Below are 71487 nucleotides of genomic sequence, written 5' to 3' on the forward strand. Positions count from 1 at the left end.
CCTCCCGCGTGCAGGACAACAGTTCCGACGCGCTCGTTCAAAATCTCGGGAACGTGAGCAGCGATTTCAGAAACACGAGCACCAGGAAAGCAGTGACTATGCACCTTACTTTTATTTAACGTAGCGTGTACGTGTCGAACGATGGAATCGCCGATGATCACAGCATCGCGTTCTGTTTCGCGAAGAGGGGAGAAGCGGTTTTGTGTGGATATCTCGAAAACCGGGAGGGTCGGAGAGAGTTTTCTTGGTCTAGACCTGGCTCGCGTCTTCCGCTGCGGAAAAATCCAGGCTTCGTGATGGCATGTTGGAGCCGGAGTGAACGAGACCATGGCTGATCGCGACCTCGACGTTCGGGACCGATGTTGAGGAACGCACGGAGTAGACGAGGTCGGAGTCATCGGGTTAGTAACGTTAGTCTCTGATTTGTGTGCCTCGGCACGTGATGTTTCAAGAGCTAACCGCCGGTCTATCAGCTCGGCTTTTCTTACTAAAAGGTCGTGGATCTGTTTCTCAACAGCTTCCAGCTCAGACTGCACCGCGTGCAGCTCAAATGTGTCCTCACCTGCACCAAAAGGTAGACTACTTACATTTGATATATTCGCCATTTTAACAGATGGACAGTAAGTTAAGTTAGCAACGACGCTACCAGTGGTGCTATCAATATTAATACTAATTTATGGCTTAAGTCTTGGATATAATCCGTCTTTTCAGTGGTACGGGTGTAGAGTAGACGCACGATAGGCGGAAAAATGTTTGTTTGTAAATGAGTGCGGAGAAGACGCGTTCAGCCGTGATCCACGGACGTAACCTATAAGAGTATCCAGCGTTGGATCACTAGGCTTGAGACGCGTCTGCTCAACAATCCGCGTTATAACTATGAGGTGAGGAAAAGTAGAAAATGTTCGTTGTAAGTGAGTTTAAAGAGAAATCAAGAATTATAAATCAATCGATGGAGCTCCAAAGACAACAACGCGCTCAGACGCGACGCATGCGCATTCGAAACAGGAAGAGTTTCGAATGCGCCCCTCCCGGTAGGCGCGTCCTCGCGCCTAATAAACATCCAAAGGGGTGGGAGGGTGGGCGCCCTGGAGGCTGACAGGGGAGACCAGGCAAGGGAGACACAGTAGGAAGCCTCCAGGGCGGAGCAGGAAGATGAATTTGAATTGGAATGACAGGAAGTGGAAATAAATTCATGGCAATTCAAAGAAATTCCACACAGTCACACAACAGAAATAATGTGTTGAATCTCACATACATTCAGTGTTAGGAAGGTTACTTTGGAAATGTAATTGCTTACTGTTATGAGTTACCCATTATAAATGTGGGTTGGATTACTTAATTTGGATTACTTTATCAATGCAAAGTTCAGTAATTCAACTAATTGAATAACATAATTTCATTACACGTAACTAGTCACTCCTCAACCCTGCATACATTTTGTTCTAAAATATAGATAATGATCAAATTCTTAAAAAGTCCAGTGTTGACCATCAAATTGTGTAGAAAAGAAGCTTTCAAACAAATGTCCATTTCAAATTGTTTGGCAACCATTTTAAATACTTGGTTAAAGTAAAGCATTCTGGGAAACGGAGTCATGTTCCATCATGTTCCACAAAATTACAATTACAATAAATCAAACTGAATTATTTGTTCTGTGACTAGAGCTTTTAAGATTCATTGCTGGGGGGAAACATTACCTGTAAAAGGCACAATGTGTAACTTTTTTGCTTTAAAAATAGCAAAAATCACTATATCTATGTTATATATATTTTTTAGTTGTGTACTTACATTATCCCGACTGTTTCCAAAAACGTTCAAACCAGGAGAAATTTGTAATTTAACTCGAAGACACGGCACGTTTCTTTATTTCCGTTTTGTCGCCGTCAATGGCGTCATATCCGCGTTGTCCCTGGTTTCCACTCGTGCTGCCATAGCAACCAGAGCCGTAACCAAAGCGACAGACGTGGAAAAATTTGTAGTTCGCAATGTCTATATTTGCACGATGTTGGTGTTGTTTCGTTCAAACATTATGGACCATGGCAAGCAGACTTTGGATAAAAAAGGAGAACTAAAACGAGAATCAATATCAGCGCGGTGTTTTCGAGATGCCGAGAGCTCCCATAGACAGTATATAAACGAGAGCTCCACGTCCGAGACTTCGACCGCTCCTACATGTACTTTATTAAACAGGTGAGCACATTTACATAAAATTAATCAATGTTATATAGTTCAACAATGATAAAATGTCAGAATATGATCTGTATGTTATTCTAATGTTGATCTAGCTTACTGCTAGTCTCATACAGACAAACTAACACATACATTTCAACACATTCAAATGCAGTTTAGTGTGATAGTGTAATGTTAGACCAAGTGAAACAGCGCTGCGTTACCTCACAAGTTTAATTTGTCTAATAAACTGACCTGTGAGTAATTCTGCGTGTAGTTCGGTAGAATGAAATGTCCATATTCCTTTTATATCCGTGGGACTTGCGTCGCGTGTGGAGCTGATAGCTGTCTCTTAGCAATCCTGAACTGCTTTATATCACAGTCATGATAAAAGCATCGATGTATTTACTCATCTATAAACATCATTAGATCGGTCGGCTTGACGTTGACGACAAGATCCATAATTCTTAGCAAATGTTGCGTCATCAATCTACGCCTTTGTTATTGTAAATAGGTTAGCGACCCCTAGTGGCGAAAAATGCCATACTGTCCGTCTAATGTAATCTGTACAAGTAGTTCAAACTAATATCATCTATAGAATATGTAATGCAATCATATCTGACATATACTGTAAAGCTTCATTGTTAAACACTTAGAATTTTTATTGAATTGCAATTCTGCTTCCTTTAATTCAAATTCGAATTGTAATTCTAGATCCTGTTTTTGAATTAGAATTCATGAGTCATTCTCAATTCAGTTATGAATTGTGCACAAGCCTGATATTAGCATAAATATAGATAGACATGAATGATTCCTCAAAGCATGACTCTTGTTGAAAAGAAGTGTGCTGTTACTTTACCAAGTGATTAGACTTTTACCAAGTAGATTTTTACCTAGCATCATGTTGGTGATTTTTGCACAGGCAAACAGCACTCATTTTCTTTCTAAAAAATCTAGTTTGAAATAGCTTCGCTAAGAACGTAAAGTCATAAAGCACATTGTATCAATCTAAAAGACTTCATGTAAAAACAATTAGGTCTTTTCAGGTAGAAGAAGTCCTCATTCAAGCCAGTGAAAGAGAAAGAGCTGATTGACTGTCTAAGCAGCCCCTGCTTGTTTAACGTCAGGTCGTGAAGCACAGATCTGCCTCACGCATGTCAAACTTCATCTCTCCAAGAAGTCTGAAGGAAAACAGGTTTCTCATTTTGCTTATTAAAACTCTCTAATGAGCATTCAACTGGTGTTTGCTTGTTACAAGCCTGAACACGGTCCAGTAACAATGCTTCTTTTGTTCTGTCCTGTGAAGAAATCCTCCCGCTGTTGTTCAAAAAACCCTGATGTCTCTGAATGTCCAGGACAGGTCAGAAAGGCTCTGATGATGTCACTTGAGATGGACCCAACAAATGCAGAACTGTTTTAATGTGGTTTGTGGCGTTTATTGCGCACGATTACGACACCCAATATGCGCATCCACAAAGAATGCTGCCACCCCATGGCTAACCCACAAACTGGTGCGATCATTTCCTCTCCGTCCTTCACTGGTGCAACAATGCCACTGTTTTTGCTGGATGGATCTGCTGGTCAGACGCATTACAGGTGTGAAAAAGCAGGCCTCGGTTTGCCATTCAGTCTGGGCATCATTCATCCTGGAGGTTATTTTTAGTGCTGAAAAGTTCAATGTGGTGCTACGTTTCTTTGGCAGCCTGGAAAGGTTTTTGAGCCAATGCTGGATGCTGCTGTGGCTAAAGTCTTATGTGTAAGGCGACAGCAATATGAAATGTTTATTAAAGGCTGCTTCTTTTGCCTCTTTATTTTTAACTCGCGCTGCTCGTCTGTATTTGTTGACAGCCGTGGTGGGTGTTCCAGCCTTTCTGCATAAGGCTGTCTTTTCTGTTCTTAAACAGATATCTGTTTAACATTCAGACACACCTACTAATCTTTATTATTTTACACTTTTTTTTTTTTTTTTTGATAGTATAGTAAAGCCATTAAAACTATGGAACTTATAGATGTATGTTAATAAATAAATGCAAACTGCAAACATACTGTAAATAAATGTCTGTTCTCTTGCATTTATGCACTTGGTACAAGAACATCATGATGTACTTTTTAACCGCTGTTGAAGGAGTTCACATGTAGTTTTTCTTTAGTACTGGGTCCAAATCATCAATCAATCAATTAATCCATCCATCCATCCATCCATCCATCCATCCATCCATCCATCCATCCATCCATCCATCCATCCATCCATCCATCCATCCATCCATCATCCATCCATCATCCATCCATCCAATCATCCATCCATCCATCCAATCATCCATCCATCCATCCATCATCCATCCATCCATCCATCCATCCATCCAATCATCCATCCATCATCCATCCATCCATACATCCATCCATAATTTTAAAAATAAAATAACTATTTTTTAAATAAATATAAAAAATAAGAAAAGTAAACATTGTTAAAAATTTGATAAAAAATAAATGTTATATAAAAAAAATATATATATACATATATATATTAAATACATATTTTTCATATTTATATATATGAATTATTTTCAAAAATAAATATTAAAAATAAATAAATATTAAAAATAAATATTTAAAGAAAAATAAATATTAAATAATGAATATTTTAAAATAAGTATTTTAATCAAATTAAAAAGTAGATAAATATTTTACATTTTATGCCTTTGAGGTTTAACCCTTTAGATAAAATAAATAAATAAATAAATAAATGTTACATTTTAAATGTGTATATTTAACTATTTTAAATATATATATAAAATGAAAAAATACATATTTTTCACATTTATATATTAATTATTTTCAAAAATAAATATTTGTATCACATTTTGAAAATATTTTACATTTTATGAGAAATATACGTTCAGTCAATCAGTAATACAAAAGTTGTGGGCCTATAGTATTTGGATAATCACAGTTTCAAATGATACCCTTCATGTACACAGGCTGCTTTCCACTGCTATCTTTCTTGACTCATTACCTCTCGATGCAATCCCATCATGCATCTGACTGATGAACTGTGCTCTGGAGCGAACATCTCGATAACAGACGAATCACTTTGAATTACTGCTCCAGTCAATGGGGTGTGCCGGTAGAGAAGAACACACGTTCAAGAACGGCGGGCAAAGCTCCTCTTATGCATCTGACAACAGTCTGGCGTGACGGGCTGAGTGACTGCACCTCCCGACCCACCGCATTCAGTTTGTTCAGGCTGGCTTTCCACAGACCTCTCGTAAGACTGGCAGTGGAGTGGCTCATGGGAACTCCCTCGCGCATGCCAGCTTTTCCTAGGGCGCTAAAGGTCGGGTTAAGAGTAAAGACTCAGTGGAAAATCTGTCGGAGGGGGTCTGTTGAATTTAGGATCAGTTGTTCTTCCTTGGATATTATTACAGAAGCGAGTGCTCTCCTGTGTTGGGGATGGAATCCAGGAAAACACAATGGAATGTGCCATGATAAATTTCATGTGGCACAGCAGTGCCAAAGGGCATAAACATGACGACAGCTATATGAGCGTCCAGTGAGGGTTTGTAAAAGTACAGCATCATATATGGTCAAACTGAACTAAACCCATCACTGACACACATGTCTTATTTTGGGGCATTTTTACAATTATACGACTCCTCTGTTACTCTAATGACACAATCCAAACGGGATAGTTTATAGTCTCTTTGACATTTTTATGCCTCATCGGGCTCTGCCATGTATCGGATTAACCAATATTTACGTAAATGATGATCTGTCTGCCTTCGCCGAGAGCTTTTAGCAGTTTTTTCCTAGGTGGTCCATTTGTGTCTGACAACCTGACACCTTCTTAACTCCACATACAGTTTTCTTTCTTTCTGGTCGGTGACATATGAGTGTTGTCGTCATCTGATAGGATAGGATAACAATAACTGCTAGCGTAGAGCTTGTGACAGCTAGGCCTACTCTGGAAAAATGTATTTAAAAAGAACAAAATTAGCTTTTAAATTATGTCACGCAAGTAATTCAATAGAAACACTGGAATACATTTAAATTCCAAACTGGCAGGGAGGTAAAAACTAGAGTGAAGTGTTTTTATTACTATTTCTGAGTGATTTAGCACCTCCGGGGCTGGTATGTAAGATGACCCGGTCTCTATAGATACTGAAGTAACTCAGTCTGGCCAATTGTTACAAAAAAAGAAGAAGAATAAAAAAATTAAAACCTATAACCTACTGTTAATTTAATTTAATTTAATAATAAAAAAAGAGAATTTTCAGATGTTTTAAAAGGCAAGCATGCAATGAAATTACATAAATCAAGAAATTACAAATCTCAACCCTTAATAACAGTATAAGAGCGACCTCTTGTGGTTGTCTTTAGTTTTGCGGGCAGCAAATGCATGAAATCTGTTATACCAACAATACATGCAGCCTAAAAAACTAAACCATTAGAATAACACTGTACATTCTATTCATTTACATTTTATAATGCTTTTTATGCGTTTATACAATACTTTATGGGAGACCCGGGCTACATATTTTCAGTGAATATTTTAAAGTCAGTTTATTAAAGTCTATATAAACACAAAAATTATTGGCTACAAAAAAAGCTATTATACATATTCACCGTTACAGCACCTAAAACAGTTTAACTGAGTTTAATAGTGTAATACAGTTCAATCATTTCTTTATTTCTTTTTTTTTTTTTTAGGTTATATTTGTTGACCTAACATATTTTATGCATAAAATAAAATAAAACAAGATACAACACACATTTGTGCAACTGGACGTTTGACTACTGAAACATAGCAAAGTAGCCGCTTGAACGGAACGTTAATAGGAACCTTGTAGCTGCTACATTTTCTAACCGGGTTTATTTACAAGTGACGCCAAACCTGCTAAACCAAACTAGCCTCATCTTTGTTGAACTGTTTTCGTTAGAAATCATAAGGTAAGACTCGCACAGACCTTTTATTTTCTTCCTTTGTTTCTATTTCTTACAGTCTTCATAGAAAAAGTTTGATAATAAACATAATGTCGTTTCATATTTTCGACGTGACTTGCTAGCAATGCTATTTGCTAGAAAGCTTGGCTTATTATTCAAATGAAATGTATATTTATTGCACTTATTTTTGATGATATTAATAAAAAACCTTCCACACATGGTGTTATATTATAAGCTATATCAACGGTTTTCAAACCGGGAGTGGTAGGAATCTTTCGGAAGGAAATGTTCAGAGAAAAACTAAAAAAGAATAATGAAAAATAAACAAGTAAATGAGTAAAAGAATAAATAAATAATACATCTACAGTACTACAATACATAAAAAAATTAATAATGTAACTTTAAAAATATATTCCAAACTATATAATATTATAAACAACATGTATATTCATTTATCACAGTATAAATCTACACAAGAAACTATATAGATACCTTTTACATTTTGTCCCTTGCATGAGGATCATCATATTTGGGGGTTTGTGGCAGATTGAAAACCCTTGATCTACACTATTAACTCGTGACTTAAGTAACAATCTGTTTTATTGACTTTTTTCTGTCTTTATTTCAGTGAAATAATCATCTTGACTCCAGATTGTGTCCATCTGCTTTTAAAATGGAGCCAGCATGTCGAAAAGACAAACAGAAACAGCAAACACCGACCCGTGGAGACAGAACGAAACAGAAATCAGCCCAGCAGGAGCTGAAGCAGAGACAGAGAGCAGAGGTGACAGAGACACTCCCTCTTCATCCTCATATACTGATGATTTTACATAATACACAGATATGACTCATTTGTGCCTGGAACTGTCTTTTCTTATAGTAATTCACTACCAGCCAAAATGAAAATGCTCATTTTGCTTCTATTTCGCAATGGTTATTTTCATTACATTTAAGGGAAAGTTTAAACAATTAAACTAAATATCAAAATGTCTTTGTATGTCGTTCTTTATAAAATATAGAGCTGAAGAAGAGGAACGTGTTTTGAGAGTTTCAACAGGCATTTTGTGCTTCAGTGGAATCTTCTGTTCAAAGTCACATGATCAAAATGAGCAGTCATATGATCATAGATGACTGAAATAGTGCAGACTTCAAGATTTCACATCGTCTTTTTTTTTTTTTTTTACATAAATGCCCTACCGTTTAAATTTGGAATCAGTGCAAATTATTTTTTTTCCCCTCCAAAAGAAATCTATACTTTTATTCAGCGATTATGCATTTAATTAATCAGAAGTGACTTTCATAAAGTCACTCGTTCACTTGCATTTAGTGACTTTGAAATAGCGCAGACTTAAATGATTCATATTGTCATTTCTTTCGTTAAAATGTCAAAAAACCCTATAACTTTTGTTTATTTCCATGTATTTAAATTGCACATTTCAGACGGATTCATCTCAGTTAGTTTGTTCTCTGTTTCTGGTGCATTACAGATTTACGCCCTGAACAAAGTCATGACTGAACTTGAACAGCAGCAGTTCGAGGCCTTCTGCAAGCAGATGCAGTCACAAGCAGAATGAGAAGAACTCGTCAAGGCAAACACCCACTGGCTAGGGTTACGTTACGACGTTACTACTGTATATACATACCCCTGTCATTTAAACCTAAATGTATCCGCTGGAGAATGCATGGCTGTATTAGTGCACAAACACAGTACTTGAATCTGAGTGTACAATCACATTGCAAACATTGGGTATTATGTACAAAACCAAAAATATCATCATATTTATCAGAGAACCACCCTTTGAAAAGACATTCACTTACTCTATGGCATGTTAATGCCATCTGTTCAGTTTCATTTTCACTCTCTCATTGTTAATTGTGATGTTTTATATGACACGCAATGTGTATTGTCCTGAACGAGTATTACATTATGTATGAATGTACAAAGCTATTTTTATTGACAATTCGTGACTTATTGACGGAAGGAAAAAATTTTTATTTTTATTTTTTTTAGTTTATCATTAATTTATTTGTGACATACTTTAATACTGGTTAATGTTCCTTTTACCACAAACAGTTTTTGTTTAAAATTTGGTTATTAAAAATCGTATCTTGGAAAAAATATTAAATGATTTATAGCCTTATTTTCCTGCATCCCACAGTCAGCATACGCTGATAGAAGGGCTTTTGTCATATAAGACGCCTTCTTGGTTTTTCAATGCAAAACATGTTACATTCTGACCTGATTTTAGATGATTTTAAGCTTTTCACACTACGCTTAACCACTCATAACTCCACCCATTAGGTCCACAGAGGTGGAGCTGGACTAGGCCAAGCTCCACCCATTGTGTCCAGAGATGGTCCTCACTGCAGGGGGAGGATTACATATACCTAAACCTACCCATCTCCACCCCCTGATCCCTAAACCCACCCCTAAACCTTCCAATCTCCACCCCTTAGATCTGGATCCAACTCCGCCCCCTGGATCTCATGTGCTGCAGTGAGGTGCTACTGTCCAGAGAGGGGGTAGTGGGCATCATTTGGATCTGCAGTGAGCACCACTAGAGAACTAACACATTGCCTGTGTCCAAAATTGAATACTCTCTTGAGTAGGTACTTATTTTGAATAAGTCATTACTTCACCACTGCTAAAAAAGTATGTTCTACATAGTATGAATGAATGTAATCCGGACGTACTATATTCGCCATGTTGTCATTATCATGTGACCAACCAGTGTCAGTTATGTTGCTTCACTGCCATTCGTAAATCCTCTCCCATGGCCTCATGAGCCTCATGGTTAGTAAAGTGTCCATTGTATGCACACTTCAGATTCTCACAGAAAGTAGGAGGTCATCCGGTTACTTTTTTGAGTACTGTTAATTCTGACATACTTCTGTCACATACTGTTTTTCCCCTACTGTATAGTGGGGAAGTATGCAATTTTGGATGCAGCCACTTTGAGTTCCTTTAGACACGCCCCTCTCCTTCTGCTCCAATCAGACCTCTCTTGTAATTATAACAAGCAGATGTAAACGTATACCAGTAAATAGTTTGTGGTTAGTAAAACATTTTTTAAATGTATTTTAAGGAATTAATACTTTTATTCAGTAATGATTGCATTAAATTGATCAGAATTTAGCATTTATTTAAAATAAATGCTGTTTTTAACTTACTGTTCATCATGGAATCCTGGAAAATGTTTCACGGTTTCCTCAAAAACAGGAATTAACAACTGTTTTCAACATTGATAATAATAGTAAGAAATGTTTCTTGAGCAGCAAATCAGCATATTATAATGATTTCTGAAGGATCATGTGTCACTGGAGGAATACATTACATTTCAAAATTGCTGTTTTATTAATCAAATAAATGTAGCCTTTGTGAGCTTTCTTTCAAATACAGTGTAAATACACTTGTCAGTTGAACTCTAAGCAGGGACTGTCTTGTGGCACAGAAACAGAATGTCTGGAAAAAGTGTGCCTAAGGTCTTCAGATGGTGGGAGGTTTGGCCGTTTCCTCATCAGACCTGAACTTGCTCACTTGCAGTCATGAAAAAAGCCATTTGATGTTGCCAGTTTCCAAATCATAATGCAAATGCAAACGCAATGAAGGTCAGAAAGAGATAATGTTTTGTCATTTATTTATTATCATTTTTTAATGTGGAATGAGCATGAGTAAGACCTATTTGGATTTTAAACCACATTAGAAGATGCTAATTACATATAGAATCTCTTAGAAGCGCATTATTAATCTAAGATAACTCTATGTAGCTTGCTGGAGCATATAGAGGTAGTTAGTGGTTGAGGAGAGCGTTACTCTAAAGTTCTAAAAAAATAAAGTAAAATGAATTCCAATCTATTTAGATGCTTTTTTTAATGCTTAGCATTACATGTTTATCCTTCAGCTATTAGTGTTACACTTGGTTAGTATTACACTTAGTACAGCAAGTGCAAAAATAAAAGCAAGCTGCGAGAAAGTCTTTTTTTAGGCAATCAATCATATATTTTTGTCTGATTGGTGTTTAGAGGTCTACGGTAACAGAGCTCCCAGTAACTCTCACTCCAAACCAGCCCTGCCAATACTTGGTGTCTTGACCGCCATGTTCAAATGAGATGAAGCGTAGGCCCGGGCCGTAGTCTGTGAATGTGTGGCTCACCTGTGACAGAAGTGATAAAATAGTGTGTTTAAATGCGCAAAACTAAGTTGAACTGAATTAAAACGACAGGCTAATAAAGAAATACTTGTATGAAGTAGAACCTAAATATACATGTAGAATAAACAGCTTTAGGTCATTGATATGACTAGTGGTTTGCATAACATTTGTTTTCTATTTTCCTATTCATTTCTTTTCACAGCTTTTAAGTGGGTATATTATGTCAAACTGGACTGGACTCAGATTCTTCACTCATACCTTTCTCCAAGAGCAGTCGTCACAGTCAGGGTCAAGGGTCACGTCATCCGGCTTAAATTCTTCAATGACCTCTTGGCTTTCATCAAGTAGGGTCACCGTGAGCTTATAAATACACCCACAGTCTGTTCGGCTACAGTACCTAAACACTCAAAAGAAATGATTGAATGGACAACGTGACAAAACTAAATTCCTGCCATTATGTCCACAACATCAAGGCTTACCAGTCCTCCACAGTGACAGCCGGCTGTGCGATATCTAAATTTTCGGGGTCGTAACCCTCTTCCAGCAAGTCAATCACTTGTCTTTTTAGACACGGCCTGGAACAGCGGACAGAAAAAGACATTGACACACACAGATGTACAATTGATGAATCAACAACACACACCGAAACACAAGCAGGGACAGTGTGAAAAGTGAAACACACATGAATCCTTTTTTCACCCGGCTCTTTTAAAGACTTTATTTTCCTCAACCTTGCCTATTCAGACACTATTCATTCTTTCTTACTCAAAAGAGGTGCAGAAGAATTTAGTGATTGATTCATCGTTGTGAGTGTGTCCGCAGTCCCCCGGCATGTCCTCGGACCGCCACTCGTCGCCTCCATTCATTGTCAACTCCCAGTGTTCCAGACCATCTGGTGAAAGTACATGTGACAACATATTAGATATTTAGGTGGCTGCTGATCTGATCAATTTATTAAGCTAAAGGAGAGTTGGCACGTGAAAGCAAATGAGTTGAACTTCATCTGAAACTACAACATTTAAACAGCATTTTTATATTCTTTTGTGTTATGCATGCAGTATGATGTTTTAAATGTGCAGTAAGTGATTTCTGAGAAACGCAGTTGAAAGTGGATCACCGTAGTGTCATCAGTGTGGATCACTGTAGAAAGAGAGATGGCTGAGAGACATTACAAAAGGAAATTGGTGAGAGGAATATCACTGGAAAAAGTTATGATCAGGCAAGAGCTTTAGGATCCGTGTTAATATTAGAAAAGCTTTCCAGTGCTTAATAACCAAGTTAGTTTTGTTGTTTCTGCTCCATATGTGAGTAACATTGGTTTTGCTGTGTTTCACAGAACCAAGATATGCTGTTGTAGTTATTTTAGCTCTAGTAACAGGACGTTTTTGAGTGTCATTGTTTGTCTGGAGCTATTCCAGAAAGCAAGGTTAAAGGGTTAGTTCATCCAAAAAATTATTTTGGATTTGCTCACCCTCAAGCCATTCTAGGATGAGTTTCTTCTTTCATCCAAACACAATCAGAGTTATATAAAAAATATCCTGGCTCTTCCAAGCTTTATAATGGGAGTTAATGTAACCTTAGATTTTGAAGCCCAAAAAAGTGCATCCATCCATCATAAAAGTAATCCATACGGCTCCAGGGGTTTATTAAAGGCCATCTAAAGAGAAGTGATGTGATTTTGTAAGAAAAATTCATTTTTATAACCTTATAAACTATAATCACTGGCTTCCCGAAACAGCCTTACCTGACACTCGGTCAGGTCAGAGGTCACTCTTCTGCTGGAAAAAGACTCGTGTACGGCCGTTGCGGGGAGCCAGGGATTATAGTTTATAAAGTTATAAATATGGATATTTTTCTTACAAAAACGCATCGCTTTGCTTTAGAAGGTCTTTATAACCCCTGGAAGCCGTATGGATTACTTTTATAATGGATGGATGCGCTTTTTTGGGCTTCAAAATCTAAAGTAACATTCACTCCCAATATAAAGCTGGGAAGAGCCAGGATATTTTTTAATAAAACTCTGATTGTGTTTGACTGAAAGAAGAAACTCATATACACCTAGGATGGCTTGAGGGTGACCACACAATGACATTCTCAACTGAGCACCGAATCCAGGAGACATCATGGAAACGGACACTAAGAAGAAGCGTGTTATACTTCTTTCGTTTAATGCCAATTTACATTCTTAGTGCATATCGTCACCTACGGGGCAATTGTGCAGTCATTTTTTAATCTTATCTTTTAAATCTTCCTTTAATCAGTTTTTTATTACTGTGAGCATGAATTATATTGTTTGCTTGTTTAAAAAAGAGAGATGGATTGAGCTAAAAAAAACTTTCAAAGATAATATGACCGTATAAGTTTATATGTATTTGTTTAGCCATTTTACTTCCACATTTGTTGTGCGATGTATCACATATGCATTTTAATATAGAAACATAATACGTAGAAAATTTCCCATCTTCATTCAAAAACCTTTTACTATGGCTATTTACATACCCTGAAAGTTACCTCTGTTTTTGGAACTGAAAGTTGAGGTTATTTGCTTACTCTGAGTAAACTTACCCAGTTACGTCGCATAACCTGCTTTCTGGAATACCCTGCAGTTGTGCTGCTGGCGACTAACAACCACCTCTTGCTTGTATGTACTCTTGTGAACTGTGTGTTCATTTTTTGTTCTTCCTTGTCATTCGTTCGTTATCTTCATTTTATTTTTCGCTAAGCATTATTTTGCTTCACTTCAGATATGATAAAGTGTCACCCACTCATTTTGGGGGAGGAGCAATGAAGCGAGGGGTGTGTGTTTGTTTGGGTTGATTTCAAATATCAACAGTGCTTCTCAGAAATCACTTACTGAACATTTAATGAATTTTTAATGGAACATTTGTACTTTTAAAAATATATTTGTCACACTACAGGGCTGTTGTGTACTGCTAAAGGTGATTAAAACTGGTTTCCCTTATGCATTGCCTAACCTAAAATCAACCTAAAGGTTTGGGGTTGTCGATGTTGAAAACAGTTGTGGTACTTAATATTTATTTTGAAACCGCGATACATTTTTAAGGATTCTTTGATGAGTAGAAAGTTCAAATGAACAGCATTTATTTGGAATAGAACATGTTAAGACATTATAAATGTCTTTACTGTCACATTTGATACATTTAATCCATCCTTGCTGAATAAAAGTGTTAATTTCCTTAGTAAAAAATGTTTAAACATGTAAATAAATATACATAAATATAACTTACCATCTCCATTGGGATTCTTTAGAAGGTTTCCAGACATTTTGTTGAATCTGCTTTTTCAGTAACTACTAGAGAAAAGGGGCAGATAAAAAGTGTAAAGAGTGAAATTTCTACAAATAAAAATGCTTTTTAAACTGTTCGTTGCTGTGACTTTTGTATCTCTTAAACCTCAGCAATCCCTTTTGTCATTCATACGCCTGGGGTTGATTTCATTTCCTGGATGCTGCAGTATAGTATTGCTTGAGTATTGGATTTCAAGAAATTCATCGCCAGGAAACCATGCATAAATTAAAGCCCACTATTAATGCAGTGCTAAAGCCGACAACTTTCAACATAACCATTCATTATAAAGCAGTAGTGTTTCTTTTCGTTCGAATGAGAGGCATTTGCTCAGTGAAAACAGTGATTGAGCTCTAGCTTAGCTCTTTACTGTAAACCGACTCATGTTTCTTGCTGTAGACCTGTTATAAGGAAGGAGCCTCTGCACATAGATAAAGTACTGTAAATGCATCACAGCACACACATAAAAAGGTAATGCGTCATTTAAACTGTCCAGTACTTACAGTGAGAGTCTGTCCACTCAGCTGAGCCCAGTGCTGTATGTGTCGAGGGCAGAGGCTTCCTGTAATATGATCTCTCTGCAGAACTTCTCTGATTGGCAGAATGAGGCACATGGGTCGTCCTACATCAGCAGCAGTATTGTATTTACTCCTGACAATTCTGCAAGAACATGTACACATTAGCACAAATGTCACTCAATTTACAGAGGAAAACCACAGCTGAGCTCAGCTGACATACAGAAAACAGAGGCAATCTTCAACAGCCAACACTATAATTCGTGAAGGGTGGAGAGGACTAATAATCAAGCCTTGTCAAAACCTCTTCATTTTTCATGATGCTAAAATCCATGTCAAAACTGTTAAAGGGGTCATAACATGTTTTATTATTATTATTATTATTATTATTATTATTATTATTATTAGTTTAATATGTTCTTTGAGGTTCAATTATAATGTTAAGTTTTATATATGCAAAAAGCAAAAAGATTATTTTCAACCTTCATTCTGACCCTATGTCTGAAATTATCTATTTTTAAGGGGTGGCGCCTTTAAAGGGATAGTTCAACCAAAAATGAAAATTCTGTCATTAATTACTAACCCTAATGTCGTTCCAAACCTGTAAGACGTTCGTTCATCTACGGAACGCGAATGAAGATCTTTTTGATGAAATCTGAGAGCTTTCTGTCCCTCCATTGACAGCTACGCAACTACCACTACTACCACTAATCCATATGAATTGAGCAGTTTAGTCCAGATTTTCTGAAGCGACATGATTGGTTTATATAAAGAACAGATTTAACTTAGGCTTTTATTTACATTTAAACATTGATAAGTGAACATAAATTGAATCTCAACCTAACCTGCTTGACACGCGGGAACAAACCTCATTGGTTTTCGAAGGTCAAGCGAACACACTTGAGCTTCTGTTTACCACAACTGATGTGTGAGTTCATGAATGTTTAAATGTGAATAAAAGCCTAAATTCAAGCTGTTTACCAAATGCAGTGATCATGTCTCTTAATTCAGAAAATTTGGACAAAACCACTCAATTCATATGGATTAGTTTTATGATCTTTATATGAGCCTTTTGAAGCGTCAAAGTGGTAGTTGCGTAGCTGTCAATCGAGGGATAGAAATCTTTCAGATTTCATCAAAAAGATCTTCTTTTTTGTGTTCCGAAGATGAACGAAAGTCTTACGGGTTTGAAACGACATAAGGGTGAGTAAGTGATGACAGAATTTTCATTTTTGGGTGAACTATCCCTTTAAAGCTGGTTAGTTGTTATGATTGGCTAATGTCAATTCATAGACGCTATTGAAATAAACCATCCACTTTTTTTTTCTGAAGCTGAGATACTTCTGAAATCTGTACAGAGAGCCAAACAAGCTGTTTAAACTGGAAACATCAAAGTGAATGGTGTACTCTTTCCTGTATTCTTGTACTCTTTCATTTGTCCTGTTGTCGACAGACTCAAGTGTGTGAAGTACGTCAGAAACTGAATGTGCATCTGTATACTGTATCCATTATAGAAAGCGTAAGTGATTATAATAGGTTTTATTGGCTCATGACCCGATGCGACGCTCAGATCCAGTGTAGGCAAATGTTAGCAACTAAGCGACTGATTGCCAGTGGGAGGGGCCTATGATGCGATGATGTAAAACTATTCGTCGATGTCTTGCTCTGAAGGCAGTCATATGCAAATGTATTTGCTCATATGACGTCACAGATCTCGCAATATCCAAACGAGCCATTTTTGGAGCTTGATTAAATAAATGCTTTGTTTATAATGAGGAGGACGTTTTAAGCTATGACACTTGCAGGATGTTTTAATGGTATAAAGACAAAGTCAAAAGATCAAGGCAAATTTGATTTCTCATGTCATGGTCCCTTTAAATGTTATATTTGCATAATGGAATAATTCATATTTGCACATATAACTAACAAATACAGAATTATATTATCAAATGAGGCATTTCATTTGAGATTACTTACCTGAGACAGGTGCACCTGCTTACATTTTTTTTCTTCATATTTATGATTTACTTTTATAAGAACAATAATTTGTTTAAAATGACCCTGTGTGAAATAATGCAATACAGTGATGCTAATAAAACTTTTGAGATGAACTGAAGTGAATTGGTCAGCTGAAAGAAGGATGTGTGATAAAATAAAAAGTAATTTGAGCTGATCATTCTGCTATCAAAGGGAAAATTATTGAAAAGTGAGAACCTACATCTTGATTTTGGTTTTACTATAATAAAGTACAGATCACAATGTGGCATAAAAGAGAATAGTGTGCGTCTGAGATGATGTAAATCACTTTTTTTTTTGGAATACAAACATATCTGAAACATGACTAATTGAATTTTCTATAAATAGTTATTAATTTATTGTTGCCATACGATGTGTAAATAAATATAGGTTTAAATTTGTAGACTGGAGTATTATGCAAGTAATAAATTATGTGAATTTTTTCTGCTAATATTTATTGCAGTATTTTTCTCTTTAAAAATATCTAAACATAATCTGACTGTAAAAGAGTAAAATAAATTAGATGTGTTCTGTACGTAAAATTTAGACACTCAAGTCACAGACGTACACAGTAACAAACTCATTTTTGTTTTGTTTGAAAAGTGTATTTGTGCTGTATTGCATTCAAAATAAATATCACTTGGTTTGATTTTTTTTTGTTATCTAATGTCCTTCTAAGTGTATAACATACACATTTTAAGTGAATATTATATTTCTGGCCAGTAAACTGACCTATAGATGGGTGATTCATATGAATCAATGAGGACTTTTATTTTGGCAGATTAGCAGATCTGTCTGTCTGGGTTTCACCCATCACAGCTTCATCACATTCGGACATATTTCATCACTGTTTCCCATCACTCCTGCCACTGTCATCGCCGGTTTTTCGATCCAGGATAATTATCTGCCTCTTTACCGTCGCGTAGTCCACTATCTGTGTTTCAGCAGCAGGTAAATGTGAATAAAACACCATAAACACACACATCAGTCACAACAATGTTAGCATGACGGCTAGCCAATTAGCAAGTTCCAGCAGGGGAAGAAAAAAGTGGATCAACTTTTGTTTAAAGACATTACAGTTCGAGCTAGTTGAGTATTTAGATTTGCAATATTAGATATTGGTTATAATTGGTGTGTTATGGATGATATGGTGTTATTAAACTTAATAGATCAGGTATGTAGTGCTAGCAGGCAGGCTAAATGAGCTCGAAGATTGCCCATCAAAAATATTAAAAAAACATATTTTTTTTCAATAAAATAACCCATAAACATAACATATCTTTCAGATGAGTCAAATTACAGATGTGAAGATGAATATATAAAGTAGTCAGATGAGTTTGATTTGCAGATTGCAGTTTATTTAGGTGTGGAGATAACGTTACGTGTAACTTATATGATATAATCTCTTAAATTCTTTTAAAACTTTTTCATTAGTCTGACAATATTCATCTATGTAGTGATCGATTAAACTCAACAGCTTAGGTTCTTAGGTTTTTAATTAACTGTTTGGTCCAGTCAGTTGTTGCATTGATTTATGAAGTGCTACAAATGTTATCATAACTGATAGAATATACATTATGCATCATAACAGGAAAGTGTAATTCGATATAATTGCATTTTATGTGTTGTTATGACGGTACATGTGTCATGATGTGAGTCGCATGTTGTTGAAAATGTGATCACAAACTAAAACAGCTTTTTTTTACACTATAGAAATGGATAACAGCTCGACGACTTGTCCATTTGACACACAGGTAAAACATATTTTGATTTTCTAATTTTATATCCATATATGACGTTTTTAATTAATATTATTTTACATGATTTTGCTGTATGAGTACATTTCGTTGTCATCTCAGTATTTCCGCATGAATATGTTTTCTTATTAATCCTCTTTGGATGTGTATGTTAAGTTAGCTTAAAATAAGCTTTCCTCGTTTAAAACTGTACGCAATGTATGATCATCATAATATCGAAAATATGTACATATCTTATTTCAGTGCTTTTACTTATTTATTTACCAATTTGATCTCTGGTAAGAACTAAAGTCATGAAAGGAAGTGCCATTGTTTTTAGGCTATCTCAGTAGCAATGGCTGGCTAACTCTAATTAGATGCTGTTTAAGTTGATTAAATTAAAGTGTTTTTTCTGCTTTTCTTCATCGTTTTCACAGCCTTAATAAGAGATGTATTTTGTTAAACTCGTTTTCGTTCTCTTTTTGCCTGTGCATGGAGTTGCTAACAAGCCTTTTAGCCTTCGGTCACATTAATAAATACGATTTTACATCAAAGTTGTTGTTTTGTTGATGCAAACGGCGTTCCAATATATCAGGCGATTTCAAATTGTCGATCGTGTAATTGAATGACTGTGATGATGTGTCATTAGTTATCGAATATTTGCACAGTTGACAGAGCCAGTGCGCGAAGTTGCGAATGCGCATGCGCGCACATTGCTTCACTCCCCCAGCGTCTGGTTGAGAAAAGAAATTTTAATGGGAGTGGATGAGCACTAAAATGTTCTTTTGGTTTGATTTGTTTGTTGTAATTATCTGGTGGAGATTTCTTTGGAGAATCATGGGTAAAGTAGTTTTTCACCAGGAATTCTGTTAACATGGTAATTTTAAAAACAAGTTGAAATAATGTTGGCTGATGGCTTCAACAAAAGCAATTACCATCAATTAACAATCTCATAGCTCACTGTCAGTCTGTTTTTAAAGGGTTATAAGTTATTTTTAAAAATCAGTTCCCCTTTGGAAAAAATTAATGGGATTTTGAGTTCTGTAACCTGACTGTTGCACTCTATAAATAGACAAATACAAGGAAACTGTTCTGTGTTGATTCTCCTGAAAAGTGCAAACACATTGGCTCTAATGCATTCAAAACATTGTGTTTGTTTAAACATCACGACCAGCCCGACACAGCAGTGACTCAGCTAATGACCAATGGCCTGTGTTTGGGGTGGGACTACCCATTTGAAAGCAGTCATTAGTTGTTGTTGTTTTTTTAATCCATTTGGTGGTGTTAGTGATGTAGAAATTACACATTTTTAACTAATGTAATCCTGAGTCAGTTTGTTTCATGTTTTACTCTTTCAAACTTGGCTTAACAAGGTGTGATTCTGTGATTGTACAAATTGCATGGATATTTAAAGCCACACTAGGTAAGAATTCCGTTTTGGTCAAACAACGACCCCTAGAGTCGCTGTGAACTACTTGTATTTAACGTTACTGTCGAAAATAGCACTCACGCAGAGCAGTCTCTTCACTCAAGGCCTGATCCCCTCCCCCCTGTATACTGGTCCCTGTTCAGTCGGATGGAAGCTGTAACGAGTGGAAATAAGCTGTGTCCCCTTTAAGAGCTGCGCTCGCCCTGTTTAACTTTCGGCAGTCTGTATTGTATGTGCGCCTCGAACATTCCGTAAGTGGATTGTTTCTGTTTGATGCTCATTCTTGTCTTATTTTTGTCTATCAAGTAATGCTGTGGACGGTAAAACGTGTGACAGACAGTTACACGAGTTCGATTGGGGAATAAACACAACGCGTTTCAAATCGTCAAACATCGAACATCGAGCTATAGCCTCCGAAGATGTCTAAGTTGCTAATCCATCAACAAGAACGCCAGATGCTTTTTAGCTCACACCAACGAGTGAAAGCTTGTACGAGTGATATACAATATAAGCAATATACTTACAAGTCCAACAGCATGTGAGGACGTGTCGGGGGAAGTGAGGTAGCCTATGCCGTAAAGCAGTCGAATTTTGTAGTTCTTTTTGTGCGCGGGGGTTACTACCCGAACCCCGAAGTTCAAAAGTACGATTAAAAACGATACAGACCCCGTCAGGCTATGGCAGACATGTCATTCAACCTATTGTAAGTCGATGTACCATCACAAGAGTCTTTGGAAATATATTATGAAGGTTGAAAAGTTACCTAGTGCTGCTTTAATGAGGCATGCATTGCTTCGTTTCTGATTGGTTGTCTTTTGCTTAACAACATTTAGCACTGCAATTTGGGCATAATCTAATGCTGAAAGTGGTGCTAATGCTTTTAAAAAGTGTGAAATTGTGCTCTAAAGGTGGTATTAACCTTGTAAAAAAATAATAAAGTATATGTTGAAATGACTACTTTTCTGTTTTTATTGCAGGGCTACAGTTCAACATTTAAGCGTAAACGAACAGTGGAAGATTTCAACAAGTTCTGCACATTTGTGCTGGCATATGCTGGTTATATTCCGTATCCACAGGAGGTGAGTATTATCATGTCTTAGTGATGTAACTGGGAGGAGATTGTGGTAAAAATGATACTCATTGTGCTTGTACGTTTGCTAGAAAGTTCTGTCAGTGTTGCAGGGTGAAGCGGCCTTGCATTTCCTCGAGATCGCTCAACGATCTGACACATCCGACCTCCAGGATGGGTTCCTATCCTTGGCAGTGGTGTGGCACTGGGTGCTTTTTCTTTTTTTTTGGTGGCACAAGCCCTTATGAGCTGCTTTGCTGTTGACGCTCTTGTTTGATCCACAGAAATGGTGGTGGCTCTTATGTCACGGCCGCTGAGAGACATCTCCCTCCAAAAAAACCTCAGCCCTCCCTCCCAGGGTAAGAGGGCCACTCAAGTCTCCTCATTCTCATCTCAGACCCTGTCTCTAAGTGCCATTCTTCACAACAGCAGTGTGTGTGCATCCACAAACACTTCAGTTTCAGGACTTTCCTTTAATGGATGCTTCAATGGATGGAGGCTAAATCGAGGAAACTGGGGAAATGCATGAGGGCCGATAATAGCTCCAAGTGTTCCAAAACCTAGTGAGCTGCGTGCTCTCTACATTGGCTGCTGCCTTCTAAGGAAGCATCCTAACTGCTAAAATAAAGTGCATGGGACACTTAACTCTCAGTTGACACTTGCATGTTGTTTAAAATGAAATTATGTAACAAATATTGGGTAAAGTAGTCAGTTTTGGGTGTCAAATACTCATTGAGGAAGGATGAATGACGTCACACCAACACGCTAGATATAACATAGAATTACACAAGATGTGTCACTCGTATTGTTTTGAATGGGGAAAAGTGCAACGCTCAATATGGCGGAATAAGTCCTGCCTTCTAAATAAGAGTTCTAATCATTAAAACTAAAAGCTCCGGAGTCAGTCTTCCACTGCGCATTAGCTTGATCCAGCCTGAAAAATGACATTTTCTGTCTTGATTTGAGTGTTTAGAAACAAAATTTATGAGACAGTTGTTGTCAGATTTCATCTGTGATTTTAAATATGAAATTTAATTGTAAGCTTGCTTGGTGAACAGTTTTAGAGTATTTGATGTTCCCCCATTCAAAAAGATAGGAGCAGCATTTGCCCTTAAAGGGACTTTGGATATACTAAAATTGATATATACATTCACTTTTAAGCAAATAAAAAGTCAAACTTCTTACTTTTAGGATATAAATGTTTATTGAAATAGGTGTGTTAAACCCAGTGAGTTATTTGTTTTTTGGTCTTTGTTGTTGACAGTCAAACACTGACCAAATGGTACAGTTGCTTTTTTGTTTCCAAGTCATCTTCTGAGCATAGGGCATAAACTTCCAACTTTATGGTTAGAAATTGCAGATATCTAGCAGAAATACACAGTTCAGTCATGAAACTATAGATGGCGCTAGCTGGTCCTTAACTCAATCTGCTTGCAATCTCATCATTATCTATTGGGCACAGCTGATTGGTTCCTGCTGTATCAGTAGCAAATGAGATTGCTGCTCAACCTTCAAATAATTGGTCAGCATTTGCTGTGGAAGTTGCTGTGCGCTTTCAGAAACCCTCCACCTTCCCCAGTTCCACCTGTATAAATCTGCTACGGGTAATTCATGTACGCTATATTGAATGGCAGCAGCATGTCTTACTTCCTCACAGTTGTGTGTTGTGTGTGTATTGTTAGTAGCAAGTCACGTACTTGCTCTGCAGCACCAACAGTGTAGCAGATCTATTTCGCCAAGACCAAACACATAAACATTGTCAGATCCTTTACCATGCCAAACACTAAGAGAGTTGTCATGACAGAAATATCCTACTTTAGGCTTTTGTTCTGCCATATTAATTTGAGCTTGCTGCAATGCATTCTGGGTATGCTTTCTTTGTGAATATATCTTTGAAGCTAGCACTTTTTGGAACAGCTTTCATGTCAAAAAATGTCTGCTGTCTGAAATGATGTCTAGGTAGGCAACTCACTATGTTTTGGAACAGCTAGTGCATTCATAATGTTTTCACATCCTTTCAGCTTCTAGAGTCTGTGTGTTTGGAAAGATCATTTATTCTTTATTTGCTTACTACTTGCTTTGTTTTCGCAGGCTACTCAGCACAAAGGAGACATAGCACTTCATAGCACACACATAATGATGGCTTTAATAACAAAGAAACAAACAGAAAATGAGGGTATAAACAAAAGTAAGTGTAGACAGAGATGGACCCGTGAGAAATGCTCCAAAATAATCCACCATTGATGCGGGATCCATGTGTTTCTGAGCTCATTAGTCGTGACTAAGAAAGCTGATTAAGGTTTGACAGCAAAATGAGGGGGAGGTTTTAAATTCTCTGAACATACAGTGCAAATTCATAAGCCTGCCATTTTTGTGCCTTATTTTTACAGCGTGCAGTCATTCTTGGATTTCATTGTGCAGGCGCTTGCATTTCTGATGACCCGTAATTTATGTTTTTCTTAGGTGGTAGCCATTAACTTTAGGAGTGACTCTACAAAAGCGTTGCTTGGCACTTTGCTTCTCTTACCCTGGTTTGTGATAGGCATTTTTCTTTTTACCAGTTGGTGTCTGTCGGCGTTCATGCAATTTTTCATGTAATTGCTTGGCTTTTAGTGCTAAACACTAAATGGGTCAATTGATCTAATAAAGAATTGTTGAGATTTTTATTACTACATATTCTTACATTTTAGCCTTTATCAGACTCTCTCTCTCTCTCTCTCTCTCTCTCTCTCTCTCTCTCTCTCTCTCTCTCTCTCTCTCTCTCTCTCTCTCTCTCTCTCTCTCTCTCTCTCTCTCTCTCTCTCTCTCTCTCTCTCTCAATATATATAGCACTACTCAAGCTCAGATGGCTACAAAATTTTATTAGCAATGTTTCTTCAGGCTTGAGCAAAACGTTTCTAATAAAATTTCGTAATGATGCAACTGCGAGTAGTGTGCGGGATTTATACATTTTCTATTGGACTTTTATCCAATGCACCTACAAATGATTCGGGTGTGTGAGGCACTATATTTTCTATTTAGTCTTTATCAAGCTGCAAAATGTGAAATGTTTCATCTTAGAGATCTTGATTTGAAGGCAGTTTCATCTTGCGCCAGTGTGGTCTGCATTTCTTGTCATTACAAATATTGCTCCATAACCAGCAGGATTTGTGGGATGATTTTCACCATAAGTCTTTGAAACATGCAGTGAAGTTATTTGGTCACTGTTTGCTCATCTTCAGACTTCAGACCGATGTTTCAGTCCATGAAATTCAGTGCATTGGTGGTTAAAATAGTGTTTTCTATTTGCTGTCCACAGGAGGCACACTTGAGGAACAGCTCTAGTCCTCCTAACAGCACCGGCAGCACTGCAGACAGTGACGGATGGGAGAACCAGAGGCTGGGATGTGACCTCTCGTCTCCGGACGAGCCCCCGCCCAAAAACCGCAAGAGCTTCGCTGGATTCAAGAGACCCGCCAGCGAGGATTCAGAGCCCCAGAAACGTCCTAAGTCAGCAGGTCTTCTCCTGGAGGGTCGAACGAAGGCTGACAAGGTGAAGAAGAAGAAGAAGAAGCTGAGGAAGAGTAAGGATGAGGAATTGAGATCTTTCGCTCCATTTACTACTCGTAGTGCTGAAGGTGAGATCGGCAATTTTGGATGTAACATCAAAGAAGAACCAGAAGATTACTTCAGCATCTCTGTACCCACCGCTGGCATGGGTCGCGACCAGCCTACGCACACTGGCACGTGTTCAAAACCTGCCTATAGTTCACCGGGCACCGCAACGTGGAAAGAGGAGCCTGATATTGGCCGTCCATGCTGGGACGGTTTTAAAAGTTCAGGTCCAGAGTCGGAGGATGTCGAGAAACCCTCACAACCTAAAGAAGAGTCCGTAGTCTTGAAAGTTGAAGGTTTTCCTGGTAAAAGGACTGTGGTCCGCCAGGGAAAACAGGTGGTGTTTAGAGATGAGGATGGATCGGGAGACGATGAGGACATCATGGTTGATTCAGGTAAGAAGAAGGTTTCCTCTTGTTGTCGTCTAGTTTGCTATTTTTAAAAGTAGAGGGTAATCGTATATATATCGTCATATTAAAATTGCAATCGCAATAGGTTCCTCTTGGAGTTTGGCATTGTCAAAAGTTGTTAGTAATCGTATGTATTGTAATGCGATTGTGATCACAATGATTTCCTCTTGGACTTTGGCATTGTCAAAAGTAGATTGCAATCATATTACGGTATATATGCAAATGCGGTCGCAATCATTTCCTCTTGGATTTTGGCATTGTTCGCAATCGTATATATTTGAATTTACTCTTTCTGATTGCAGATGATGACTCTTGGGACCTAGTGACTTGTTTCTGCATGAAGCCGTTCGCAGGGCGGGCTATGATCGAATGCAACCAGTGCAACACCTGGATCCACCTTTCATGTGCCAAAATCCGTAAGTCCAACGTCCCAGAGACGTACATCTGCCAGAGGTGCAAAGACACAAAGTTTGACATACGCCGCTCCAATCGCTCACGAGTGGGCACTCGAAAACACCTTCTCGACTGATGCCGCTCCTCTCGTTCACAGAAACTCATAAAGTTGTCTTCTTAAAGAGGAGACTCAATGAGTACGGAAGAGGACCTGCGTCACGTTTTTTTCGGTTCCTGTTTTTAATATTTCTCACCTTCCTAAATGTTTGCGTCTGGCAATCAATACTCAGATGATGCATTAATGAGAGCAGATTTCCGCCATACGGACGGCTGGAGTTGTGACGGTGCTTGCCTGAAGGTATTACGCAATCAGAGTTGTGCTGGAAAGAAGGGATCGGGGTGTCGGATTGCAACTTTTTTTTAAGAACAAAGTGGTAGCTAGAGATGCCCCTTTGTACCCATAGCTTTCAAAAGTAGGTGTATTTGTTAAAGTATGTATATTCTATGAAATAACCATAAGATATTTGTTTCAAGGCGTTTAGACTCGCCATTTTGTGTGGATCTTTTCTGAGACCACCAAATGTGTATGAGGCAAAGAGTTCTGTTTGTTGGATAATGTTGATTCGAAGTTTTCGTCAGCAGTCACTGATGCTTTAGAGCGAAACATCAGAAACGGTTCATGCTACATTGTGGTATTTTTCTTTTTAAAGAACATTGAAACAAACGGTTGATAACAAGAGACTGTGTTATTTTGATTTACGAAGCCTGATAGTTTCTGCCTTTTTTTGAACAAGAAACGTTTTGTTTGCATGTTGTAATATTGGACTAAACTGGTAATTTTTTCATGTCTTTTTTTCTGCAATTAGATGTAAAATATGTACATTTTTTGATAGTCGTTATAGGTTAGGGAAGGGATATTTTTTACTGGGTGAATCTCAGAATCTTACAAAACACATGTCACATTTCACCCCATTTGATATATTGGCATAAATTAATACTATTTTTAGGAACATTTTTTTTTTTTACTTCGAATTCAAGTAATGTTTCTGGGTAATTTGCTTTTTTTCTCCATTTCTCCACACTTCTCAGTGGTGATTCTATTTATATTGTCGTGACTGTAAGAAAGTAACTTTCTTTATTCTTTAATTTTGTTTTCATGAAAATGGTCACACAATGCAATTTTTGTGGTGAAATATTACCCTGGCGTGTTCTTGTCAGGTTCTGTGAGTTTTACTTAACTGCCAAAGGGAAGAACTTTTTTTTTTTTTTTTTTTTTTTTTTTACTTTATATACTGAAATCCTATGGCTTTCTTAGTAGTATTCATATTAACATTCAAAGCAGTGCCACAGTGTTTGATCTCCAAATCTTGGCTCTTCAAAACTCTCTGGTGGAGCTTGTAATAGAAGGAATCATTCATGAGGGTGTATTTCTTGCTAACCACTGTGACCCGTCTAACCTGGTTATTAATCGATGAGTCTGGTTCATGTTCATAGGCATGCTCAGATAAAAATGTGATTGTGTCCTATTAGCTGTTAAAGTCCCATCATAAAACATTGTGCATTTTTTTATTTTTTAAATCTCTTGTGAGTTTGATGTCATTTCAGAATGTACTGTTCTGATTGATGAGATAAACACTGCAGAGGAGATATATTATTTGGCACTTTAGTATGGATATTTGCAGAACTTTTTGGTATACGTTAATGTAAATTTAGACAAATAACTAGTTCATAGTTGTGAAATTGGCCTCATCTTATTTTCTAACGAGTCAGTTGACTATCCACAGTGATATTTTTTTGTGATGCACATTGAAACTGGATATTCTTTTGGGTACAATTGTCTTCCCATCTAAGGACATACTGGGAAGGTGTAATTTGCAGGTCTAGATTAAACAAGCTATCTGTTCATTGTTTTGTGGAAAAAAGTGTCGCTTGTAAATTGAATTGCTTATGTTGCTGCTTTCTTTTCTTTTTTTAACCATTTATTAAGGGTTCATGGATGATGGTTCTGTACATTTTGTTGTATGTAGTATGATGTTAATATTTCAGGGCTGTTTGTGCAAGAGAGAAGAACCGCTAAAGTTTGAGCTTGCACTGTTACGCTGAGGGAGATTCTGAGTCCAATGAAAAGAAAGAGAGAGATGTTTCTGTGAAACTTCATGTAAACTTGTAAATAAAGAGATGATGATTTTAATGACATTTCATTTGAGCCATATCATTCTTATGTAGAAACTGTAATATATATTATATAAAGAAAATAACTGCAGAGGTCAGGTGAAGTGTAGTTTTCATCACTTTTTATTGTTTAAACTACTCTTTAGGTTGACATTACATGAATACATGTGTAAGGTTTTGCATCAGATAGGAATGTAACACCGTTTTCTTTCAGAGTTTAAAAATGTGGCTTGAACATGAACATGAGATATGTTAAAAATTTTAGGAGACATGCAAGGTATAATGACAGTACTGGATAACAAACCAGAGAACATTAAAAGGCCCATTTTTAAATCGCTCCAGAACCGTAAGACTTTTGTTCATCTTCAGAAAACAAATTCTCTTTTTGATTGAATCTGAGATCTTTCTGTCCCTCCATTGACAGCTACGCAACTACCACTTTGACGCTTCAAAAAGATCATAAAGAGACCGTAAAGCGAATTCATATGAATTTAGCGGTTTAGTCCAAATTTTCTGAAGAGACACGATCGCTTTATATGATTTAATTTAAGCTTTTATTGAGGATGAACAAAAGTCTTACGGGTTTGTAATGACAGGAGGATGAGGAAATGAGAGAATTTTCATTTTTGGGTGAACTAACCCTTTAACACTGACCTAGGATTCTTTAGCCTTATTTTCACTTCTGAATGAGAAGATTATTGTTGCTACTCCAACAATAAAATGCACTGATGTTGAAATGACTTTTTTCCCTTATAGTCCAAGAGACGAAATGTGCAACTGGAAAGACGGTTACAAATAAACATCTATTACAGACTCAAATTATACAGGCATTGCTCACTCAATTTGCAATTTGCACTAATAACAATGTAAAATTGAAAAGAAAAAAAGGGGCATACAGTATTTAATTGAAACAATGAATGAACAAATAGTTTAGTGGATTAGTTGTACAGATGCATGTTCTGAACATAGTGCTTTCTTATTTGTGAACTTGTTTAAAGAAACACTTAAAAATTAAAATTCTGGCATAGTTTACTCACCCTCGAGTTGTTTCAAACCTGTATGAATTTCTTCTGCTGAACCGAAAATAAGATATTTCGAAGAATCTCCTACTATGGAAGTCAATGGGGTCCATCAACTGCCTGGTTACCGACATTCTTCAAAATATCTTCTTTTTTGTCCAACAAAAAAAAAAAATCATACAGGTTTGAAACAACCTGAGGGTGAGTAAATGATGACAGAATTTTCATTTTTAAGTGAACAATTCCATTAAATCCCTCATTGAAATCATGATAAATGCAGAATGTAGCATGAAATTATCCAAAAGGCATTTTAGTTTTATATTAGTTTAAGCATTTCTAATGCAGATCAACTTTTGAAAACCGAGAAGGGGGAAAGTTGCTTTCAAGGCAAATGTCCAGATGCAAAGAACCACAAATAAAAACACAGTAACACTGTAAGACTTCATTTAGTATCTTAAATTTGGAGAATATACAGCCTACAACTATCTTTTATACGGAGGAAAAGGTGAATCTCACAAAAACAGTCTGGGTCATAATTCACCTATAAAAGTTTGCATAAAGAAAATTCTTTTTAAAGATTTCTTGCATTTATGAGATTTCTTGCAAGTCCATTTAAATCACATCCACTAACTGTCAATATCACACAGTAATATTTATTTAAATATTTATCCCACATCTTTTATTCAAGATTACAGTAATGAGAACATTTTTTTTTTTTTTTGCATTTAGAATTTGCCATCCATTTTTTTTAGTGAGATTCACCTGTAAATATAAATATTAATATGATAAGTAATCCAAACAACATTTCTCCCGGAGGAAAATAAAATCACGATCCTGTGGCAGCTTCTACAGTCCTGATTTTGGAGGCAGTGTGAGCCTAAGATTTCCTTTTTTCATAAGCCCAGTGTACAAACATGCAAAACCGTCTGTCAAAAAATATTTCAATATCAACACCCGTTTTTATTAAACCACGGGTTGTACAGCACTTCATTACGATTTGAAACATACTTTTTTGTTACAGGAGCTTTTATTGCTGTACTATCCAGTAGATATCATCAGATAGTGTAGTGTTAACGCCAACTGAGACTGATGGATGGAGTGATAAGGTATTTAACCACTTCCTACCACCTGAAAACAGACAGCTATCAAAGCTGCAGACGGGTTCAGGAGGTTCATCGGAAGTCTCCAGATCTTAAGGAGGTGTTAAGATGTGTTCGACCCATTGACGATATATGTAAAGGGATTTGAGATAAACAGACAACACAAAGGTGATACACGGGTGACTATGTGGGATGAAGAGGAGCAGCCCTTCGGATCACTGGATGTCCGACTGTCCCTTTATGTTCCTTTGACGCCCATTGAGTCCATCTGTCCTTTCTTCCAATGTGTGGAAGACTCCTATGTCTCTGAACTGATTCTATGAGCTGAATGAAAAGAGACTTTCTTTACACCAGCTTTGAATTAACCATCTTTTTGAAAATATTCCCAGTTTTTTGTTTCCATAGTACTCACATTGTTTAGGTATCCTAAGAGGCTCTGTGTCTCCGGACAAGACTTGATGCATTGCACCTCGGAACTGGTACAGCAGCTTTAGGCTCTTTTCCTCTCCGACGCACGGGTCATAAAACCCCGGCAAGCCAGCCTGATTAACACGAGACAGAACTAATTAATGTGAAGCACCTGGCGAGAGTTTAAGCATTTCACTGATGTAAAGCACCAGTTGATGTTTGCGTGTCTAACCTTTGATGCCTCTGTAAGAACGAGTTTAGAGTCTTTCACTAAACACTGGAGAGGGACGGTCACGTCAATGACCTCTGCTCTCTCTCGTTGCTGGCTATTGTCCAATACAAATTTGCCGTACCAGGCATTAAGAATGATGAGACCTAGAGTAAAAACATGAATCACTTCACATAAAGCTATTCATTTAACAAGAACGTTTCATATTCAGTATAAGTTAAACTGTATAGACAACAATGTGTTTTCTCTCATCCCAGAGTATGCAAAACTAAACAAAAATTGTTTACAGTAATGTACCTACAGTAGAAAATGTAAAGCTTGTCAGACAAAATTTGAGCTAAGTTTGTTTTAGCAGTGGATTTTTTTTTATACCAAAAAATATAATTTAATAAATACATTTAAAAGAATCACTTTTGAAAGGATTTTTACTTCTTTTCTTTTTTTAAATTAAACTGCTGATTTTGTTGTGAATTTCTTTTTAGAGATGGCACAAAAAAATTTATTTCTAGTGAAAGAAATACAGTACTTTAGAACTGAGCATTACTACAAAAATATATATTAATAATTAAAGAAATTCTCATGACTTTTCTAAAAATTACTTTTGAACTCTATGTACATCAGGGTTTATGAATTGTTACATCATGTCCCCTGGTATCTTTGGACATACTGTATATTTACAGGGTTTATCAGCTATATGCTGTCATAACATGAGTATAAATATCGGATATAACACATTAGTGTTAGTTTTGCTTGTTTTTAAAATGAATGGACACTATTTTCTGTGGTTATTGCCAGTATATCACCATATATAATGTGTCCGTAGAGCTTGACTTGTATCTATCTGAATGTATAAAAAAAATGTATGGGCTTTCACAAACCCATTTTAGATTCCTCAGCGTCAATAATTCTCTTCACTGACTCATGCATCAGCAAAACCTGAAAACCAAAGACACAATAACACAAGAAAACAACATATCTGCCCTGATAAATGTTTTTTTTGTGTTGGCATAATGGGAATATTCACTATAGTGTATGTATTTATTAGACTCACAGCAGCTTCAGCCTCTTGCTTCCTGCGAGCAATTTCTGAAGCAGAATCCTCCTTCTGTTTCTCCAACTCCCTGTAAACAACCAAAGAGTCAAGGCCTTTCATCAGAGAAACTGAGGTAATGTAAAGACAGGGCTTTCGGGAAAATGGGCGGTTTCAGAGCAGTAATTATGGATAATAACTCACTGTTCCTTCTGGGCTTGTACATAAGGCATAATAATAAGCTTCTGGACAGCTAAGTAGATGGCCAGCGGGCCCACAGTGGCATAAAACACAGCGCTGGGTAAAATCTGGTCGGTCAGGTGAATCGGGAAGAGGTAGGTTTGACTGGCTCTGTTCAACCTGTAGACAGTTGAAAATGACCAGCATAAATAGACCACCCACGAGCAGCTTGAGCTTAGCTTGCTGTTCTACTGAGCTGTGCTTATTGCGGTTAAGCTCAAGTCAGTGCTAACCTGATTTTGAGGGAGACGCCTTGGGGTACACCGATGCTGACGGTAGCAGCCAAAACACTGTGGCGACTGATCTTACGTTCTGCACCATATTCAACCACGGTGCCAAAGAATCCAGTCCTGTTGGATAAAAAGTCGATGAGCTATCGGGGTAGACATAGGAGCTGTTTACCTCTATAAAGCTAGGGCTGGGCAATACGCTGAATATTTATATTAAATTAAATTTAAAAAAAAAAATATTTAAAATGAAACACTATTGAGAACATAGCAATGTGCTTTACCATTAGGTTTCCTAAAGGTCAGAGACCAGTTACATGAAAGCCCTTAAGTTAAAGGGTTAGTTCACCCAAAAATGTCATTAATGTCTGTCATTAATTACTCACTCTCATGTCGTCGACTTCTGTTCATCTTCATCTTTTTGATTAAATCTGAGAGCTTTCTGTCCCTCCATTGACAGCTACACAACTACCAATTTGACGTTTCAAAAAGTTCATAAAGAGATCGTAAAACTAATCCATATGAATTGAGCTGTTCATTTTCTGAAGAGACACGATCGCTTTATATGATGAAAAGATTTAATTTAGGCTTTTGTTCACATATAAACATTCAACAACCACTAAGTCAAACCACTTAAGAGGTTTCATGCAACCAGGACCAGTTTCATGCCCACTTCTTGTGTCACACTTGTGAGCATAATACTGTCAAGACAGAGATAATAGCATTTTTGATTTAAAGGGATACTTCAGGATTTAGCATTAAGCTTTGTATTAGTAGAAAACCTGTAGTATTTTTGAATAACCGTGCTTTCCACCCTCATATCCCCCTGAGAGGAGAGATCTATGTATTTTTTGTCTGAAAAAAATCCTCCGATGACACAAAAATCATTATTTTGCATCATCGGAGGATTTTTTGGCCAGAGGCTAAAGACTACAGCCAGTAGTAGGGGCTGTCCCGCATGTTTTGAACCCGCCCATAGAGGGTGGGATCTCATTCACATAATGTACACACAGTGTCAGACGTCTTTTTTTGGAAGCTAAGCTAGCAGGCTCTTGTTCTGTGGAGAAAGCTGAGTAGTAGGGGTTACCATCCTCTTTTTCCCGGACATGTCCGGCCATCGAGATCATCCAAAATGTCTGGGATTCAGCTTTTGCTTTCTGCGGTCGCCATTCATTGTTTACATGCACACTTTTTGTTTGAATCTAACTGAATTCATTCCGATTGGTGAATCTGAATGTAGTGTTTACATGAACGCTAATCAAGTGATCGGTTGATGTGCGTTTTTAACATTACTAAGAAAATTCCTGCTCCTCCGTGAGAGATACGAGACCGCTGCGTCTCTCAGAGGTGTCGTTCATCAGTAATCACGACAACGGCCTCTCATCGTTCTCCCTCGGCCCTCAGTCTCGTCCTGCTCGCCACAGTAAACATAATGAATGGCGACTGTAGAACGCAAAAGCCAAATCCCGGACATTTTGGGCGATCTCAAAATCCCGGGCAGACTCGTCGCTCTCTTACCGGTAGGCGTTGCTTGGGAGTGGCCTCCTAGGGCAGCGAAGCAAGTGCATTCTGGGAGTTGTTGTCTTTCATCCACATAAGCCAAAAATACATTTTCTGGCTTTTCTCAGTCTAGAAAGCTCCAAATTCAAAAATAATTTCACATTTCTTCTACATAAATGACCCATTTTAAATACACATTCATCTTTCCAGAGGTGAAGTATCCCTTTAAGCTCTTTCACCACTTATTCAACAATTTGTCCACTCAAAAGTATTTGTTGTATTTTTTATGGTTCAAAATGTATTACTTTTGTTTATTACATTGTATTGGTGCATAAAAAAATGAAATATTGCTGCTTATGATATAATTTAGTGAAAAACAGTGTCTAGATGTTTACTAATTTTCCTTTATCTAATTGGCTAAAATGATGGTGCTCTCTCATTAGAAACATATATTTATAATCATGAGATCTATTTTTATATATAAAGGACATATATATATACACTAAGCAGCTCAACTGTTTTAAACACTGATAGTTATCAAAAATGTTTCTTGAGCAGCAAATCATCATATTAGAATGATTTCTGAAGGATCATGTGACATTGAAGACTGGAGTAACGATGCTGAAGATTCAGCTTTGCATCACAGGAATTAATTAAAGTTTAAAATATGTTTTAACAGTACAGCTATTTGGAACTGTTATAATATTCCACAATATAACTGTTTTCACGGCACCTTAGATCAAATAAATGCAGCCTTGGGGAGCAGATGAGACTTATTTCAAATATAATAAAAAATCTTACAGACAGCAAAATGTTGAATGGTCGTGTATTTAGAAATCTCAATTGAAAGCCATAAGTAAAACACATACTTGATGGAACCTTTGACCTTGGTCTGGTCTTCATCCTGGAATTTGTACTGATAACTCATCATCAGGTAGGAATGAGGAACGCCCAGCTGAGGAACAGGAATAAGAACAGATGAATTGCGTTCTTAATGCATTGACTTTGTTTTGAATGGAACAAATTGCCATCGTCAATGTACCCCTGTGAGGGCTTCACCTGCAGGGCCAGGGTGAAGTGGCTTGTTTTAGTGTCCCTGACAATGCTGGTGGTCATGGCAGACTGGCTTCCCCAGCGCCACTGCAGGTATCCCATAGTGTTCTGGTCTAGGTGGCGGGCCATCATTGTAGAGGCACTGGGCCGTACGCCACGTGAGGAGAACTGCAATCCCCATTGTGCAGTCACAAAGCTACATGACACAAAATTCATGAGATTCACAGAAATTACAAACAAATCAGACTTCACTCATCATACACAGATGGACACCTACCATCGTGCAGTTACGTTATGGAATACTTTCATCCCAAATAAAGGTCCTCTAATGTCCCCTGCACCAAACTCCAGCTTAAGACACACACAAACAAGAACATCAGAACCAGACCAGCACAAAACCTGGAGGTGTGTTGGTATGAGTTTTACCTCTCCCCAGCCCCTTGCTGAGGTCACACGCCGAACACAAAGGTTTATATTTCCTCCTCCATTGCCATTATGCGTAGACAGAGATCCAGAGAGGACAGCGGTATCTGAAGTGGTTAGGGGCGCCTGCCAAACATAATCCTGAATGACTATAGAGCACAAGGGAGATGGGGACATCACGAAATGCTCAATTGTCCATACTGACCTCAATGGATTGGGATATGTGCATCCTGTTGATCTCAATATGGGGAAAACCTCCTCCTGGTACATCCTCAAAGTCCTCCTCATATCGGTCGAAGAGGTCTGTTGCATCTATGCCAACACTTATTGTCCCCTGAATGAAAACAGACAAATGATGAGTAAAACCCCTTTTAGATCAATTCTGCAGAGTTTTTAAATCAAATTTAGGACCTGCACAAATAAAATGAATACCGGTGATCCATATAGGAAAAAAAACAATAGTGATGATGTAAGTTTGCATCACCCTGGTTCCCTCTCCAAAAAAAACAATAACATTTTTCCATTGGCTTTTGGATTATTGCAGAAAAAAGCTCTGTGCCCAACAGTTTATGATTCTTACATGCTTTGTTCATCATGATAATCTTCACAAGTGAACACAACTTTTATGATTTTGAAGCCTAAATGCAATCGGCAGAAGTAAAAAGCTAAATGTAGGCTACAATCGAACAACCATTTTCAGTCATTATTAAAACTTATATTTTCCTTGAAAGTTTGAGTCAGAATAGTTTGCATAGTGTGATTATTAACACAATGAGGCTGTGAAAGTGGACTAGTGAGTAGATGAGTATACTGTTCTTTTTAAAGACCTATAGGTGCCCTGAGTTTAATAAATTACAAAGAGCAAAGAAGTAAAAAAAAATCAAGCAAGAAAGCCGTCCTCAAATATCTGTTCCTCAACAATCAAGCAAAGAATTGACTGATATTATCTGGCTTCAAATTTTAGAAGAAACAAACAAACTGGCATATTGAATCTTTTAGATTACATCAGTTGGAGCACAACAAAACTGGAAGGTTTTGTGAAATAAAACTGCATTTTGGAAAATAAAAAAACATTATTATCTCCCCCTGTCATTCTGGTCTGGAATGTCCACCTTAGGGTTTGTTCTCTGCTGGAGTCTCCTCTCGTCTCTCTCCTTCTGCAAACGTTCATATTCCTCCTTGATCTCTGCAGGGGTTCTCTTCCTCTCCACCACCTAAAAACATCGGGGATCAAGCAAGCAGATGTGTCATTAGTATCACATGCATCACAGTAACACACATTAATACACATATTTTTAATAATAATAAAAAAAAAAACAATAAAAAAAAACTAACCTCCCAACCTTCCACCTCCAGGCCTTTCTTCCCAAATATGTCATATATGGCTCGAGATTGTGGGTCACTGAGAACTAAGCAGAGGTCAAATAATGAAAGTCAAATAAAAATCTAAATTAATTATTTAATTATTTTGACTACACTTGTAGTTTTAAAAGTTTTACAAGTATGACTATGTATTCAGTGGTTTTATTATTTATGTCATAACCATTTTATTTGAAGATTATTAACCCTCATGTTATTCTAAATATGGATGGCTTTGTGGTCACTATGAACTTTCATTGTATATCAATATTTTTAACCCTGACCCTAACAAATGACAAAAAATGTGATTGGAAAAATGGAACAGTTTATTTAAACTTTAGATAAAATCTAAAAAAAGTTTTATGTTTAGTATCATACTTGATACATCACGCTTTTATAGCTCACATTTGATATAGAAGAATAGTGCAGATGTTCTTATTTATATGTTCAAAAAGTAAGATCTCCCAATAAAATGTATTATTAAGATTATGTTTAATGCTTAGTTTTATTATCAAATATCTGTAGTTTTAATTGCGAGTGCAAAACATATAATGCAATGCATTACAAGGATGATTGAGACAAATACACGTTCGTCAAAAGCCTGATGTATAATATTTCATGCTTGCATTTTAGCATGATTTTTCTAAACAATTATGTATAGATAATCAAGTAAACATAAGTTGCTTCAGCCCAGGTAATGTTCATCTTGAATAAAAGTTATTCTTACATTTACTTTATTTTATTTTTTAAAGATTTCACAGCAATTGGACATGAACCAAAACCTGAAGAGGGACATTTTTACAATTATACTAAAAGTAATTTATTTTAAAGCTGCTGTCCGTAGTTTTTCCTCTTTGTCGCCATCTCTGTTCGAAATATGCAATTGCAGTTATTCGCGGATTTATCAACTTTACGTGGGTTGTGCCTCGACACGGCACAGCGCGGATGAATCCAATGTTTTGAGGAGAATGTGCGGCTGTCAGTCGCCGCGCCGGTGTGAATACTGTCATTCGCAATCACAGATTCTACTTTTTGGAAGAATGACCAACATAAGAATTTTCACCGGAAAATGCCGTCTGAACAAGTAAGTAACATCCACTTTTGTTCTGACCAACTAAGGGAAAAAAAGCATTGCTGTAAATCGCGCTGAATAAATCTAACGCTCGCTTATCATATCACGTCAAACCATGCAAATTATACTTTGTTCTCAAATTGTTAATGTTAACAACATCAGCATTTAATGCCCTTCCGATATTATCCTTGTTTTCGCATGGGCCCGTTGCAGTCTCTTTTTTTCTCCGAAGTCCGAAGTCTTTTGCATTTTACAACGGGTGAATCTCCAGTTCTCACTGGTGATTGTCGTTTGAACCTTTCTGGATCCGCCATCAAATTGATAAGTTTAATTAATATCAAGTGCTGTGAGAAAAGGCTATAAATCTCCACCTCCAACATCCTCACACTCATAGCCTACTAGCCGAGACTCTTCTTTATGTGTACAGACGTGACGTAATGACGCAAAGACATGCTCGAATTTCCCGTGGAAATCCACCAGTTTTGAACACCACTTACTGTTTTGAATCGAGCTAAGGCAAGCAGATTGTTTTGAACACTGGCTGGTTATGTACTTGCTCAAAAAATTATTTTGGATAATTTTTAACCCAAAAAAGTTACAGACTGCAGCTTTAAGTAAAAAGTATGAACTATTAATCAGATGGAAGAAGGCATGCAGTAAATTGTGTACAACCGTTTTTTCAGCAAAGTTTTGAACATGTTGATCATAATTTAAAGGCCTTAAATATTAATTTATCAAATATGATACAATAGGCTTTATAGGGTTAATCTGTCCCTTTTGTGTTTCAAAAAAACAAAAACAAAACAAAACCTAGCAGCATACAATAAAATTACATGCGAGTGTGGAAAATAATGACAGAACTTTCATGTTTGGCTGAATCATTCCTCAAACCTGTGAACTAAAAACTGTCATAATAGTCCTGAGGACAGTTATAATAATTACCCTCATATGCCTGGTGTACATCTGTGAAAAGTTGTTCTGCCTGCCTCTTTAGCTCAGGGTCTCTGTGCTTGTCAGGGTGGTAGAGCATACACATTCGCCTGTACGACGCCTTCAACTCTTCTTGAGTAGCCTGTTGGACGTAAGATAGTAGATGAAAGACAGACAGATCGAAGGATGGGATATTATTAAGCAGCGTCAACATACATTTTTAATATTGGGATGCTTATATATTAAATGTTGATAGGCCACGGACAGTTGATGGGCCCCATTAACTTTCATAGAAAAAATACAATGAAGTTCAGCAGAAGAAAATAATAATAATACAGGTTTGGAACAACTTGAGGGTGAGGAAATTTTAACAGAATTTTATTTTTGGGTGAACTATCCCTTTAAATTCATTGGTTTGGCCACACCCAGAGCCACACCTTGATAACAGTCTTTTGATTGGTTATGCTGCCCAGGTATGACTGCGTGTTGGCGCGCTTTTGCATTCAAACTCAAACGCGAACACTTCCGTTACATCCTCAGAGCTTGAGCTCCCTAGGAAATAGCAGTCAAGCGCAATTGCGAGCAGAAGTTATTATTATTATTATGGTAGGTATAATAAGTAATTATGCATTACAAGGTTTGATTGAACACATTTTATTGGGTTATTTGTGAAGTGTAATGTTTTTTAAGCGTTATTAGTAAGTGAATGGGCTATTCTGAGATAAGCTCTAGTCATGCGCCAAGCGCCATTTACATAAGTAGCACGTACAGTACATGCGAAATATTAATAAACATCACCCTAATGACTGACATAGCAATCTGACAGCTGACAGATACTGCTAGAAAGGTGTCCAAGCATGAAACGTCAGATCAATGAGTACAAGTCCTATGCAACCGCCATATTATAGTATGACAGCTGTATGAATATCTCTTATAGTGTAAGTTAACCTAATAAGAGAATAAGTCACTCCCCTTGTCATTCTGTGCAGAGCTTGACCACGGAGATGACTCTTAAAAAAATCATCTTCCTTACCTCTCTCCTGACATTGAGTAGAGAATAATAATCTTCGTTATCTATTTCCAATTCTATCTCCAAGGCAGCCGCCATGATGTTCCCAGTGTCCCAAACCCCCCCTCCACCAATTCCTACTACGGTGAAGGCTGTTCTCATGAATATTAATTACGCAATGTGACGTTCGGCCTGTTGATCGTTCTGATTTGTTGAGAGACTTACGTTGGAAGGTAGGGGGGTGTGAGCTGGCGAATACTGCTTTAGCGAAGGCTTGACTCCTGAATACTAATTATGTTGTGTGTATTGACGCTTTAGGGGCTCGGCGAGGTAACGTCAGTACTACGAAGTGAATATTAATGAGCTAAGCCTTTGCCATAGTAAATCTGCCAATTCGCCTACGGCTGAAGCTCAGGATTCATTTGTTCTTCTGCCACCATGTGTCCTGGAGGAGAGTCCTTTAAAATTTAAATCCTCTATTAGATTTCAGGGTGAAAATTTCCAAAAATTGTATTTAGCTAACTAAATAAAATAGTTGGATTAATGATAAATAGTTGGATATGATATGGATCTTATTAGTAGTATAATTAATAAATAAACATTTTATTATTAATACAAATATTATTATTAATAATAATAACGAATATATAGTTAGTTAGTTTACGTACACAATGTCCATAAACAATTTGAATCATTTTTAGAGGAGGTTTTTATATTTTAGGTCTGGTAATTTTAAATGATTGTGGCATGCGATAATATTTTTAATATATGTAATTTCTCAAAATGGTAATAATATTGGCTCCAAACATAATAATTTTAAAACAATGAATAAAATGCTTAAGTTTTAGGTTTTAGAAGGAGAAGGCTTTATTATGTCATCGTCCAAAAACTACCGCTATGTACTATTATTTTCTTATTTTTATGATTCTGTTGTGCAAATACATTGGCAGTAATCACTACATGCTGCGTTGTTGTGCGTAAACATTCTTGATTTGGCTTCATTTGGGCAAACGGCAGACGGACTGTTTGTTGTCGATGAGTGGAGCTGTTCTTTCAGCACCATCTCCTTCAGCACCCACGAGTGGACAGCGCTCAAGAACTCATGAACAAGCTTGAGCATCCACGCACGACCTGACACATCTTATCCAGATGTTTTTTCTTTTCTTTTCAGTGGTGCCACTGCTGACTTGCAATACAACAATAACCTTTTAGATTAAAACCGTCATGGTCTCTATGCTCACATCCACGTCATTCTCGTTTCACAATCATCTTCAGCACGAGTGGCAGATTAACGACTCTAACATGGCTGTTAACATCTAATTATGTGACACAGTGGGGCATGTTATTAGTACTTAGACTGCTGGACACGTATTTCGATTTAGCAGTGTTATAAAATAGTTGTGTCGCGCCGAACGGATATGGGTGTCTTTCAAGCATGAATTTATAAACATTTGTTGTATAGACTTAAAATATTCTATGTTTACATTCCTAAGATTTCTCCCAAAATCTGATCCTTCCAAAAAAAAAAAAAAAAAAAAAAAAATTCTTATTGGTCGCTGCATCGTAAAGGTGTCTCCTAAATAATAATCTATTCACCAATGGCGTTGAGGGGATGGATAAAAGGGGGATATGGATTTCGCAAAATCATGAAGCATCACCAAAAGCACCATTGTCATTTATGGCACTTCGTGGCCAATAGCTAACGCGTCTTTACGCACGCGCCTCCCGCCTCTCGCCCCCTCCTCTAGACGCGTCCTCGCCGTGAACGCGCGTGGTACCCCCCCGGTCGCTAGGAGGAGGAGGAGGAGGAGGATGTGGCGCGCGGAGGGGAAATGGCTGCCGAAAACAAGCCGGAAGGTAAGAGAGAAATAACAAGATTATTATTTTTCATTTCGCAGTTTTATCAGCGTTAAGCTCCAGATGATAAAGATCAGAATAGGGATGCGCGACGGAGAAAGTCAGTGACATTTTCGCTTAGCTTATGTTTGTCACGAAATGGCAAAAAAGCTGAAGCGCTGATGGGATTAGCCATCTCTGAGACGGCTATTAAAATAACGGGAACGGAGTTAGGTAATCACGGGTTACGTTCATTACGCGACTCCTTTCATCTCAAAGCACACAGAGGGTTTTCAAAGTCACACGCATCCAAGTCGAGCCGAGCCACAGCCTTCGTTAGATGAAGAGAAACATGTTTTTCTTATAGCCTAACTGAGACGCGCACATGAGCGCATCAGACGAAATGAACGCGTGAAATGACTCGCGTATGATTTAGAGTGGGATTCCTCCACACCGCATCCACGTTCCCCGTGGGCTGACAAACAAGCGAGCTCCGTGAAGTCAAACGCGGTCAACTACTTCATTTTTCTTTCGCATTGAGCAGGGCGACGCTTTTAACTCCAAAAGCCATACATGCAGATTTATGGTGATGCTCTAAAACGTGATTGATTTCCTTCCACCCCCACCAGAACCCCCCTTTAGTGACTGAACCCTCCGACAGCTGCTCGATATGCTTCGGTCTTGTGTGGAATATTTTCCCCGAACTGTGACTATTTGGCCGCTGCTGTTTTGAAGCTGTCAGCAGTTATTTTCTTAGATAATAACACATTGAAACTGGATTAGAAAGGACACCCGGATAATTGAAGCGGAATTTTAATGAGGCAACAAAATGAAAGGTACGTCTCTCCTCTTTCCTAAAGCGATGCTCGGCAACTAAAGCCAAGTTCATGTTCTCACTATTCGCTAGAATTTCAATAGAGTGTAATTATGATTAGTTTTGATATAGTCGAACCTAAAGTTCACTTTTTTTTGCATTAACGGAGCGCGTCTTGTTTATCATTCTTCGAGGATGTTTTTTTAATGTGGCCCTTACGTCTTAATGAAATTATTTGAGATTAAAATATATGCATTTATTTTTATATAACGAATTTGAAGGAAGATGTAAATTATTCAGATCACATTTAAGATTCACAAGACGCTCCCTAGCCTTCAAAATTCCTGTTTACTTTGATCCCTTTTGGAAAACGTATTTTTTTTTTTTCATTGGGGCCAGATAGATGGTGAGACGTTACTTTGATTCTAAAACATCTTGGGAAGAAAATGCTGATTGTTCAGTAATGTTGGAAAATTAGCTCTGGAATAGCTTAAAATAACCACGAGTTTGTCAACATTGAATTATTTATTCAACATTTTCTTCCCTAAATTAAATCAGTCAAGGAAGTTTTGCTTCATAACAGCCACATGGTGGTGCTATTGAGCTGTGCAAATCAGTACCCCCCTCCACCCCCCAACTTACACACATTGGAACTAAGAGTGATAACTAAGCTTGCCTATTAAAGAATTCCATCAAAGTGACGAAGTTGCCCTCGGTGATTTGGGTGAGCTCGCTGAGTGCCTGTGTGGGACGGTAGCGCGCATGTGTGCTGTTTCTCTAGTGAGCACTGGAACGTATAGAATTATCTTCTAGAAAGGAAGTATTAATAACACACTACTTCGGATCTATATAGGCAATAGCACAGTTCTGTTTCTCCGGTTGTTGGTGGATATCTTCATTTTTGCTATTGCTGAGCGATGACCTGGCCAGAAAAAGGTATTACCTTTCTTCATGTTTCATAGTGCACATTTATCTATGTAAGTCCAGACAGGTAACGCTTTGCTCTTGCTCTACTTCTCAGAATGAAAAATGTGTCAAAATGTAACGTAAGTTTGGGGACAGAAAGATTGTAGGCTATTTTTACCCATTTGAGCTGCCACAGAACAGGAGAAAACATTGCCTCTTTTGACCTATACGGCCTAAAACTGTGTCACGCATTTGTATCTGACAGTCTTTGCTCTTGCCAGCTTCCTGGATCAGTTCTATTCTTTTCCTCCACACAGGAAGCATATTCTCCAGTGGTTCTTGCCAACATGATGATGGCAGCTTACATACAAGGATGTGCTCCTCTCACTACCCCCATCAGCTTTTAGATGTTTTCAAAGTCGTGTTCTGGAATATTTCTATGGCTAGAGAGTGCATGAGTCTCTCTCTCCATCCATTCAGTCAGTTGGCTCTGTGTTATCTTGTTCTCTCACATACGTGCCTCCACTAACCTGTATTGTGTGGACAACTGCAGGCTTTGTAAGCTCAATTGTACATATTTGGTTGCTCATCAAATCTCAATTTCTCTAATTTATCAGAGAAGTGAAATTTCACTGTGTGGTTTGCTTGAAATTAAGCTCCTGGGTGTTTTTGATCTGTCTGGCGATGCAAACAACAACACTCTTATATAAAAAAAATACAACTAATACTACTGGCTCTTCCAAACAAATTGGATTGTGTAGAATTTATCTAGCCTCTCTGAGGTTTTGCCTGGCTAAGTGAACATAGTAAGCCATGCATAGTAAGCTGTGCCTCCCACTTTTACTCTTTCTACCTGAAGAAGTTATTTTGACTTGATAGACCTTTTCTAAATGATTGATTGTATGGATTGATTAGCCAACTGGAAGGAGAGGGCACAGTTTACCAGTGATTCAGGTACTAAATCCTTGGCCATCGCTGTTAAACAGTCAATATGAACATGATGTTTACCAATGTTTAGGTGACAACTGGGGGGAATTAAAGTGCTAGTTTAGCTCTTCAGATTTCAGGTCCAGTAATTTGCATGCTTTTTATGGCTTGCTTTATGTGTTTCTTACAGCGTGTCTATACGCGCCGCAACAGCTGGAAGCTGTCTACATTGGACGCAACTATTGCAATCCATTTGTTCTTCCTATGAGAAGTATTGCGAGTGTTTGGAGTATGTCATAAATAGAACAAGGCATTAGTTTACTGTCGGGGATTTGTGTTACGTTGGCGCCGCATCCAGTGTAGACACGGTGTTACAGCATCAGACTTTGCTGCTCTTTTCTTAAAGGGATATGTCACCCAGATGAAAATTATTTACTCTTCCAAATGGCGTATGACTTTAATATTGTATTACTTTCTATTTGGAACATAGAAAAAGATATTATGAGAAATGTCTCAAGTGTTTTTGTTTATTGATCCTACAATAAAACTCAGTTCAAAACTATTTGGTTACCAGCATTCTTCAATGTTGATAATCACAAAAGAAAGTCATTCAAGTTTGGAACGAGATGAGGGTGGGCAAGTGATGCCGATTTTAATTTGTGTGTGAACTATCTCTTTAAGAAGCAGCAGTTGTTTTCCTAGTTCAGTGCTAATGTGCATCTATGCTCAAAAGTAGGCTTTTTCCTGACAACTGCATTTAAGAATCCAGTAAGCCACAGAAATTAGTAGAACCTCATCATGTGGTATGATTCAACATGTAGATTTAGCTCCTCGCCAGCCTAGTTGATTGCACACCTACATACACATCTTGTATGCAATACTTGGATGCTGGAAAAGCTCCTTTAGACTCACAAATGCAAGTGTGATGGTAGCTATTTTTCTTAAACTTAAACCTGAAATGACCTCTTGACCTCTAAAGTGCATGTTCCAGTCAGTTGCAGAAGGGCTAAAAATGTATCGCAATGTCACAATCATAATGCGCTGTGGTCATTTAGAAGGCGAGAGTGAAAGCAATGAATGACCTCTGCATGAATAGGAAGTAGAGGGCTTTGTATTTGTGTACCCACAGACCTTCTCCCCTCACTGTTCCCTCCTCCACTGTGTCCCCTGTAGGACTGAAGAAAATACGTAATCCGGATCGAATGTACAGAACCGCCGTTGGTTACACCGGCCACGTTCCTCCTAAGAGTGTCAGCGATGACACAGACAACAACAGTAAGAGAGCTGGCTTCCTTTTCCACTGCATCCCTCAAAACATGACAACGTTATGAAATGCTGTTCATCTTCTCTGCCCATTCGTTTACATACTGTGTAACCTCATTCTCGCAGCTGGTGTAGTTCTTCAACAGTGTTTTTATAGTATTACCAGAGCCCAAACCAGAGAAAGATCAAATTAATACAAGACTTCAGAGTCTCTAGAGCTTTTGATCTAAAACCTTGCTTTCAGCACAATAACGGTTGTTTTCCTGGTGTGTTTACCAGGTTCAAGAGCTTAGCAAATTCTATCAAAGCAATTTGTAATAAGCCAACGTTCAGCTACTAGGTGACTTTTAGTGCAGGGAGTCGGGAGGGAGAGGCCGTTCTTGGTAGATCAGCTTAAAAAGGGCCAGCGTCTCATTTTCATTCAGCTCCATTACAGATGATGTTTATTCATGCATGGCCATGCTGCTCCGGAACGAGCAGCATATTTTTGGAAGCAGCAGCTCGTTGTCATGGCTAATCAACGCAGAGCGCAGGCGTTGGCTTGCGTGGGTGTGGATGAAGGTGTGTTCTTGTTGTGCTTCTCTCTCTCCAGCCGTTCTCAGTGATTTCACTGAGTGATCGAGGACGTTTCGAAGAGACACTCTCTTAATGAAGACACTCCGACATGGACACTAAGTGGCAGGAGTTCTGCTGCCCAGTTGTTGAAGGCTAAAAGTGCAATTAGCAGCTGGAGGGATACACATCTCAGCCGTCTCTGGCCATGCCGGCTCTTGTGGTTTAACAACAGCATTAACTCTTTGCAGACATGTTGGCAATCTATTGATTAGCTTACATGTTGATTTTTAAATGAAATGGGCTGTCGGTTCTTATAACACAGTGGTAGACGTTGCTTGTGAGCCGTGTCGGAATGTGAGGATAAAAGGAGATCCAGTTCAGGCGGCCCCCTTCATGGACCCCATTTTAGCCTGATTCTTTTGCTTTGTTGAGCCAAGAAAAGCTTTGGGAGCCAACTGGGACAGAACCAGAATGTCGAAGTGAGCTAATTGGGAGGAATCCTGGTCTGCCGTTCCTCTCCTTCCCCCTCTCCTCTTCCCTAGTGTCCAGCATAGCCTTTTTTACTCCACCAGTGGAAATCCCCAGATGAACCACTCCCACTTATTAAGGCAGCCACAATGCACATCATCAAGTCTCTTTAGAATATGTTTAGATGTGCAGCTGCTTTTTTTTACTTTTAGACCTCAACTCATACCAAGTATTTTACTATGACATGAATTTGCAGACTTTTCTCCATGCTATTGCATATTGTCTTGGACAAGAGTCAATAGATAAGAAGCAGTTAGCCTCTGGAGACCAAGGGAAATTCATCCCTTGACTTCAATGGAAGGATGACAGTGCGTTCATTTGCTTTCTTGTCGCAAACGCAGTATCCCATATCTTCAGTGTTTTATCAGCCAGGCTTTATTTTCAAAAAACACCCTAGCAATTAAGAGAGAAGTTGCTGCCGTACAGATCTTTTAAATTGGCTAAGATAAAATTTAATTGAGATCCTGCAAATAATGAGAGGTTTTGTTCGTGTTGCAGAGATGTAAACAGTTGACTGAACTGCTCTACCAGGGAAGAGAGCAGAGAGAGACGCTGGTCTCCTGGGACACCCAGACACGAAAGTCAGGTTATCACAGAATCGGCCTCCTGTCTTGGAGGAGTTTGAACTCTTCGCTTGCATAACGTCTCTCGTTATCAAAACAGTTGGCGATAATTGTGCCAAGCGCTAGCGTGTCGGGCGTACGGTGATGCTTCACTTGGCGCAGGCTTATGTCACTCTTCATAACAATCATGCCTTATCTGTGCGTGCCAGCGTACATTCGGTTTACTCGTCTCAGGGAGCAAGTCGTGACTGAGCCAATGCAGCATAGCTTCCTTTTAGGTCCAGCAGGTTTAAATGAAGCTGACCTTGTTGTTTTTGGAGACCTTTGAAAAAATCACACCTAAAGTGAAAAAGGATGTTTTTTTTGCAATCCTATCTCTCACTTTCAATGTGTTTTTGGCTTTGGTGCTCACACTGTGTAAAGGGCTTTTGTGTACCGTGCTTTTATAAACACCGAAATGAGGTTATCATGAGTCAACTAAAGTCTCAGACATTCAGTACATGATTCAAACAAGGATCTATTGAAGAGCATGGTGATGATAATATGCAATTTTTGTTACTGTGATGAGAGAGAGAGAGAGAGAAGAGAGAGCTCGGGTAGGGCAGAAAACAGGACCAAATTGTTAGCCAGAATTCTAAAGTGCATTTTGTATGCATAGCTCAACTCTTTATCCATTTGTATTCATACACTCATTTGCATGATTGAGTCCATGTGTATTTGAGCATTCTCATATCCTCTGTCTTGTTTATGTCTCTGAATGCCTTTGGTAGTCAGTGTTGCATGGATTTGCATGTTGGTTTTATGCGTCCAGGTGTGAGACAATGGTTCAAGCTGGTGTTTGCCTATTTGTGTACTGTTTATAGGACCTGCTTCTGTTTTATAATTCATGTCAGAAGCATATGTTTTGTTATCGTTTCATTTATCTTATGCCTCAGATTGTCTATATTGTGTAGATTGCAAAAAAAATTGTAAACAAAGAAAAATGTATTGTTGAAACCTATTTTATCCCTTTCTTGTGCACAGTTAATGCCTTCATATAGATATCGATATTATACTGATTAGGCTTTTGAAAGAAACATTAAATCAATATCAGTTAGTTCTATAAGGTTCCATGCAGCATTATTCTTATATTTAATGCCAGATTCACAAAACATTCTTGAAAATATAATTCGAAAGAATTTTTACCTTAAAAACATTCTTTTCATGAATACAAAATATTAACTAGGAAATATTCAAATTCTTGACAAATATGATCTTATGTCCTTAAGATTTATCAGTGTTGAAATATTCAGCTTGTTGAAATTATTTGAGCAATCTCTATTCTTAAGAAAAAGAGTTAACATTTCAAATATTTCTTTAGAAAATATTTGAGAACTCTTTTTCTAATTAACTTCTTATTGTTTTTCCTTAAGAAATTTTTAGTGCTAAGGGTTTCTTTACCCTTGGACTTTTACCAGAGAAATGAATGAACAAACAAAACATGACAAGTGTGAGTAAATGTACAGTAACTTTCCAAACTCCATCAAAACACAGCTCCCACGCAGGGAGATGACAGTGACATTAATTTAGGTTTTAATGTGTAAAAACCACAGAGAGCTTTGCATTTTTATAATCTCCTCTCTATAAACAATCTTCATTAGCCAAATGGCAGATAGCTATCTGGCCAATGATCTATTGAATGGCACAGATGTGGCCGCTGATGGTGATGAAGGCCCGGAGCCAGTGAAGGAGCTGTAGTATTAAGCAGAACAATAGAGCAATCACTGCTTTGATTGGTATTGATCTTGGAGCTGGAGGGATGAGTGAAACTGAAACTGACCAATTGGACCCAGATCCCATTTGAATCAGAAAAGGTGGTAAAACAGCGTGCCAAATGATGTCATGGCTCTGGCCGGACACAAGCTTCCTTTAATGGCTTTAGGACGGCACATTATTCTCTGTTAAGAGGAAATGTGAATCATTGTCAGGCCATTTCCCTGTGGGAAAAAAAATAGATTTATCATCCCCCCTTTCATTCTTTTATCCTCATCTTCCCTTCTTTATGTCCACTCTGTCACTATAGTTTTTATGATGAGGATCATGATCACGCAATCATCCTGTCAAAATGCTTTATCTGAGCATGATTGGTTGTGATAAAGCCTCGCATACGAGTGTGGTCCAGAGTTGATCAGAATTCAGTCAACCTCATTTTTGGTGCTAGTGAAACAAATCAAAGAGAGAGAGAAAAAAAAGAAAAAGTGAGGAAACAAAGGTATCCTATCATTGTGGCATAAAAGCAAGAAGAGGACACTATCGATTTGAGATCTGTTTTTGTCAGCCCTCTTTATCCTATCCTAAAACAAGCTTTGCTCTTTTCTCTGAAGTGATGCTTGCTCAAGCTGCCATGACAGATACAGTAAAACAGCTCTTCAATGTCAAGCCTTTTAAAGTTGAGCCGTTAAACCCCAGATTAGCACCAAGATTCACATGTTTTTCTGGCTCAAAGGGTTTTGAGGAGGAGGACCAGCGCTGGAGGTCACGGCAGCACTCCTTCTCGACTTTTCCTCAGATTTGTTGAAGAATCTCTCCACACCTCCTGCTTTAAAGTGTTCACACTGCAGACTCTCTCCGGACGAGGTCTGGCTCCGAGCTCCATGACCTTGAGTCGCTTTAGTAGATGCTAAATCAATTTGACTGACATCGTCCACCCCTTCAAGTCCTAGCTAATTCAATAGAAATTTTATTACACACAGAAAAAGATCTCGCCTCTCATACACACAGCAGAATGTGGCGTTTTTTTTCTGATGGTGGATTTATAAACTGTAGTTGGTCTGAGGTTTATGTAGCCCAAAGCAGTCAAAGGCAGTTTTGAAGAATGCGTCTGGTTAGGGCTGGGTGATACACATGATTCAATTAAAGAATATCATGAATATTGTGGTAATGTTAAAAGTTATGTTTATAAAGTCAGAAAACCCATTTCATTCCCCTTTTTCCCCAGTGAGCTTGTGGATGTTTTACACGCTCGCAAATCCTTTTTGTTGGAAGATTGTTATATTTTTATTTTTAAGTAAATATTTTAAATGTTCCATTTGTGTTCATTTAGTAAAAAATATTATTTTTTAAACCATAAAGCAGTAAAAACTTTGTAACAATCCACTTGTTAAGTATGATGTCACTCGTCGCCTCTTCCAGGTCCAAACGCTCTGTCAGATGCCAAAAGCAAACAAACGGTGCTAATATACACTCAGAATGTGATGTAATACTTCCATGAAATCATGATTCTCTCCTTTATCTCCATACCAAAAAATATTTGTTGCCGGGATACGGTGAGCACTTAAACTGTAGTGTACACCCTAAGTTTTTAAAAGCTTAGCTTAAATGTGTAATATGAATAAATAGTGCTCATAAACAGCTGAGATGGTATTATTAAGTCAAACGAGAAGAGGCTTGAAACCTTAAACAATATTTTACGTAACAAGCGGAAACATGTTTTTACAAGCGGAAATCTGTGGCAAATGCAAAAATATTAAATATCATCAAAATTTGTATGTATAAAATTGAGATATAACGATTTTTAGATGTATTGCCCAGCCCTACTTTGGGTTGGTAAAATTCCCTCTCATGCAGTGCAAATGCCCTCAGATAAAAATCCATAATTCATCATCAACTTAATAATTAAATTAGATGCATATGATCTCTTTGCGATCTGTGCATGTGTCCATGTTGTTTCTTATGTTATGGTCTTCCTATTTGTGTTTTTCTTGACCAGACAGGGATAACGCTGTGGGTGTGACTCTCCAATGTCTGAATATTCACCTTTCGTTCCACCATGGAAATTAGCATATAGATAACTATACCACTGATTTTCATGCAGTGCACAATTCCCTGGAGAGAGGCACGGAGGAGGCTTGTAGTATAGAGGTTGGAATGCCAGCTTGGTAAAAGACCATGTCAACCCGCTGCGTTCTCCTTTCGTATGCTGTCTTTCATATCAAAGCCTTTTCTACTTTGACTTGAAAGTCATAAGACCCTCCCTCTTTCTTAGCCTGCCTTCAACTCATGTGGTTAATAAAGCAGTTGAGGGAAGACTACTTGAAAAGTTTACCAGCGCCATTGATGAATTAACATGCAGTCCCATCCTTCTCCCTGTCTGCTTGGAACTACTGTGCAATGAGCCCTTATTTCTGTCACATTAATTTTGTTTGAAAAAAAAAGGAGAAAAAAGCTCAAATTTCCCTTGACACCCCTTAATATCTGTACTGGGAACTGTAAATGTTGCTTTTCCCAGCAATTTTCAGTCTTTATTATACAACGTTTTATAATTAACTGACACCTCATCTCACTGGAGGATTTGAGTTTTTCTTTCCGTTTTATTATATGTACGGCATTTTTGTTTTATAAGCTAAAAAAATTAATCAGTTGATGAGTAGAATCTATATTGTGCTGGTTTGCAATTTGCATTTAAAAAAAAAAAAATAATCTAAAGTTTCATTTGAGATGCGAACGGGTATGAGATTTGATTTTCTGGAACATTTCTCACGAGACAGATTGCGGTCCTTGGTGAAACATCTCTGTAATATGACAGATGGGCCAAAATCGATCCATTAACAGAGGCGAAGCGAAAGTGACGTAATTGATCTCCGTAACATTTACTCCTTTAGGTTTTTGTTGACTTTGCAGACGTCCTCTATGCCCCTATCTGTTGTACAGAAACATCTCTAGATTTACTTGACCTCCATTTGAGTCCATTCGAGAAAACGTTTTTTCTTGAATCTGTTCTTATATCAGGATAGTTTAATGCATTTCCTCCAAAGCCCATATTCTCCAAAATGGGATCAAAAAGTCACGGCAGACACCACAGCGACCCTTGTGCAGGCTTGTGTCTGCCGTAAGATGAGGTAGAGAGAAAATCAAATCTGTAAATGTCACCCTCTCCTTATTCAGACAGGCTCCAAATTTGCCTTCTGAAGCAGATTTGCCGCTCTCAGAGCATTTGTCATTGCACCATTCTTAATTTGAAGAGTTTCTAAAGGAGCGTCGGATGCGTACACCCCGCCACGATCTGAGACAAAACCGCTTACGGCAGGTGAAATGGCGTTCCGTGGAAAATACAGTCTACAAATAAACAAATGCAAACAGAAAATGTCCGTCAGAGCTGACAATTTAATGGAAAAAGAGACGGCTTTCATTAAAAAGTGACATTGGGCTGATGAGGTGTGGAAAGTTTTTGTGTCCATTCTTGTCTTTTTACACTTTGCAGTGGCGAAGCTCCATCTGTTTCAAGACCGACCCATGTACTTGCACACTATATATGCTTACAGAGTCATTAAAGAACGCAGATATGCGGTAATCCTCAGAGGGAACATACAGGAGGATGGACCTTCTTTGTGCTTGCCTTGGGTGAACAGAAATGTGGCTCTGCGGATTTAGAAGTACAAGTACTCATTTTGCTGTGCACAGCTAGCCTGTTTTGCCATTTAGATCCGTCCGCTCAATTAAAACGCATTAATTATGAATGTGTGCGAGAAATGTCAAAACATTTCAACAGACACCTTTGCAGACGATTGTTCATTATAAACCCTGTTTATCGGTTTTCCTCTGCAGGATTGTATCGTACCAAAGGGATTAAAAACTTGGAGGCCCACACACAGTGGTTTGTGTCAATCAAAAGATTTAATATAATACATTAATATATCAAAAAATATTTTAAAATTGAGTAAATTGAATAAAAAATAAAAACACTGCTCTATCAAGTGTTCTTGTGATATCAATATCACTATAAAGACACATAAAAAGCATTGTGGTAATGAGTAAAAAATTTTGCTTTATAGAATTTTCAATACATGGATAATTATTATTCATAGTGCAACCTGTGGGAGCTTGAGAGCGTTTTGGCAGCGCTGCATTTTTTTACCAGTTGAGACGCTTTGCTTGTTATGATACGGAATAGCCGCAAAAGTGTTACTAGTTTCTCATTTCACGCATATTTTGTTTCTGTGTTGATTCTATATAAAAATGTCGATACAATGTAACGTATTTTCCCTGGCTCTTGTTTTAAATTATTTTGTTCCGTTATTATGCTTGTACGTTGTACAAGCAGAATGTGGCGGTTGGTCGGTGTGGTATTAGTCCCGCCCCTCCTCCACTGTGATTGGACGATTGGGTAAAAAGTGACAGTGTGATGAGCGCTGCGTTTTACCCAAAGTTGAACATTCTTCAACTCTCTGCGACCTGTAAAAAATGCTGAGCGCTCAGCGCCTCTTAACGCTCATGACGCTTAAAAAACGTGGTGCTCCCATTGAAAACAATTGGAAAAATATGCCAGCCCGGTGAAAAAATGCTTTGGTGGTTCATTTGATTAAGTGTGCACACTGCCATCCGAACCCTGATGCACACTAAACGCATGAAAAGATGAAAAGAGTCTCTCTCCGCTTCCAAGCTAACTCTGGTGCGGTTCGAGTGAAATATGAATGCAACTCGGACCAAAGACATGTAATCATAGTTGCTATGTTGCCCATCACAGTTCAGCACAGGCATCAGAACCACATCTCCTCGCAGCAGATCTTCATTTGTGTGTGTGACAGAGGGATTCCTGCTGCTGTTTTGACTCCTTTACACATTTTATAAGCACTCCACGAGTTCTCATCTGGTCAAAATACCATCATATATAGGCTACGCCCATACAATGAGCGCATTTAGCCCAGAACACAGCATTGTTTTTAAGTTCCGTCGTGAAATATATGTAACAAAAGCCGACCAATCAGGTTGCGAACATATCCGTATGTCTTTAGGTTCGGTGTTAAAATGCCAATGTGAACGCTAAGTGGGCCAGGAATAAATGTTTTTTTTTTTTTTTTTGGTCTGGAGTCCAGACTCTTGACCAAGTGAACCAAGTGAACCGAACTGCAAATGTGAACACACCCTTAATGTGGGAAAATTTCAAAAGAACATTTAGTCCTGGCCCGCTTAGCATTCACATTGGCATTTTAACACTGAACCTAAAGATACCGAACCTAAAGACATTTAGGGATATGTTCACAACCTGATTGGTTGGCTTTTGTCACGTATATTTCGCGATGGAACTTAAAAACAATGCTGTGTTCTGGGCTTAATGCGCTCGTTGTGCGTGAGTTGCCTATATGGTGTTTTTCATACTTCATGTTTTTTGTCTGTCTAAATATTGGAAAGCTTGGTTTTGGATGGCCCGATTGGGCCTATGGTTTATCCATGGCCAATGCTTACCAACCGTTTATCACCGAATAGTATGTTTCGGCTCATTTGTCATGTAAACACTCTCATTGAAAATAAAGCTGCTTTTCAGACACTGCCTTTAGGGCTTTTCTGTCACCATCAGTGTTGTTGTTCTTATTGGGGTCACTTAAAGTCACATGTGGGATCTGTACAAACATGCTGCTTATTGACAGTATGAGATCCCCCAGTGCCTTTGCGCAGAAGTCACATTCATCACTTCATTTCAACATAGATCGTTCCGTATTCAGTGACCTCCAATGCCTCCCGTCAAAGAGTTCAGTCTATCTGTCACTTTCTTGACCTAACTCACGAATGCTGACATGGAGTTTCTGAAAAATTTAAAAGAGCTCTTTATGGTGAGATGATAAAGAGTTAAGTTATGCCATACCTTTGTATCCTCGGTTTAGACGGGACTCTCTGATGCTTGACATTACTTTGAAGGGCAGGTTTGATAGGTGTTCTTCAAAGATTTCCTCAGATCAAGAGACGGACATCAGTTAGACAAGGGCCACATGCGGGTGCGACGCCTTGGCATTTGCGCTGAATGTCGATTGGTGTTCGTGTCGAACGTGAATGTGTTTTTGTATGTCAGTAGAATTTGAAACAGGAGCGATTCATCTTAATACATTCATAATTAATTATAGTGGGCGCGCATGCCTGTGTGCACCTATAATTGTGTACATGAGAAGAAGCAAATAGTCTACAGCGCTCTGTTCGGTTCTATCTTTCTCTACCACCTACATCCATACGTTTATATCTGTGTGAGTATTAGCAGCGTGTGCGTAGCCTTGTTTTGTTTTTCATTTTCTTTGTTGTTAAGCTTTTTTCCCTCAGCTATGCGTCTCATTGGCTACTCTTGGGAGACGGTCGTGAAAGAGAGAGAAAGGCAAACGCTTAAGGCAGCGCTTGGCAGACGGCGACTGACTCTGTGATTAAAATTTGCCTCTAAAGCCACAGTTGTCAGAGTCAGCATAATTTAAAAGCCCCTTACTTTGATGCAGAACAATGAGACTAAATTGCAGTCCTCAGAATCGCTCACTTGTTCTGCCAAAGCATGTACTGAGATAAATGAAGAGACGAGAAATGACAAATAGGAATAGGAAGGGATATATATTCTAGTCTTAATTACCCTGTAAATAAGTTGCTCAACGCCTCGTTCTTTTATAATTCATCCCGGTCGAGTTACTTGGAATGAAAGAGAGAAAAACTTTTGAAGAGAGCCGGCTCATTTATTCATTGTCTTATGCGAATGTACTGTGCTTTTTTTCTAAATATTTGCTTTAGTTGGAGCATAACAGCCACAGATCTCCCAATTTAAAATGTGAAACGGTCATTAGATCCCAACGTAACTGTTGCCAAGAGAGAGACGGCGCTAAATAAAAAGGCAAATCACAAATGAGATCTTTTCAAACTCACTAGTTTATCCTAGACACCAGTGAGATTGAATGGAGAGCAAATGGTGACTTTGATTAAGTCTCCTGTTTATCAAGTTTTTCTTTTGAGGAAAATGTCCTAGTAATCACATCGTATACCTCTACATTCTTATTGTATTCAACAGTTGCCTAATTTTAGGAAATTTAGGCAAAACATCTACATCAGTGGCATGCAGTGGTGTTCTGAAATGAGGAGGCAAAGTCCTCACAGTTTTTTTTTTTTTTTTTTTTGTAAATCAAATGTAAATTCATGTCCCAGTTACACTTAATGTTGTCACATTTTCCTCGTTAAATAAACATTACATTACATAAAGTAAGAAACTAAATACAATTCTATTATACAAATCTATCCACATGCAATTCTTTTTTTAAATTTACAATCTTATTAATGTTCTATTTATTAAAACCAAGTATAAATCTCATCAAATTACAAAGCGATGATATCTAAGTGGGTGAGTTGTTTGCTTACTTTTTTAATTAGTCTTACCATTAACGCCATCATTTTGTTCATTTAGACTGATTCGCAAACGCAGAAGACGCACAATATATTTTCTCATCAAATTTTTTGAGGAGGCACTGCCTTCCTTGCCTCATCGGAGGAAACGCCCCTGATCTACTCCAAATGTAAAAGTTAGAATTCATGAAATCACCTGAGCCAGAAAAAAGCAATTCTTCTTGAGTGTCACAGACTAAGGCCGGAAACATACTTTATTCAAGTACACAGTATGCAGATAGACAAATTCAGATAATTCAGGTTAGCATGCTGTGAACATTACAGTAAGATTCTCGTCATATTGTCATTGCAGAAAAGTCGAGATAGGTCTGACTGCAGAACCGCAGAACCATACGTCATAGCAGTGTGAGGACGACAGCGCCAGCCTAACAGTCTGATGTCGGAACTGCATACCATACATATCCACCTTACATATACCATACCTAAACCTACCCATCTCCACCCCCTGACCCCTAAACCCACCCCTAAACCTACTCATCTCCACCCCCTGATCCCTAAACCCACCCCTAAACCTACCCATCTCCACCCCTTGATCCCTAAACCCACCCCTAAACCTACTCATCTCCACCCCCTGACCCCTAAACCCACCCCTAAACCTACTCATCTCCACCCCCTGACCCCTAAACCCACCCCTAAACCTACTCATCTCCACCCCCTGATCCCTAAACCCACCCCTAAACCTACTCATCTCCACCCCCTGATCCCTAAACCCACCCCTAAACCTACCCATCTCCACCCCCTGATCCCTAAACCCACCCCTAAACCTACCCATCTCCACCCCTTAGATGCTTTTACCCCGCCCACTTCCGGCATCAGACTGTTAGGCTGGCGCTGTCATCCTCACACTGCTATGACGTATGGTTCTGCGGTTCTGCAGTTGGTTAATATTTGAAAAGTCACTGTAAATGCAGACATTTATGTTTTAGTGCCCCTTGTGGCAACTCAAAGAATGCAATGCGTACTTGAATTGCAGTATATGTGACATTTCAGAATGCAACAAAGTACGAAATTGAGCTACAAGTAGTCTTAATTTTGTCAGCTATTTTTAATTTAGTCCTAGTCCTGTGTCAAATGTATTTTTTAGTTTGTGACATATTTAGTCAACCTTGTCCTGTTTTTGTTTAGTCAAGTTTAAGTTGACTAAAATAGCATTTTAGTCTAGTTTTAGTCAATGAAAACTTTAATTATTTTGGTCAAAATTATAATCACAACGATTGTTGTAATTTGAGAAATGCATTTTTACATTTCATCTGAATTATTGGACTTTCACCTATAAGCATAAATCAAGAGAATGTCAACCCATACGGTTTATTTTACCACATCTAGTTTCCTGATTTATTATAGGCCTACTAGTAAAACAAGAAAAAACTTTGTTGTTATTGAAATTTTTGAAATTTCCAAAAATTCCAATTTATTTTAATGTTTTTCTATTAAAACAACACCTGTGTTTTCAGATCATCTACACTTCTTCGAGAGCATGTGCACATGGTTACCAGATTGCAAAGATTAAGTAAAACACCGGGTAGAAAACGTGTTCTTTAAACAGATAAACTCTGATTGGGGGATTTAAATTCTTGAAATCTGGCAACCGTTAGCATGAAAACTCATAGCGGTCTCTTCTTTTTTCCGAGAAAAAAAAAAAAACAGTGATTTTGGTCAAGTGTTTATTTTTGAACTACATTTTAGTCTCGTCTTTTTCGTCAACGATATTGCATGTTGATTTTACAATGTTCATTGTTTAATGACGTTGGTGTCGTCTCGAACATTTTTCTTCATAGATTTTGTGAACGAAATTAACACTAGCTATAACCATACTTGCATATAGTTTGTGGTGAAAACACTTGGGTGTTTTCTCCAGGGAATTAAATGATCTATGCGGGTCTGAGTTCATGCACAGGTAAAGCAAAACCAATGTGCACTGGTTCTGGTGTAAGACTATGAACAGGGGAGTGATCGAATCCTCTTCATGTGTCTCTTTCCCTCTGGCTATCTGTTTGTCCTTAATGCCGGAGTGGGAGTGGTTGCTAAGCAGTGTCTCTATGGACACACGGGCTTCATCTCACTCCGATCTGCAGCGTCTCTTTCACTTCTCTCTCGTCTTTTACTGAGGACACACTCCACAAATCTCAGTCAGTCTCTCATTCTCCTTTTCTTTCAGTCTCTCTCACTTTTTTTATATTCATAAGCAGGCTCAGCACGCAATATGGAACTACCTTCTCCCACAGGGCTAAACATTGAGTTCCTTAAGAAGCCTGAGCCCTTGATGCAAACGGTTATCAATAACCTTGAAATGCTTTTGCTCTGTTGCCCAATTTGGTTGTTATGTATTTGAGCAGGCACTCTGGCATGATAAGGGAGAGAGAGATAGACAGAGAGAGAGAGAGAGAGAGGGAGAGAGAGAGAGAGAGAGAGAGAGAGAGAGAGAGAGAGAGAGAGAGAGAGAGAGAGAGAGAGAGAGAGAGAGAGAAAGAGAGAGAGAGCATTTAAAAAAAAAAACTCAATGAAAACAAAATCACGACATTTCTGGATGAAAGCCTTTTGCACGCCTTGTGCTCCAAATATGTTCCCTTTCATTTCACAGTAACATCTTAAGTTTTTTTTTTTCTTCATTGCTTTCTGAGTGCTCCCCCTTTGAGGTCCCGTGCCTGTTTTATAGTTTTATATTTCTAAAAAGGTTGTCACAGCTATTTGCGAACGTAACACCTGGGCATGGAAGTTTCCTCAAAGGAGTCCCTTGAGCAATAGTGACATTGTATTCAAACAACTCAGTAATTTACAAAGAAATGATTGGATCTTTGTGTAAAAAAGAACAGCTCCCAGTGTTTTAGACCCTGGAGAGCAGCACAGCTTTGTTTTCATAATCCTGCTCACACTCCATATTAAGTAATCTTTTTGTGTTGTTCACAGATGAACATGGACATTTGAAAATCTACCTGCCCAAGAAGCTTCTGGAATGCCTTCCCAAATGCTCCTCCCTGCCCAAGGAGAGACATCGCTGGAACACCAACGAGGTAAAAAGCTTCCATCGGTAGTTTTAATGCTTTTTGCTTCACAGGAGTTTGGCGTTTTGTTTGTCCAAATGTTATAATGTGTTTTTAATGGATGCTTATTTTATGCAGAATATATTGTTGGTTATTATTTTGACTTTCATTTGTAATTGTACTTAAGCAGAGAACCAATTAGGAGTTGAGTTTTTAGATTTGACGACTCAGCTAAACAGAAGTTCATCAACATTGCAGACTTTATTATATTATATTATATTATATTATATTATATTATATTATATTATATTATATTATATTATATTATATTATATTATATTATATTATATTATATTATATTATATTATATTATATCGTTGCTGTCGGACGGAAACCTTGTCTCCAAAAAAGCTACTTTTAAGGAAATAAAAAAACAAAAAGAAAACACTGCATTTTTCACCACCACATTGTCAATATTGTGGATTTATATGTGGTCAGACACTTATATGTGTCATTATATTATAAAAATTTGACCAAAATCAAGATCAAATGGAGTTTTTTTTTGTTTTTTTGAGCAGTGAAAATTAAAGAATTTCTGACATTAATTTCTGATATTATGAAGTGCATCATATTATGTTTTCATCAACTTACAGGTTATAAAGTTTACTGTTGCTATGTGGGCGCTCAGTTTTTTCTGTCCTTTGGCCAAAATCCCATGTTATTAATAACGAAGTGCTATGCAGAGGCCAAGACAGTATCAAATGCTACTCTTCTCTGCTCCTCAAATAGATAAAACATTAGATCCAATGGAGTTAGGAGGTTTAGTCACAAGTTTTTAATGCTTTTTATTGGTGAAATATCTGCAAAACCCACAAACAGACGTAAACAGTGACTAATAGTAGTGATTTATGAAATAAATAAATAAAAATCCACCAGACGGCGACAATATTATATTTTATTATATATGATAAATATAATCTGATAAATTCTCATATAATATAATTTTTTTTTTTTGCAGAGATTTTGCCAATTGAATATTAGTATTCCACCAAGATAAAAGATATTTTCCACACAAAATGTGCATTTTTGCTGACTGCCACATTGAAATGTTTTGATTTCCTCTGTAAATCTGTGTCAGTTTAGTCTAACAGTTGGACTAAAGTGTATATGCATTGCTTTGAACTTTGTCTTCCTGGCCCGAAGGCGTTCTGACATTCAGAGACAAACAAACACACTCAGCAGAGATTAGGTAGGCCTGTTTGGACCGATTCCACAGCACACCTAAAGTCTGACACAACCTCCTACCGTCTCGCTCTCTGCCAAAGTATAACACCACTTGAACATGCACCAGATCAGTTTTCATTTTTTTTTAAATTGGAGATCTGGTCTCAAGTGGGTAAGTTGACATATTGAAAGTTGCTACCTGATTTACTGTGGGCTCTGCCAAATTTAGAGAGATGAGATTTGTATTGAGCTGTTCTGAATATCTAATGGAATACCATTACAAGATGTATAATGGTCGAAAATTCTTGTTAAAGGAATAGCTGACACGTTTTTTTTTTCTTTTCTTAACTGTCTTGTTACCACAGGTTGATATAACATTGTTAATCTTTTTTTGCCCTTAAGGATTTGAAGCAGGCTAAACCATGGACTCACACTTAAGCTTTTTTCAGCAGGTTGTCTGAGGATTACAAAAGTCAAGCAAACTTTTCTAGCCCTGCCTTAAACTCTTTAGCATGATGGAGATGACACACGCTGCTGTAGATGACTTGGGATGATGCATGCCATGACCTTTCAAAATATTTTAGATTCATTTCCATTTCAAAACTGCTATAACTTATGAGAGAGGAAACCGCTGATGTCTTGCACATATACGTTTATTTACGATAATAGTTGAAAGTGCAGTTTGATCTGGGGAATGCAGGTGTATTTCCTTTGTTCCGTGCTTGACTGTGTTGTAGTTGAAGAAATGATGGTGCAGAGAGGTTGATACTTCTCTCTCTCCGTTTCATTTGTGCGCCCTTCGTGTTGGGAAGCCAGCAGTGTGGCTGTCCCTCTGTGCTTTCTGTCAAAGCCTCCGCACTTCCTTTCTCTCAACTTGCAAAGAGTTAGGCTATAAAGTTTCCCAACTGTTTTAACTGTTTGTTTCACCCAGCTCCTCTTTTATAGTCCTTTTTTTAGAATTGTGCCATTGTAGAGGAAGATAATCTGACCCCATGCTGATGCAAACTAACCAGCCTCAAAGAAAAGTCATGAGCGGTTCACTACGAGAACCTCAGTGATGGGTATTTGTTTCACGTCAAAAAAACTATTACACATTCATTATTATTTTTTGTGTTGTATTTTTGGCCTTTTGTCACTTTTTGAGTAGAAAGTAGAAAGGAGAGGAAGTGATGGGGAGCAGAGAAATGAACAGTCACTGTCCAATAGAGAAAGAGCTGAACTGCGAGCAAAATTGCTGTTCTCAAAATTGCTTACAATTTAAGTCAACTTGAAATAAAAATTGACCCTATTCTTAATACAATTGCTTCTTTTATTAAGAACCGTGGTAACACTTTACAATAAGTTTCAATTTCTTAACAATAAAGATTTACTAAAATGTGTTTACTAACACATGTTTTAGTACTCATTATTAGTTCTCTAAATTTCTTTTTAGCTTTATTGTTATTTCAGTTTTAGTGATTTTATTACTTCAACTCATTTCATTTTGGTCAGTTGCCAATGCAGTATCACTAAATTAAGTTTTTAATGTTAGGTTTTTCATCTATTATTTACATTTTATTTTAATTCAACTTTGTTTTAGTTTTTATTTATTTATTGATCTAGTTAATGTTATTTTGTAAAAATACTTTTATTCATTGTTAATTTATACAACGTTACAAATTGAATTTATGCAACACTATTTATTTATATTTATTAATAAATGCTATGAAAGGTTATTTTTATTTCATGTTAGACATGGCATTAACTTAAGTATTGATCTTTATTTTGAAGTGTTAACTGAACAGTTCAATTGAATCATTTGAAAAATGTTTTAATTTGAATATCGAAACCACTTTTTACAATCCATCAATCAATTCCTGATAGATAAACTAAAATTTTCTGCTTTTTTTTCTCAGAAATGCACCACATTACTGACATAACAGGTTACGAATGTTATTTCATGTTCACTTTGACCCCTCGTTATTTGTTAGGGGATGGAAAATAGTAACGACGCTCAGGTCTATCCTCCATGATTACCTGTCCCTCAAGAGCAGCCGTTTGTGGTGAACATGCTCTCAGGAAATATTGGCTCCAGGACCATTAGCCAAATCTGTCATATTCGTTACGGTAGCAACCCGCTCCCAATTTTGCATCCTCACAGGATGAGGAACTTGTTACTGTCAGTAGCGCTATTGCTTTCACTGTTCCTTTTGTCGTCCAAGCTAAACATATCTGACTGTTTAAACAAACACAGACCAGATAAAGCACAGATTGGAGATTAGAAAAAATGTGGACAGGCAAAGAAAGATGGAAGGTGGAGGTGTAGCTCTCCCTGCAGATGGAGACATTGTGTGGCCGTTGCTGAAGCGGAGCTACTTTTGGAGGCTGTTAGGAGCAGAAAGTCTCCCTAGTGACACACACTGCTCTTAATGAGAACGAGTTTCTAAACAGCACCGGCTTCTTCCTCCTTCAGCTCCAGTCTCAGGCTGAATGCCATGTTCCCAACGACCAGCGGTGAGGTATAATGAGGCCTCTAGCAGGGCCGAATGAGACATCAGGTCATACAAACAAGCACACCTCATGTCCGAGCCTGCGTTTTTCTGCATGCGTTGGATATATCACATATATATGTCATAATTTCTCAGATTGGGAGCTGGGAAGAGGGTCTAAATTTATAGCTTTGTCAGTCACTCCATATAACATTCCCACCTCTCCCTTTTCCTCATGGGAAATGACCCTTATTGAAGGTAATGACACGGACGTCTGTTCAGTTGAAAAATTCTTGTACGTAGCAGAATGACCACATTAAAGAACGAAACCGACAGTATGTTGGAAAGGAGGGGAAAACATCAAAACGTAATGGTGTTGTAATGAACAAGAGAAGAGGGTGATCGGTGGGGGACGGCAAAAAGTCAATTTCTGTCTTTATCTCTTTTTCTCGTGCTCCGTCTCTCACCGTCAGTTGCTTTACACCCCCTGCTGTTAATTTTAAATACCTGGAAAAAATGTGTATGTGTGTGTGTTTGATAGCTCTCCTATACTTTACCGCACTCAGCTGGGAGTCCTGGAGTGTATCTAGAAAACCTTTGTAACGAGAATATTGTGCCTAAAAACCATCTGCAGAAAATTTTGAAATAATCATGATGCATAGTGAAGTCAGAACAGGTCTCAAGAATATACATTTTTTTGCAGTTCCTTGTCAATTTGGTCAGGAAATGGCGATGGAAATGTTGAATAGACAGACGAACGCCTCCACAACGTTGCACAGGACTGTCCTTGATCTGAACAAACCCAAAGTTCACATTACCAGTTGAATGTCACAAGAAGACTCGCTGTTGCATTCTGAAGCACGCTTTGCTAAATAACTTTGTCTGAAAGCAATTTATATGAATTCTCATGGCTAAATATGCAGCTAATACAGCGTGGGTATTACTTATTGACAAAGTGTCCTTCAGCCTGGGCGTCCCCCCCCCTTGTCAAGCATATCGCAATCGCTCCAAAAAGAAAAGACAGAGAATGAGAGATGTGCATTGGGTTTTGTCATTGTTTGACCAATCTAAGCTCTTTGTTAGACCTTCTTCCACCTTCAGGGAAACAATTCCCTAGGATAAAGGAGGGCGTGGAAAATCACAATGCGTGTGTACCAAATCTTAGGGGTAAACACCGAGGATGGGTACGGAGCTTACATGCTGATCTGGTAAGCTGAAGATTGAATTGTATTACCTTGACTCAATGACAAAATCCCCATGTTTTGTAGACTTTGCAAATGCTGAAGCCCGTGGGTTTGCTCTATAACGCAGATCGCTGGGATCCCTTTTTGAGCCAGAGGAATGGCTTTGATATCGCCAAAAGATTCATAAGTCGCTCCCTAGCAGCAGGGATGAACAGCCTGTCAAGGTGAACAATACTTTCTTTTTTTAAACGCTTAAACATCTTGAGTAGCCATGGCCGTTGGCTATAGCGAATGCCCCTTTACACACTTACAGAGAGATGCTGTGTCTGTGGCATTCCACCGTAATCTGCTCCAGATGACAAACTGTGCATCTAAAAGTTTAAGCGTCACAGAAAGTGCCGCTGCTTGCGAGTCCTTGTCCTGTCGAGTTCCCCTGGCACGATTGTTTTATTTGAAATCTCTCAGGGTTTTTTTGTGTCTGTTTGTCCTCTTGATCTAGATATTGGCATCACGGATCCAGCTTTACCTCTGTGATAAGTGCCAGAAAAGTGGTTCCCCTGCCTTAATCTTAGCTGGCACTACCCCTCTCCTCTGGGTCCCTCTTCTTTTCCGGACTGTCTAAGTTTCTCCTCACATAATCAAAGGAAGCAGATGCTACTAGTCAACCCTTACCCTACAGGGAATGCTGGGAAATTTAGTTTGTGTTTGTATAAGCACAACTTTGGCTTCTGTGGAGCGGAAGGGTCTCTTGTCGCACAAACAAGCAAGGTTTACCGCTTCACTTTCCATTACAACAAATAATGTAGTTTTAGCCAGCACCACATCTGTTGTATTTTTGACCTTTTTGTACTTGTTCAGACAAAGAAAGGACTAACTTAGGATCTACATCTTAGATTTTCTGCTTCATGATTGTTTTTCAGAGTCTCAAGAGGCGTTCACACTCAGTACGTTAGTTATAAAAGAGCTATGGCGATAATTTTGTGTTGTTGAGCTGCAATCTCCATCTGTCTATATGCTATGTATTAGCTATGTATTATCTGTGTGTCTATCTATCTATCTATCTATCTATCTATCTATCTATCTATCTATCTATCTATCTATCTATCTATCTATCTGTCTGTCTGTCTGTCTGTCTGTCTGTCTGTCTGTCTGTCTGTCTGTCTGTCTGTCTGTCTGTCTGTCTGTCTGTCTGTGTGTCTGTCTGTCTGTCTGTCTGTCTGTCTATCTATCTATCTATCTATCTATCTATCTATCTATCTGTGTGTCTGTCTGTCTGTCTGTGTCTGTCTGTCTGTCTATCTATCTATCTATCTATCTATCTATCTATCTATCTATCTATCTATCTATCTATCTATCTGTCTGTCTGTCTGTCTGTCTGTCTGTGTCTGTCTGTCTGTCTGTCTATCTATCTATCTATCTATCTATCTATCTATCTATCTATCTATCTATCTATCTATCTATCTATCTATCTATCTATCTATCTATCTATCTATCTATCTATCTATCAATCTGTGTGTGTGTCTGTCTGTCTGTCTGTCTGTCTGTCTATCTATCTATCTATCTATCTATCTATCTATCTATCTATCTATCTATCTATCTATCTGTGTGTCTGTCTGTCTGTGTCTGTCTATCTATCTATCTATCTATCTATCTATCTATCTATCTATCTATCTATCTATCTATCTATCTATCTATCTATCTATCTATCTATCTATCTATCTATCTATCTGTGTGTCTGTCTGTCTGTCTGTCTGTCTGTCTGTCTATCTATCTATCTATCTATCTATCTATCTATCTATCTATCTATCTGTGTGTCTGTCTGTCTGTCTGTGTCTGTCTGTCTATCTATCTATCTATCTATCTATCTATCTATCTATCTATCTATCTATCTATCTATCTATCTATCTATCTATCTATCTATCTATCTATCTATCTATCTATCTATCTATCTATCTATTTGTCTGTCTGTCTGTCTGTCTGTCTGTGTGTCTGTCTGTCTGTCTGTCTGTCTGTCTGTCTGTCTGTCTATCTATCTATCTATCTATCTATCTATCTATCAATCTGTGTGTGTGTGTGTCTGTCTGTCTGTCTGTCTGTCTGTCTATCTATCTATCTATCTATCTATCTATCTATCTATCTATCTATCTATCTATCTATCTATCTGTGTGTCTGTCTGTCTGTCTGTGTCTGTCTATCTATCTATCTATCTATCTATCTATCTATCTATCTATCTATCTATCTATCTATCTATCTATCTATCTATCTATCTATCTATCTATCTATCTATCTATCTATCTATCTATCTATCTATCTATCTATCTATCTATCTATCTGTGTGTCTGTCTGTCTGTCTATCTATCTACAAACACTCGTTAAAATGGCTGTGTTGTCATTGCAAATAGTCATCAGTTTGAGTGCCCTGTGTTTTTGTTTAGACTGTGAGTAAGTCTGAATTATTATGACACATCTGCACAAACAGACTTTGCCATTATTTCTCTCCTGGTCCAAGTGTTACTCTGACATGTGGATGCTCTGTTGGCGTAATCAGGCTTGTTAAAAAGAATCCACCGGATCCCCTCCGGAGTGGGTTTAGCCATGTGCCGCTATCCCGGGGATTACAGCTTCCTTGAAAGGATTAGCACAATGCTGATTAGTTTGATTTCATTCTTCAAGCCAGAAAAAAGCCAGTCCTCTTGATGTTTATGAGATTTATTTTAATACATTTCCTCTTGTGGAAACAAATTATGCAGACTTTTTTTTTTTTTGGAACTGTCAATATAGGCAGAAGCTTGCGTTCTCTCGCTCTCGTTCTTGCTTGCTCTTCGTTCTGTTTCGAGAGTTTTTCCCAACCGAGTTGAAGAGCAAAGCTCCCTGATTAGTAGAAATGAAGAGGCAAAAAAACAACAACATTTATTTCCTCTTTGCATCTGGTACGGGGAACGCGTCGCCCCCTGTCGTGGTAATTAAAGATGACTCCGTGCAGGCAAATGTTTGAGGAAATGGAGACTGAGCCGCTGAGGAGGCGATGAGGGGAAAAAGGAAAGGTCACGCTGCTTTGTTTTTGCAAACGGGGAGGCTTTGGGCTGTAAGGAGCTGATTTGTGAAGGTGCCTGGATCATGATCGGAATAGTAATTCAAAGAGAGGCTGCTGTCAGTCTGTGGTAAAGGTGTATCTGTAGGTCCACGAAGGAATGCAGAAAGATGTTAGCGAGCGTGCGCTGACCGATGCAGTGAATTGCAAAACGCTCCAGGCAGCTCTCAATTTTTTTTTTTTTTGTGTGTGTGTGTGTGTGTCTGTTGCGCTTGCGTCAATGTACAGTATATGGCAAAACAGCAAAATAGGCAGCAGGATGCTTTTGCTTTTTGAGTGAAACCTGATGACACAGTTATGCTTAAGTTTCATTTTCATTGTATTCAGTTCCGATTGTGTCTGCCTTTATCTAGTTAAGTTTTCCTTTATTCTAAGTTTCCCACCACTAGTGTGTCTCCTTGGTTTCTCATTAATTATATACGACCTGTTTGTATTTAGTTCATCATCCTATGTGTATAAGCCCTCCGTTTCAGTTCCTCATTATCTGGTGTTGTTGGTGTAATGGACACACAGTTATGTTGTACCTGCCTATCGGAATGCCACCTTGGTTTAGTTTTATTAAAGTTAACCTCTTTATTTGAACTTTATCTTCATTGTCTCCGTCCTCCGTGGACTAACCGTGACACCTGAAGGGATGTTTGGAGTCAAAATTGACCCCATTTCCTTTCTATATACACTTTCCTGGTCTTATTGTGAAGGGTTTACTGGTGCATTTCATTCCAAAGAATGAGCAAATGTTTCCAAATTGGGGGCAGGAAAAGGGGTTAAAATATATTTTTGAAATATTTAATATTATATAATTTTTTCATAATTTTAATAAATTGCTGTATTGTTTTTGTTTGGGATTGTCAAAGTTAATGTTATTTTTAACATTTAAACATTTTTAAATATTATATAATTTTTAAGGAATCATGTGTTTTAATCAAGTTTATATATTTTTTTTGTTTACATATTTTATATATAGGCCTTCACATGTCATAGTCCTTCATACGCCTCAAATGTTGTTTTTTATGTAAATCAATTTTTCTTTTAGCATATTTTTGTTGGTCTTTCTTTATACATTAACTTTTATATTATATTTTATTTTTTTTAAGGTTCAAAAAGGACTGAAACCATCTGATATACACTTTTATTGTCTAATCAATCCCCAGTGGATCAAATCAAGTCTTAAGAAAGAATTACATGACATTATGCAAGTCAAATATTTTGTGAGAGCTTTTTCATGCTATTTTTCTAGCTTTTTTCTTATGAACCTGTCACTTACTATGAGGTCAGATAACCTGTTGTGGCCTAACCATCTATATAATCTGAGTTCCTGTGTAATTTCACCTGCTTCTGAAGCAACCAGCGCTGTATGCTTCCCCTCCATTCCCCTTTGCTCCTCCTGTCTCCAATCCCACGTTACCCTCATTCGCTCCACAACCCCTCCCTTTTTTCGTGTCTCGTATGCACTGAGGTGTAAAATTATTCAGGGATAGAGGGATAGATTTCTCCCTGTTGAATTGAACCACTGGGTAAGGCTTTTGTGCCAGGCCATTGTAATTGACTGCCGCTTTATTTACAGGGTGAGTGTGTGTGTGTGTGAGAGAGATTCTGGAGTACTGCTTGCTTCCCTGTTCATTTTATTTTTCCATACATGTGACTGTTCTCTCTCGCTTTGATCCACACAGCACACTGGCAGCTTGTGCAATCATGAAAATTGCCCGCATGGCTTGTTCTTAAAGCTTGCAGGACAGACTTCATGTTATTTAATTACATGAAATCCATTCCTTTTTTCCGAAGCCACTCACAAATGTATGAGAAAAAGGGCGTGTTTCCTTTTCACACATTCCATGATTGGCACTTGCCGGATCCAACTAATTATTCCCCTGTCAGTCTTCCCAGTGGCCTCTTGGATGGAGCACAAACATTTTGCTGCCCTTTGGAGGGATTTAACAGCAACTCTTGTGACTGCTGTTCTCTTGAAAGAGGCCTTGCCCCCTCCGGTTGTTGACAAATGGCTATAGACTGGCGTGGTGTCAAGTTGTTAAAATGTACGGTGGTGTGGAGTCAGAGAAGTTAATGGTTTTTCATACTTCTCAATTTTCCACCCTTGATTGCGTTGGCCTGCTCACCACTCCTCATGGATGTTTACGAAGACGGCTCGAACGCCGGAATGGATTTAAGCGTTATGTAAGCGGAAGGCTCAGGTAATGCTGTTACGCCGGCTGCGGCCCCAACATTTAACATATGATCCATTCACACTCGACTACCTCCGTGACTCCAGTAGATTGAACGAGAGCATCCATTCAGTCATATGCTGTGATACACTACAGCTGCTGGGGGGAAGCTGTCAAATCTCATTATGCTGAATACTGCCAGTCAACAAGCAGCTCCCATCTTCACCAATGAAGACTTTACTATCCGCAAGCCTCCTGACACGCCGTATTGATGAATCGCAGTTCATCGCCGGCGAGGAAACGGACTTAATGCTTTGAGTGCATGAGAAGGAGAGTGGGGTCATTTACTGGGGTTCCTGTAAACCACAATGGAGAGTTTATGAGGAATAAGGGATTGAGGGTGATGGTGAGCACATTCCCTTTGAATGATGCATTGCTTCTTTTCTTGCAGAGCTCTTACCTGTTTTTCCTCTGATGTCCTTTAAGCACATTATAGATAATGATCGTAATTTTTACATGTGAGAGAAATTGTAAATGGGGAATTTTCTGGGATTCTGTGTTGGGACTCATCTTCCGCCCTGTGATGGACAGGTGAACACTGGGTTGGTCAGATACTACTGGCCATACAGCAATTCAATCTGATAACACCACATTTAATTGTCAGTGAGTGACTCGTCTTGGGATTTAGGACTAAAAGGCTCTTGAGAATGTCCTTGAGCAAATGTTAAGAGCGGGATAAGCATTGTGGTTGAAGGAAGGACTGTTGCTTAAATTCATGTGGCACAATTTTTTGGGGGTCCTATTCCTTATAGGAGGCCTAACACATTTCCCACATTAATATAATTTATTATTAATTCAGTATATATATATATATATATATATATAATATATATATTTTTTTTTTTTGTTAAAGGTTTGTCACTTTGAAAGTTTAAATCCTTCCACAGGTGATGGTCAAAAAAAAACATACCAAAAAAAAACTAAAACGGGTTGCTTTAGTTAGACTATACTTGTCATATAGTAACTGTACTTTAAATAACTTTAGATGAAAGTAGCATATAAATGACAAATTAGTTTTTTGTTTTTTTTAGCTTTAAGTTATCTTCAAATTCGCAAATCCTGCGTAGTGAGAAAGACTGTGGAAAAACAGAAAGGTCTTGCTTGTTGGGAAATAAAAAAATGGTGCCTCATAATGTCCTCTGCGAAGTCTCTTGCAAGGTTCAATTTATACTGTATTCACTGTGCCGGTTCCTCAGTTTTATGACTTTTATAAAAGTCATCATTTTTCTCTGCCTTTGAGAATGTGTTGAGTTGACAGGCCCGGGTTGGCTCTCCATAAAGAGATCTCTTTTAGCAAAGAGCAGGTACCCTGTCCAGTCTCAACAGTGGCAACAGCCTTATCCCTGCTTAGCATTTATGAGTTCTGCAAATCATGTAGCAGCTCAGCCTTTGGCAGCTTGACAAGATTCTCCAGACTGGAGGCTAACGGGCCTGTCACTCGGCGCTGGTTCGGCCCAACAAAGGCTTGTCAGGGAAGGTGAGGTCTGCTGCTCGCAGTTAACGAGACACTCAACTAACTTGAGAATTTCTTTATTTTTTATTTTCTCGTCTTGAGTGAGATATCCACCCTGAAGGACACGGATGGATGGTGACTGAGACTCTATTTTTGCTAGATTCAAGGGAGGCGGAGACTTCCCATGTAAAGCTGAGGAAGGTGAGATTGCAGAGGTCATATTTGCAGCCATTATGAGTTTTGGAAGTGTAAAGCAACATATAACATTTAAAGTTTGACTGCTGTGCATTGGTGGGTTCTTAGGAATAAAGTGTAAGTAAACATGCAAAAAGATACGAAGGAGTGAAATAAACAACCGCCTTTGTCACGGATGCTTGCCAGCAAATGACTAATGCAACAAGCATAAAGAAACTTGTAAATTAGAGGCCAGAGGCACTTTGTGTGGATATCTGGGCCTTTAGAATCTGTGCTTTTACAACCACAACCATGCGGCTCCTGTGCATTGAGACGGGAAAGCACTTTTCCATGACACCAGATGTCACCTGAAAGATGACTGGGTGTGTTTTTGCTGCCTCCGTCATTTTCAGAGTGTTGAAAATGGCAGTCATATCCCTATGCTGTCTCACAGAGCTGTTTATCGAATTTCCTAACACACTCTCTGAATGCAGTGCTGGCTCAGAGTTAACGCAGATAGTGACTCAACCCTGGCTTACTTTTCTTGCTGTTGAAAGGTGCCAGTAAAATATTTGGACACACGTGACTGAATGTACGTTTTCATTTTGTCTTCATCATGTCTTTT

General features: G+C 38.1%; 5 protein-coding genes across 6 annotated transcripts in view; 3 read left to right on the forward strand and 2 right to left on the reverse strand.

The window, feature by feature from the left end:
* Positions 1–7040: 7040 nt before the first annotated feature.
* On the forward strand, positions 7041–9223 carry svbp (small vasohibin binding protein). Its single transcript, XM_081357084.1, has 3 exons — positions 7041–7116; positions 7739–7894; positions 8598–9223. The coding sequence occupies exons 2-3, from the start codon at positions 7784–7786 to the stop codon at positions 8682–8684; spliced, it is 198 nt and encodes a 65-aa protein (XP_081213210.1). The 5' UTR covers positions 7041–7116; positions 7739–7783; the 3' UTR covers positions 8685–9223.
* Positions 9224–10234: 1011 nt separating this feature from the next.
* On the reverse strand, positions 10235–15403 carry fbxo2 (F-box protein 2). 2 transcript variants are annotated; one of them, XM_081357615.1, is made up of 7 exons: positions 15305–15403; positions 15070–15226; positions 14510–14574; positions 12027–12153; positions 11741–11836; positions 11520–11658; positions 10235–11264 (listed from the first exon to the last, which is right to left on the reverse strand). In XM_081357615.1, exons 3-7 carry the CDS (start codon positions 14544–14546, stop codon positions 11130–11132), a joined length of 534 nt encoding a protein of 177 aa, XP_081213741.1. In that variant the 5' UTR covers positions 14547–14574; positions 15070–15226; positions 15305–15403; the 3' UTR covers positions 10235–11129. The 2 variants fall into 2 exon arrangements, with proteins under 2 accessions (XP_081213741.1, XP_081213742.1); XM_081357616.1 differs by lacking the exon at positions 15305–15403 and having other exon boundaries at positions 14510–14571; positions 15070–15279.
* A 2473-nt stretch (positions 15404–17876) lies between these two features.
* Positions 17877–27923, forward strand: phf13 (PHD finger protein 13). The gene is made up of 5 exons (XM_081357921.1): positions 17877–18048; positions 18811–18851; positions 21240–21341; positions 24630–25320; positions 25638–27923. The coding sequence occupies exons 2-5, from the start codon at positions 18813–18815 to the stop codon at positions 25862–25864; spliced, it is 1059 nt and encodes a 352-aa protein (XP_081214047.1). The 5' UTR covers positions 17877–18048; positions 18811–18812; the 3' UTR covers positions 25865–27923.
* A 1717-nt stretch (positions 27924–29640) lies between these two features.
* On the reverse strand, positions 29641–39637 carry dnajc11b (DnaJ (Hsp40) homolog, subfamily C, member 11b). Its single transcript, XM_081357585.1, has 16 exons — positions 39524–39637; positions 38503–38632; positions 36465–36538; positions 36242–36343; positions 35335–35463; positions 35133–35255; positions 34984–35057; positions 34713–34902; positions 34523–34608; positions 32160–32276; positions 31891–32046; positions 31708–31777; positions 31535–31592; positions 30660–30802; positions 30432–30561; positions 29641–30343 (listed from the first exon to the last, which is right to left on the reverse strand). The coding sequence occupies exons 1-16, from the start codon at positions 39596–39598 to the stop codon at positions 30318–30320; spliced, it is 1683 nt and encodes a 560-aa protein (XP_081213711.1). The 5' UTR covers positions 39599–39637; the 3' UTR covers positions 29641–30317.
* A 1694-nt stretch (positions 39638–41331) lies between these two features.
* The window catches only part of camta1b (calmodulin binding transcription activator 1b), a gene marked incomplete at both ends in the record, with an annotated part of 276422 nt that continues 246266 nt past the window's right edge, over positions 41332–71487 (forward strand). The window contains 3 exons of the mRNA XM_081358127.1: positions 41332–41356; positions 45156–45257; positions 58976–59079. Of these exons, the coding sequence (XP_081214253.1) occupies positions 41332–41356; positions 45156–45257; positions 58976–59079 (231 nt within the window). The remainder of the gene's footprint in view (positions 41357–45155; positions 45258–58975; positions 59080–71487) is intronic.

Source organism: Scardinius erythrophthalmus (genome assembly GCF_964197995.2).
Source record: "Scardinius erythrophthalmus genome assembly, chromosome: 25".
Lineage (NCBI taxonomy): Eukaryota > Metazoa > Chordata > Actinopteri > Cypriniformes > Leuciscidae > Scardinius > Scardinius erythrophthalmus.

Bases quoted from the DNA above. Each gene is read 5' to 3' on its own strand.
- phf13 (XM_081357921.1), top strand. From the start codon at position 18,813: ATGGATAACAGCTCGACGACTTGTCCATTTGACACACAG. The intron at 18,852-21,239 runs GTAAAACATATT...TTTTTATTGCAG, and splicing joins CTTGTCCATTTGACACACAG to GGCTACAGTTCAACATTTAA. The intron at 21,342-24,629 runs GTGAGTATTATC...TGCTGTCCACAG, and splicing joins ATATTCCGTATCCACAGGAG to GAGGCACACTTGAGGAACAG.
- dnajc11b (XM_081357585.1), bottom strand. From the start codon at position 39,598: ATGGCGGCTGCCTTGGAGATAGAATTGGAAATAGATAACGAAGATTAT. The intron at 35,256-35,334 runs GTCAGTATGGAC...TATGTTTGGCAG, and splicing joins ACATATCCCAATCCATTGAG to GCGCCCCTAACCACTTCAGA. The intron at 30,344-30,431 runs GTGAGTACTATG...CTTTTCATTCAG, and splicing joins TCTTAGGATACCTAAACAAT to CTCATAGAATCAGTTCAGAG.
- svbp (XM_081357084.1), top strand. From the start codon at position 7,784: ATGGAGCCAGCATGTCGAAAAGACAAACAGAAACAGCAAACACCGACC. The intron at 7,895-8,597 runs GTGACAGAGACA...GGTGCATTACAG, and splicing joins AGCAGAGACAGAGAGCAGAG to ATTTACGCCCTGAACAAAGT.
- fbxo2 (XM_081357615.1), bottom strand. From the start codon at position 14,546: ATGTCTGGAAACCTTCTAAAGAATCCCAATGGAGATG. The intron at 11,837-12,026 runs GTAAGAAAGAAT...CCGCTGTTCCAG, and splicing joins TTCTTCTGCACCTCTTTTGA to GCCGTGTCTAAAAAGACAAG. The intron at 11,659-11,740 runs GTAAGCCTTGAT...TTGAGTGTTTAG, and splicing joins GCTGTCACTGTGGAGGACTG to GTACTGTAGCCGAACAGACT.